Raw genomic sequence first — 56,270 nt, forward strand, 5'->3', positions numbered from 1 at the left:
GGGTGGGGAGGTACGGACAACGGTATTTCAAAATATGTCCTGTAAGCAGGCATATAAAAACTACCTTGACCAAAAACTTGAATCTAAAGCGGGACAGAAGAAAGGATGAACAAACAGACTGAAACATGTTGCCCATAGATGGGGCATAGATAATTGTTTTCATAAAAATTACCACAAATATATTCTTTTTTCAATGAAATTACAAGAATGGTGTAAAATGTCTTTATTATAGATGCATTGCAAAAGACATTTATTTAGTCAAAGAGTCCAAATCCCATGTCATCATCAGACTCTGATTCTGGCTCAGGTTTCTTCTTTTCTTCTTTCTTTGCTAAAATATCAAAAAAAGTAAAGATAAATTTTCAAGTAAACTGAATAAATTTGATATCTGGCCTTCATTTTGACTACAAATAACTTCATTTCAAGTAAACACATGTATGTATTTCTGTGTCCTAGATTGACAGATTTGTTCTTTCATGAGTGCCTCGCCCAATTTATCTTCTTTTCTTATCAAGACAGAACTCCTTTCATATAGGGGAATACTATAAGAGAATCATTCACGCCTTCTTTTCAGAAGAAAACTTGTCTTAAGGGATTTAAGTTCATTGTTAATCCTTCATGAAATTTTTTGCTGTTTTTGGATTCTCTTTTTAAATTCAAACAATTGAAAGAAATGTTAATATAAATGAAAGCCACAATTGCAATCTTAATCAAAGAGACAGTTTCTTCAAATGAACTGGTTCCTAAAATGTTTACAGCTGATATTAGGAAAACTAAATTCACTCGTAACAATTCAGAACAGGTGCTCACACAATCAAAATTGTTTTGGCAATTCAATATCTAAATATGGTGGAACGGTTGACACAAATTATGAGATATGTCTCGCATGTATGTAATTCTGATAGTATAATGCAAATATTGAAATAAAATTAAACATTTTTAACATTCTAACTAGGCAAAATGTTCAAACATAATAAACAATACTAGGAAGTTGCTGGAAAATTTATCTATGGAAATGTTATGAGAAATATGCTAATGCTTATACAACTGCATAATAAATAAAATGGACTTTCCTCCAATTGAAATTCTTTTTTCCCCTCAAACTAACATAATCAATAAACATGTTACAAGGGCAATAGAGTATGAGTGAGATGGTGGATCAAATAATCTGCATGAAAATGAGTTGAACAAATGCACTTACAAATATCTACCATATAATTTTGACCACCACTTAAAACTGACCTAATCATAAACGATACAAGGATTAATGAAGATGATGTATCCAAAGTCTTGCACCCACTACTGTCGTGGGAAGACAAAAATCAAGACTAAAGCACTGCATGGAAATGTGAACGCTGAAAAACAAAGCATTTCCTCAGATCATAAATGTTATTACCTCCTCCTTTAGGTGCTTCAGCAGCAGCGGCAGCAGCAGGTGCAGCAGCAACAGCTCCTCCTGCAGGTACTGAGGCCAGCTTTTCTTGACCTGTTTAAAGAGAAATACAAATGTAGGTATGAAATAATACTTATGACTTTACAGACAACTACATGTACTGAAACAAATTCTCAAAGAAATGACTTTAAAATCTTTGCGTGTTCAGTAACATAATATGATTGCAATTTGACCAGCAAAAATGATCTCAATTCAAATTTCTAATGGAGTTTGCAACAATAACTATTCATTTAAATACATCATAAAATATTAACATATAAAATGTCTTAGTCATGGTTAAAATTAATATTAGTTAATAGTAACTTCTAACCAGGTGCTCCGCAGGGCGCAGCTTTATACGACCGCAGAGGTCAAACCCTGAACAGTTGGGGCAAGTATGGACAAAACATTCAAGCATGATACAGCTCTGAATTTAGATTGTGATCAAATTTTTGACATTACATTGTTTTTTTTCACAAAACAAATGTCAAGATTTTACAAATAAATTAAAGATTTTTTCTTCAAACTTTTTAAATCTAAAATTAAATAGTTGACACAGCATAGATTTCTGACACAGAATGAATGTGGTCTAATGAACTTAAAAGGTTTTTTTTGCCTTTGAGCAATTCACTATGCCGTTGAATATTAATCCTCTCAAAAAAATGTTTCAAGAAATTTTCTGTTTATTTATGAAATCTGAAATGAGAAAAATTTAACCCCCCCCCCCCTTTTTTTCATATCCCCGTTTCCCTTTTTCCAAAACTGATATCAATTCAAATTTCTAATGGAGTTTGCAACAATAACTACTCTTTTAAATACATCATAAAATATTAAAATGTAAAATAAAGTGCTTGTTATCACTGAATGGTAAAGATTGGTTGGTAGTAAAAGTGAATTTACATTGTTTATTGTATAAAACAATAAAAAAAACTTCATCAGCAACATTTTATATTGGCAAATTTCCAATGAAGTTATTTACATAAAGTTATTGGCAAATAAAAATAGAAAATGACATCATAGTCATGTCTGGCAAATGTCCAACATACATTATCTAAAAACATTTTAGATAAGATAAGGAAAAAAAGCTTCATCAGCAACATTTTATATTGGCAAATTTCCAATGAAGTTATTTACATAAAGTTATTGGCAAATAAAAATAGAAAATGACATCATAGTCATGTCTGGCAAATTTCCAACATATATTATCAACTACTATTCTATACAAAGAAAGATAACTCCAATTGAAAATTAATTGCTATTGTGCAATTAGATATTTCTTGCTATTGTGCAATACTGTGCAATTGAAAATTTCTTGCTATTGCACAATACTTGATATGGAATCCTGATTTGGACCAACTTGAAAACTTGGCCCATAATCAACAAGAGTGCACACACTGAAATGTCTTGCCTTCTTTACTAATCATTGATATTATGTTGATAGTCCTAAGTATAAAGCTTTATTACAACTGTCACATCAACTTAACATTAACCAAGTAGCTAAACAAAGACCAATGAACCATGAAAATGAGGTCAAGGTCAGATGAACCATGCCAGGCAGACATGTACAGCTAACAAAGCTTCCATACAACAAATATAGTTGACCTATTACTTATTATAGTTTAAGAAAAATAGACCAAAACACAAAAACTTAACACTGTGCAATGACCCGTGCAATTGAGGTCATGGTCAAATAAATCTGCGGGACTGACATATAGATCATAATATATTTCCATACACCAAATATAGCTGACCTTTGGCATATAAAATTAAATAAAAAGACCAAAACTTAACCAGATGCTCCGCAGGGCGTAGCTTTATACGACCGCAGAGGTTGAACCCTGAACGGTTAGGGCAAGTATGGACACAACATTCAAGCTGGATTCAGCTCTAAATTTGGATTGTGATTAAATAGTTGACACAGCATAGGTTTCTGACACAGAATGAATGTGTTCTAATGAACTTAAAATTTTTGTTTCTCTTAGAGCAATTCACTATGCTGTTGAATATTAATCCTCTCAAAAAAATGTTTGAAGAAATTTTCTTTTTTATTTATGAAATTTCAAATGAGAAAAATTGAACCCAATTTTTTTAATCACATCCCCCTTTCCCTTATTCCAAAACTAATCTCAATTAAAATTTCTAATGGAGTTTGCAACAATAACTACTCATTTAAATACATCATAAAATATTAAGATGTAAAAAAACTGCTTGTTATCACTGAATGGTAAAGATTATTTTAATTTATCAGTTGGTAGTAAAAAGTGAATATACATTGTATATTGTATATAACAAAGATTTAAGTTGATTCTGGACAAAGAAAGATAACTCCAATTAAAAAAAAATCTTGCTATTGCACAATATTTTGCAATTAGATATTTCTTGCTTACTATTCTGGACAAAGAAAGATAACTCTAATTAAAAAAAAATTTGCTATTTCACAATATTGTGCAATTAGATATTTCTTGCCATTGCGCAATACTGTGCAATTGAAAAGACTTGCTATTGCACAATACTTAATATAATAATTTTAGATCCTGATTTGGACCAACTTGAAAACTGGGCCCATAATAAAAAATCTAAGTACATTTTTGGATTCAGCATATCAAAGAACTTCAAGATTTCAATTTTGTTAAAATCAGACTAAGTTTAATTTTGGACCCTTTGGACTTTAGTGTAGACCAATTTGAAAACAGGACCAAAAATGAAGAATCTACATACACAGTTAGATTTGGACCAACTTGAAAACTGGGCCAATAATCAAGAATCTAAGTACATTTTTAGATTCAGCATATCAAAGAACCTAACTGATTCATTTTTTGTCAAAATCAAACTAAGTTTAATTTTGGACCCTTTGGACCTTAATGTAGACCAATTTGAAAACGGGACCAAAAGTTAAGAATCTACATACACAGTCATGACAGTTAGATTCAGCATATCAAAGAACCCCAATTATTCAATTTTGATGAAATCAAACAAAAGTTTAATTTTGGACCCTTTGGGCCCCTTATTATGTTGGGACCAAAACTCCCAAAATCAAACCCAACCTTTCTTTTATGGTCATAAACCTTGTGTTTAAATTTCATAGATTTCTATTTACTTATACTAACGTTATGGTTCGAAAACCAAGAAAAATGCTTATTTGGGTCCCTTTTTGGCCCCTAATTCCTAAACTGTTGGGACCTAAACTCCCAAAATCAATACCAACCTTCCTTTTGTAGTCATTAACATTGTGTTTAAATTTCATTGATTTCTATTTACTTAAACTAATGTTATTGTGCGAAAACCAAGAATAATGCTTATTTGGGCCCTTTTTTGGCCCCTAATTCCTAAACTGTTGAGACCAAAACTCCCAAAAATCAATCCCAACCGTTCTTTTGTGGTCATAAACCTTGTGTCAAAATTTCATAGATTTCTATTAACTTAAACTAAAGTTATAGTGCGAAAACCAAGAAAATGCTTATTTGGGCCCTTTTTGGCCCCTAATTCCTAAAATGTTGGGACCAAAACTCCCAAAATCAATACCAACCTTCCTTTTGTGGTCATAAACCTTGTGTTAAAATTTCATAGATTTCCATTCACTTTTACTAAAGTTAGAGTGCGAAAACTAAAAGTATTCGGACGCCGGACGACGACGCCGACGCCAACGTGATAGCAATATACGACGAAAATTTTTTCAAAATTTGCGGTCGTATAAAAACTTAACTTTGACCACTGAACCATGAAAATGAGGTCAAGGTCAGATGACATCTGCCCGCTAGACATGTACACCTTACAATCATTCCATACAACAAATATAGTAGACCTATTGCATAAAGTATGAGAAAAACAGACCAAAACACAAAAACTTAACTATAACCACTGAACCATGAAAATGAGGTCAAGGTCAGATGACACCTGCCAGTTGGACATGTACACCTTCCAGTCCTTCCATACACCAAATATACTAGCCCTATTGCTTATAGTATCTGAGATATGGACTTGACCACCAAAACTTAACCTTGTTCACTGATCCATGAAATGAGGTCGAGGTCAAGTGAAAACTGTCTGACGGGCATGAGGACCTTGCAAGGTACGCACATACCAAATATAGTTATCCTATTACTTATAATAAGAGAGAATTCAACATTACAAAAATTCTGAACTTTTTTTTCAAGAGGTCACTGAACCATGAAAATGAGGTCAAGGACATTGGACATGTGACTGACGGAAACTTCGTAACATGAGGCATCTATATACAAAGTATGAAGCATCCAGGTCTTTCACCTTCTAAAATATAAACCTTTTAAGAAGTTAGCTAACGCCGCCGCCGTAGTCGCCGGATCACTATCCCTATGTCGAGCTTTCTGCAACAAAAGTTGCAGGCTCGACAAAAATCAAAGTACATATTTAGATAAAGCATATCAAATAAGCCCAAGAATTTAATTTTTGTTAAAATCAAACTTAGATTAATTTTGGACCCTTTGGACCTTAATGTAGACCAATTTGAAAACTGGACCAAAAATTAAGAATCTACATACACAGTTAGATTTGGCATATCAAAGAACCCATTTATTCAATTTTTGATGAAACCAAACAAAGTTTAATTTTGGACCCCCATTTGGACCAACTTGAAAACTAGGCCAATAATTACAAACCTAAGTACATTTTTAAATTCAGCATATCAAAGAACCCCAAGGATTCATATTTTGTCAAAATCAAACTAAGTTTAATTTTGGACCCTTTGGACCTTAATGTAGACAGATTTGAAAACGGGACCAAAAATTAAGAATCTACATACATAGTTAGATTCGGCATATCAAAGAACCCCAATTATTCAATTTTTGATGAAATCACACAAAGTTCAATTTTGGACCCTTTGGGCCCCTTATTCCTAAACTGTAAGGACCAAAACTCCCAAAATCAAACCCAACCTTCCTTTTATGGTCATAAACCTTGTGTTTAAATTTCATAGATTTCTATTTACTTATACTAAAGTTATGGTGCAAAAACCAAAAATAATGCTTATTTGGGTCCCTTTTTGGCCCCTAATTGATAAACTGTTGTGACCTCAACTCCAAAAATCAATCCCAACCTTCCTTTTGTGGTCATAAACCTTGTGTTAAAATTTCATTGATTTCTATTTACTTATACTAAAGTTATTGTGCGAAAACCAAGAATAATGCTTATTTGGGCCCTTTTTTGGCCCTTAATTCCTAAACTGTTGGAACCAAAACACCCAAAATCAATCCCAACCTTCCGTTTGAGATCATAAACCTTGTGTCAAACTTTCATAGATTTCTATTCACTTAAACTAAAGTTATAGTGCGAAAACCAAGAAAATGCTTATTTGGGCCCTTTTTGGCCTCTAATTCCTAAAATGATGGGACCAAAACTCCCAAAATCAATCCCAACCTTCCTTTTGTGGTCATAAACCTTGTGTTAAAATTTCATTGATTTCTATTCACTTTTACTAAAGTTAGAGTGCAAAAACTAAAAGTATTCGGACGACGACGACGCAGACGTGATAGCAATATACGACCAAAAAATTAAAATTTTTGCGGTCGTATAAAAATCTGAGTACATTTTTAGATTCAGCATATCAAAGAACCCCAAGGATTCAATTTTTGTTAAAATCAAACTTAGTTTAATTTTGGACCCTTTGGACCTTAATGTAGACCAATTTTAAAACGGGACCAAAAATTAAGAATCTACAAACACAGTTAGATTCGACATATAAAAAAAACCCAATTATTCAATTTTTGATGAAATCAAACAAAGTTCAATTTTGGACCCTTTGGGCCCCTTATTCCTAAACTGTTGGGACCAAAACTCCCAAAATCAAACCCAACCTTCCCTTTATGGTCATAAACCTTGTGTTTAAATTTCATAGATTTCTATTTACTTATACTAAAGTTATTGTGCGAAAACCAAGAATAATGCTTATTTGGGCCGTTTTTTGGGCCCTAATTCCTAAACTGTGGGAACCAAAACTCCCAAAATCAATACCAACCTTCCTTTTGTGGTCATAAACCTTGTGTTAAAATTTCATTGATTTCTATTCTCTTTCACTAAAGTTAGAGTGCGAAAACTAAAAGTATTCGGACGACGAAGACGCCAACGTGATAGCAATATACGACGAAAAATTAAATTTTTTGCGGTCGTATAAAAAGTACAACTATTGTATACCTTCTTTGATCAGGTCTTCAAGGTTTTTTCCTTTGAGTTCACTTATAATTTTCTTTATCTTATCAGCTTCGGCTGTAATTCCAACTGACCCAATAATCTTTTCAAGGTCACTGGCTGATGGATTTGCGTTTCCTCCTAGGGATGCAAGTAGGTAAGCTGCCACGTAACGCATCTGTGAAAAAAAATACAAATCCTTTCATTTTTATAATGTATTTCTTTTTTATTTGCACATAATAGTAGCAAGTTATACAAATTTTAAGCACATTAATTATGTTATACAAGAGTGCACACGCTGAAATGTCTCGCCTTCTTTTCTAATCATTGATATTATGTTGATAGACCTAAATATAAAGCTTTATTACAACTGTCACATAAACTCAACATTAACCAAGAAAACAAAACATTGATCAATGAACCATGAAAATGAGGTCAAGGTCAGATGAACCATGCCAGACAGACATGTACAGCTAACAATTCTTCAATACAACAAATATAGATGACTTATTGCTTATAAATTAAGAAAAACAGACCAAAACACAAACACTTAACACTTAGCAATGGACCGTGAAAATGAGGTCAAGGTCAAATAAAATCTGTGTAACAGAAATATAGATCATAAAATATTTCCATACACCAAATATAGTTGACCTAATGCATAAAGTATTTGAAAATTAGACCAAAACTCAAAAAATTAACTATAACCACTGAACCATGAAAATGAGGTCAAGGTCAAATGACACCTGCTAGTTGGACATGTACACCTTACAGTCTTTCCATACACTGAATATACTAGCCCTATTGCTTATAGTATCTATCAGAGATATGGACTTGACCACCAAAACTTAACCTTGTTCACTGATCCATGAAATGAGGTCGAGGTCAAGTGAAAACTGTCTGACGGGCATGAGGACCTTGCAAGGTACGCACATACCAAATATAGTTATCCAATTACTTATAATAAGAGAGAAATTAACATTACAAAAAATCTGAACTTTTTTTTCAAGTAGTCACTGAACCATGAAAATGAGGTCAAGGACATTGGACATGTGACTGACGGAAAGTTCGTAACATGAGGCATCTATATACAAAGTATGAAGCATACAGGTCTTCTAACTTCTAAAATATAAAGCTTTTAAGAAGTTAGCTAACGCCACGGCCGCCGGATCACTATCCCTATGTCGAGCTTTCTGCAACAAAAGTTGCAAGCCTCGACATTAAACCAGTCTGTGTCAAACTCCATTGGTTTCTGCTTGGTCAGACAGTTGTCATTGTTGTCTGAGCCTAAACAAATAAAATTAAAATATTGTTTGTTTGCAATTTACCCATCGTCCCTTGAAAATCCCTCTACTGTGAAAATTTTATTGCTTTTAATTTGAAAAAAATATTTTTAATACTTCTTTTGATGCCATCCGAAACTTCAGGTAATTTCTAGAATTGTTTAAAAGACTTGATCGATTATTCATTTTTTTTTTACCTTTCTGTCTTGAAAGTGTTCATGGGATTGTTTATGATAAGTACATGGAAATTGTTTACAGGTATCCTTTAAGCATGAAGGAGTACTTTATGCTGTCGTCTTCTGTCAATTTTCAGACAAATAACAAACAAGAAAGTTTAATATATTTTAAACTGTACCGTCTGACTTATTTTAAGAAGAAGGTCAAGTTTACTGATTAGATTTGAATATATATTACAGATCAAGATAACTGAAACCTAAAAGTTAAATTGTAAATTAAATAAAAACTTAATATTACAGCAGATTTCAGTCAGTATGTAGCTAATGGTAATATCTTTGGTTAGCTTGCTTGTTAGCTGAACCGTGAAGTCATTGTTAGGTAAGGTATACTACCCTCCTTTTAAAGTAGCTTAGTCCTACAGAGAGATAGATTTTTTATCTGTTGGGCTAGTCTACTATTAAAGGAGGGAAGTTTACCTTACACCTAACAAGGACTTCACGGTTCAGCTAACAAGCAAGCTAACCAAAGATATTACCATTAGCTACATACTGACTGAAATCTGCTGTAAACTATTTAAAATAGACAGGTAACTGGTTATTTTAATCTGTAAATCTCCTGTATTTAGCAAATAACATGTAATTAACTTTCACTCATTAAAATTGAAGTTATTGGAAGTAATCATAATGTTAGAAGAGTTTTTTGAGAATATTTTGAAACTTTACAACAAAAACCGACAAAAATACTGGAAAGAAATTATAAAAAAAATCTATGGAAATAAAATAATTTTGTAAGTAAAAAATGATAAAAACAAATGCAAAGATTTAAAAAGGTAGAGTTTTTTGTTACTCTAATAATACCAGTTGTTAATAGATCTTCTCCAATTAGGCCACATTTTTTTTATAGTTGGTTTACGGGATTCTTCAAAAGAAAGGGTAGGAGGTCGAAAAAAAATTAAAAATAAAAATAATGAAAAAATATAGGGTAGGAGGTCGAAAAAAAATTAAAAATAAAAATTGGAATTAATACTGGTTTTTTTTACCAAAAAAGGAGAGAAACAAACAATGACATTACTCTATATAATAGTATTATACTAACCATGTATGCAGATCGTTTCATAATTTGGTATTAATTCTTGCTGTTAAAGTGTTTTAATTTAAATTAAATGTGTTACAAGGAGTCCAATGTCAATGTAGTTGCGGAACCGTAGCTCTTAGGTCCTTATGTTATTTTTTGACTATTTGCGGACCATAGAGCTACGGATTTTTCCTATTTCAAAACGTTCGGAATTGCGACCCAGGTTCAGGTCGCACTTATTTCTCAAAAAAATATTGTTTATATATAATCCATGCAAAACTTGTCAATATATATAGTTCGATTCGTTAGATATTTTTCTAGGATATGACGTACCTATTTATGTTTGAATATTCATTTCCTTAACACTATTATCTAATTATTTCCATTTGTATACATTCTCCGCCTATTTTATTCGACCATATTGAATCTCGTTGTAAAAATATCTAACGAAACGAACTATACATATATTGACAAGTTTTGCATGGATTATAAACAATATTTTTTGGAGAAAAAAGTGGGACCTGAACCTGGGTCGCAATTCCGAACGTTTTGAAATAGGAAAAATCCGTAGCTCTATGGTCCGCAAATAGTCAAAAAATAACATAAGGACCTAAGAGCTACAGTTCCGCAGCTAATGTCAATGTAGATTGATGAAAGCAGATATATATATATATGTCCCTGATGAAAGGGAAGCGTCTTTTCCAATTGCATTTCTCTTTGTTCTGTGTATTTATTTATCAAATTTAGATCAGGGAGTGACAAAATTCCTCATAACACAATACAATCTTATTGAGGAAATACCATATGTGCTCTGCATGTCATATGCCTTCATATGTGGTACATGTACATGAAAACATGTCCTTTTAAGGCTTTTTATGCTATTTTACACTGTTTAATAAGTATTAGCTTATATTTCGAAGTATCCTGTGATTGTCCCTTTTCATAAATGTCGAAGTGATTTTAATTGTCAGGCATTCTATGACAGTAATACATGTTCTCATTTTGTGTTGGGATCTTGTTCACCATATCCCACCTCTGTTCCATTAAATCTCAATGGGTACCGTGGGAGGGTATTTAGGTATTTATATAATAAGGCCAATTAATCAGACACCCATCCCTGGCAGCAAGTTAAAAGATCCTTCCCTTTAGTGATGTCTGGCAAGGCTATATAAAAACAAATCTGGGATGCCATGAAGCCTTGCCAGACGTCATAATTATTTGGACTAGTACCTCATATGTGTAATGGAACTAAAACAGCCCCTTTCAATAGGTTTCAGACTTTCTGATCAACACTTGAACCAAAGTTGACCCACCGTCAACCTCACTGACTGTCTGAAACAGGGGTTCAAATTAGCGGTGGTCCAATTAAACCAAAATTCCCTAACGATCTCAAAAATAATTATCATTTTTATTATTCATGACTGCGATGTTCATTTTGTTCAACCGCTAGATTTACACCGAAAATATCCAACAATTAATGTGTAAGTATTTGTAAAATCGTATCTGGTCCTCCGTTTTCAACTGGTTCCTTTTCACCTCATTAGATCATGATGAAACGTTGACTGAACAGGGAACCGCCTTTCAACTGGTTCCTTTTCACCACATTAGATCATGATGAAACGTTGACTGAACAGGGAACCGCAAGGGATTTTCGAATCCACTCCGAGGGTATTCCGACTGGAAGAAGAAAGACTGATCTTTCTTATCATGTTTTATTTTTATTTGTACTTCTTCAAACAGAAAAGGGTCGGCGGAATTACAAAAAAATCTTCAAAATCGTTTTTATTTTTATTTTGATATTGTGAAAAACAGGGTTGGCGGATCCGTAAAACAACAAATAAAAAAAAAGTGGCCTTATGTAGGGTTGATGATTTTATTGGTAAGATGCATGTTTGTAAAAACTATCATGCAAATTTTGCATCTTAAGCATCTGACATTCCTTGTGGCAGCAAGTGTCACCCATGGCAAGTGTACCAAAATAGGGATTTATATAGACAATTAAATAAATACTTAATTTCAATCAATTAAATGTTCGCTTATTCACTTTATTCATTTAATTGTAATAATATTTATTTGTTAAAAGTCAATAAAAGATTAGTTCGCCTAAAATAAACCCATACTAATCCAAATGCATTTATGATCCAGCTCTTACTGGACCGTACAATTGCAGTCCAAATACTTGTATGATCTGGAACATAAATAAAGTATATTTGCTATTCACTAACAACTTCCAAGTTTCTTCTCCACGGCAATCACTTTTATATTATAATGAGAGCCTCTATCAACACAAAAATTATTGTCCTGTCCTAGAGTATTCTTATGAAAATTATATTCAAGGTGAAAACCGGAAGCTCGAGTCTTGTATGACTTTAAAGTTGGTCTGATGACAGAAATAATGTCCAGATATCTTTATATTCGTTTTTCTCCCAAAATAAACCTAACTAGATAATCATAAGAATAGATGACAAATGCGACTATACTTGGTACATTTACCTAAAGAACACATGATGATTAATTTATTCATTATTGTAGAAGGAAGAGAAAGGGCACTCGAAAAACTACACCATTATTAGGCACAATTTTTTTCTTATCAAGACGAAAGGTTCAACTATTTACATTATTGATAAAAAAGTGGGGTTCATTATTTAAATTTATCTGCCATTTTTTCTATTTAACAAGTCTGAAGTCTATAGACCCTTCGCATAAATTTTAAAAAGACGTTTGTTTTTTTTTCTTAAAAATCTTTTTTTTTTTTTCAAGTAAATAAATTTTTTTGTCGTTAATTTTTTTCTTCTTGTTGCTAATTACTAATTAGCGAGACCGCAAATTAGTCAATACGAAGATGAATATTTTTTTCATGCTTGAATTTTGAAGAAAAAAAATAAATGCAAACACTTTGTCCCCTTTCCCTGCTAACACATATTTCAGACTAACGAAAAACAGGCCAAATCAGTTTATAGACTTGCACGTGTTTCAATGCCAAAGGATGAAATATTTTACAACCACGTGGTCAACCAAAAATGATATGGTAAAACTTTTCAGAAGAGCTGTGGTGTTTTTGAATTGCTAAAATGTGTAGAATTTTTAGTTTTCTCATGACCTAAATGTTTTTCAGTTTGTTAAGAAGAAATATTCATGTATACTTTTAAGTCTTTCAGACACGAAACTGTGAACAACTTCTTTGATCAAGTAAAATGGTTGAAAGGAAGAGCTTTGGTTTCTGGGTAATAAAGAAAGCTTGGTACAACTAAAATCCAATGCTGAATACATTAGTTAATAGAGAAGGAACGTACATTTTTATGCTCGGTTTTTTTTTAAGTAAGTAATTAGACCAGTGTATGTAAAGTGCGGATACTAAAATACCATTTTCACTGTCTATGCCATGCATTTCTGATGTAGAATGGTATATAAATAGACGAAAACATTATGATTTTTGAAGAAAATGAAGAAAATTGTTCACATGTACTATATTTAGTAATAAAACTTAAGAATAAGTTACACGAAACCCCACCAAAACTGGGGGGTGATCTTAGGTGCTCCGGAAGGGTAAGCAGATCCTGCTGTATATGTGGCACCCGTCGTGTTGATTAGGTAGCAATACACAGTTAGGAGTTTAGTTTCGCATTTTGGCCCCTGTGAATTTTTCAAATAGGAAAGTTATTGTGTAATAAAATTCATTTTTAGACAGATGAGTGCTAATTTAGCCTTCAAAGATGGTTTATAAGACCATCAAGATTATTTTTTACATGTTTTATGGGCTGTTTTCTGTTTGACAATCCGTATTTTCATAGCTAGACCGGCCATCGGTCCAGAAATTAATGTACTGTTTACAAACACTGTTTTTCTACACGAAGTTTTTGACGCAATTTTACAAAAAAATGAGACGAAAGACATATGATTTTCATTGGATTTGCTGAATGATATATGTACACAGTTTCAGAAAAGGTACTACTTCAAGTGATTGAAATTCTACTTTTAGCCAAATTTTGGGGAAATATGTGACATCTTTCCCCCCCTTTTTGCAATATTTTATAACAAATAAATGCAGATTGTTGCCATGGATACACCAAAAAGAAAATATATTTTACCATTTTATATACTGGATATATAATCTATGGAAGGTTCTGATTACATACATATGCCCATATATGACACAAACAGTAAGCTTGATATTGCAAGAAAGCAATGAAAAGGGGATGGTAAAATTCATAAGGGCAAATTTTAGTATTTTTTCCTAACTGTTTATTGCTACCTTATGTTATTACAAGCCCGGTGAATAGTCTACTATTCTGTATAAAGTGTAAATAACGTTAATTGTTGTACAATGTTGTATGAAGATATTTGTTGGTTATTACTCAGCCCTTTGTAAAAGGTCAAGGTTTAAACTGCTATTGCTAGAAATTTTGACACTTTTGTATCCAGTTAACACAAATAATGCTTATATAGGATTTATACTAAACTTGTGGCAGATTTGAAATGGCAGACAGACTGACACAGCTACAGGATGCTGTAAATCAAGTAAAACGAAACAGATAATTTTAGTTTAACGTTAATGTTCATTCACATGGGATAGTAAACCCGGCAAATAGTAACACCGGTGGTTCATCATGAAGAATACCTTTTTGTATCAAATGATTAATCGTGTTGGTATAAACATATTAATATGAAAGTATTATCCTATAGGTAGAAGAAAATAAGACGTGCTTCAAATGCAAAGATTACCATATGTACATGTAATGTATGCTACTCGCTTGAGATGGAAAATTATCGCTAGAAACTAAGCATGCACGTGGCTTTGCTAATGAAATTGACATGAAATTGACAACGTCGTCATAGGTAAAATAGCGATAAAAAGTTTATCGTTGACCGATTATCTATAATTATAGCTTAATTAACGTTAAAACAATTTTCCACTAAAAATGAATGTTACTTTATTCAAATATAAGGACTTTGTTAGCTAAACCTACTAATTTTATTAGATATTATGATTTTTTAAGACAATAGATAAACATGCTATCATATGTATTTGTACATTGTACAAACGTCAAAAGAATTTGAACTAGGTATGCCTTTTATTTGGAAATTGTTACGTCACATTGCAATTTTAATAGCACAAAGACTCATAAGACTAGGATGCACCAACTGGTTATCAGCTTTGTTAGAGTCTATCAAAATGTACCTCTGTCATATTTGTTTTTCGTAAACTGTTTTATTGTAAATTAAGCTATTATTCTTCTCAATTGATTTGCTTCATATTTTTCAAGTCAGGACCTTTTGTAGACGACCACACAGTATGGGTTTTTATACGACCGCAAAAATTTTAATTTTTCGTCGTATATTGCTATCACGTTGGCGTCGTCGTCTTGCATCGTCGTCTTCGTCCGAATACTTTTAGTTTTCACACTCTAACTTTTGTAAAAGTGAATAGAAATCTATGAAATTTTAACACAAGGTTTATTACCACAAAAGGAAGGTTGGGATTGATTTTGAAAGTTTTGGTCCCAATATTTTAGGAATTAGGGGCCAAAAAGGGCCCAAATAAGCATTTTCTTGGTTTTCGCACTATAACTTTAGTTTACGTAAATTGAAATCTATGAAATTTTGACACAAGGTTTATGACCACAAAATGAAGGTTGGGATTGATCCCAACAGTTTAGGAATTAGGGGCCAAAAAAGGGCCCAAATAAGCATTATTCTTGGTTTTCGTACAATAACTTTAGTATAAGTAAATAGAAATCAATGAAATTTAAACACAAGTTTTATGAACACAAAAGGAAGGTTGGGATTGATTTTGGGAGTTTTGGTCCCAACAGTTTAGGAATTAGGGGCCAAAAAGGGGGCCAAATAAGCATTATTCTTGGTTTTCGCACCATAACTTTAGTATAAGTAAATAGAAATCTATGAAATTTAAACACAAGGTTTGTGACCATAAAAGGAAGGTTGGGTTTCATTTTTGGAGGTTTGATCCTAACAGTTTAGGAATTAAGGGGCCCAAAGGGTCCAAAATTGAACTTTGTTTGATTTCATCAAAAATTGAATAATTGGGGTTCTTTGATATGCCGAATCTAACTGTGTATGTAGATTCTTAATTTTTGGTCCCGTTTTCAAATTGGTCTTCATTAAGGTCCAAAGGGTCCAAAATTGAATTCTTGAGCTTTTTTGATATGCGGAATCTAAACATGTACTTAGATTTTTAATTATAGTTTTCAAGTTGGTTCAAATCAGGATCCAAAACTATTATATGAAGTATTGTGCAATAGCAAGAAATTTTCAATTGCACAGTATTCAGCAATAGCAAGAAATCTTCAATTGCACAGTTTTGCGCAATAGCAAGAAATCTTCAATTGCACAGTATTGTCAATTTGTGCAATAGCAAATATTTTCAATTGCACAGTATTGCGCAATAGCAAGAAATATCTAATTGCACAATATTGTGCAATAGCAAGAAATTTTCAATTGATTGGAGTTATCTTTCTTTGTCCAGAATAGTAGTTGAATCAACTTAAATCATTGTTTTATACAATATACAATGTATATTCACTTTTACTACCAACTGATAAATTAAAACAATCTTTACCATTCAGTGATAACAAGCACTTTATTTTACATTTTAATATTTTATGATGTATTTAAATGAGTAGTTATTGTTGCAAACTTCATTAGGAATTTGAATTGAGATCAGTTTTGGAAAAAGGGAAAGGGGGATGTGAAAAAAAAATTGGGGGGGGGGGGGGGGTAAATTTTTCTCATTTCAGATTTCATAAATAAAAAGAAAATTTCTTCAAACATTTTTTTGAGAGGATTAATATTCAACAGCATAGTGAATTGCTCAAAGGCAAAAAAAATATTTTAAGTTCATTAGACCACATTCATTCTGTGTCAGAAACCTATGCTGTGTCAACTATTTAATCACAATCCAAATTAAGAGCTGAATCCAGCTTAAATGTTGTGTCCATACTTGCCCCAACTGTTCAGGGTTCAACCTCTGCGGTCGTATATAGCTGCGCCCTGCGGAGCATCTGGTTCTCATTGTTGACGGCTGTAGGTTGCCTATAATTGCTTACATCCACTTCATTTGACTTTCTTAATAATTAAATGGAAAAATCGATTGTAGGTGCCCTTATGTGAATAACATTTGCCAGATTTTTATCAAAATTATATCAAATGTTAAAATATTTGTGAAAAGTTTGAATAAACAAAAGTGTTGTTTTTTTCAGATAAAATATCTGCAACTCAGTGGAAATTGGAACTCTGTTTTTTTTCTTTGTATTAGATATAAAAAAAAATTCTAAATTTGCATTAAATATTTATGAAAATTTTCTATTTGCAGATGGCTGATCATTTTTGCAACAGTGTAGGAATTTTACAACAGTATTCACCACCAAGTCAATTTGCTGGATTTGAGAAACAAAAACAGTCTCCATCAGACCCACCACAAGAAGGTACAGTACATATCATGCATATGCTGTAGTAATTAGATATGTAAAGCAACTTTTTTCTGTCAAATGAAACTAAAAAAACAGTACAGTCACATTTTCACTTTGATTAAATAGTCAAAAGTTTGTCTTGAAATACAGATGATATTTCTTTCTTTGAATTAAGATAAATTTGGTCTAAAATTTACACAGGGCAGAATAAGAAATTTATACATATATATATATATATATATATATATACATCTTACATACAAACCCTTGTCATGGCTCCGTTTTATTGATGATATTGACATGAAATGGAACGATACTGCAGAACATTTGCAAGATTTCTTAGATCATTGTAATCAGTTCCATCACTCAATTAAATTTACATCTGAATTTTCAAGCGAGAAAATTGCTTTTCTCGACACCACCACATTTGTAAAAAACGGGATCATGACAACTGATCTCCACACAAAGAAAACTGATAAACACCAGTTCCTTTCTCCAAAAAGTTGTCACCCGAAACACTGCTCCAGGAGTATACCTTACAGTCAAGCCATCAGACTAAAGCGAATTTGCTCCTCGGAATCCAAACTTAACTATCGTTTGGGACAACTAAAAACACAGCTGAAATCAAGAGGATATAAAACCAAAAACATCACAGACGCTTTTGATAAAGCCCAAGAAAAAGATCGAGCTAGCCTCATGGAATACAAAGATAAGACGACCCGTGCAGATAGAATTCCGTTTGTTGTAACCTTCCATCCCGATTTGACAAATATTTCATCTACTATCCGAAAGCACTGGCGTCTTATCGAAAATGACTCTTCCTTAAAAGAAATTTTTCCATCACCTCCTCTTATTGCCTATCGCAGACCCAAAAATCTCAAAGACATACTTGTGACATCAAAAGTAAAGAAACAAGAAACTTCTAAATTTGGGTGTTACAAACAATGCGGTAGAAGCAATTGTAAGTGCTGTAAAGCCGCCAACACTGACCACTCTTTTAGCAGCACAGTAACAAAGCAGCGATACAACATCTATGTTACATCTAATTGCAAAACGGAAAGTAGTATTTATATTCTTACTTGTGGAACTTGCAAGCTGCAGTATGTTGGTGAAACAGAAACTACATTCAACATCAGACTTAACAATCACCGGTCGTTCTATACAAAAGGTATCACCTTTCAAATAATTGAGGTAAATCAAAATTGGGACTCCGAAAGGAGAAAACAGAGAGAAAGGTTCTGGATGCATCAGTTACGTACTCTTGAACCTGATGGACTTAATGAGAGGGATGAAAAACAGTTCTACCCAAAACCAAAGGAATAAATCATGAATTTCATTCTATTTAACTAAAACAACTATTTGTTTAGATTTAAAAATTATTATGTACAATAAACGGCAAAAATATCTTGTATATACCCCATCAATCAATATTTTAAACTTTTACACAAAAACGTCAAGCTACAAAGATATTTTTTTGTCATGCATCCGATTTCACCTAGATAGATGCACACGCCCGATGAAGCTAATTTGTTTAGCGAAATATTGCGTGAATAATATATAAAATATAACAACTAATTTTATAACACTCATTAGTGTGTTAAAGTTACATTCTTAGACACTTATATAATTTAATTTAGTAACTGCATCAGTTTATTTACAAACTGATCCACACCTAGATAGATTGAATGTTGATTGTTGCTATTTTTAGACACTATATATATACATCTTATTATACATATATCATATTATACATATATATATATGGATACATCTGTTGTAGAGTTGTCACTGACTCAGACGTACTTATAAATATAATTATTTTCTGTGACTGTATATTACATTAATTTGTAGGATCCTTTACTATAGATAATTTAGCTGATCTGTAACAATAACATCTTCATACCTTATATATCATGTACTGTAGTACGTCGCTAGATTAAAACTGACGAGGAAAGGTAACACACGGCCAGCGAAAGCTCTTGTTTTGAGAGCCCAGGTGGTCATGTGGTCTAGCGGGACAGCTGCAGTGCAGGCGATTTGGTGTCACGATATCACAGTAGCATGGGTTCGAATCCCGGCGAGGGAAGAACCAAAAATTTGCGAAAGCAAATTTACAGATCTAACATTGTTGGGTTGATGTTTAGACGAGTTGTATATACATTATGTACACAGCCATGTATCACCATCATTGATGGCGATCCGATGGATACATCTGTTGTAGAGTTGTCACTGACTCAGACATACTTATAGATATAATTATTTTCTGTGACTGCATATTACATTAATTTGTAGGATCCTTTACTATAGATAATTTAGCTGATCTGTAACAATAACATCTTCATGCCTTATATATCATGTACTGTAGTACACTGCTAGATTAAAACTGACGAGGAAAGGTAACACACAGCCAGCGAAAGCTCTTGTTTTGAGAGCCCAGGTGGTCGTGTGGTCTAGCGGGACAGCTGCAGTGCAGGCGAATTGGTGTCACGATATCACAGTAACATGGGTTCGAATCCCGGCGAGGGAAGAACCAAAAATTTGCGAAAGCAAATTTACAGATCTAACATTGTTGGGTTGATGTTTAGAGGGGTTGTATATACATTATGTACACAGCCATGTATCACCATCATTGATGGCGATCCGATGGACACATCTGTTGTAGAGTTGTCACTGACTCAGACGTACTTATATATATATAGGGAAATTGTTACAGTTCAATTTGATAGTAAGAGATATGAATGGTTTAGGTATTTTTGTTATATCCTAATTGTCTTAATGAAATAAGCAAGATGTAACAAGTACTTTTAATTATATACTTGATTTTTATTATTATAAAAGGCCAATAAACATTTCTAGAATTTAAAAAAATTGGACCCTAAAATATTTTCCTTTTTAAATTTGATTGGTCATGTTGGTAGCCTCAATAAAAGTTAAGTAATACTATTTCTCAAAACATATAAAGAAACTTGAAAATGAAATATATTTTATATTTTATGTTGTTTTATCAGAAAAATAAGCTATGTGTATTTAATTTTTAACAAGTTTAATTTATGGATAATAGTCATTTCACTTTTTTGATAAATACCTTGAAGTGTAGAAATGGTTATCAACTATCAAATATTATATAGATAGTATATATTATAATATGAAGAGTTCAATCAGTTTTGTATATGATCAATTAGAAATAATGGCAAATTAGTACTTTACCACTTACTGGTACCGGTACTACATAAACCAAGCTTTAAACATAGCTTACAACAAAAAGAACCAGTATAGAACCAGTGTGTCAAATTATAGAACTCAGAGCTGTAAAAAGAACAAAACTAAGGTAAAACCAACATTGTAGATGTGTTCTGTAAAACACTTGCCATTAAAGGGTTCAATTATTTAAGTTCAATCTTATAAAGGAATTTTTGGACCATTGGCTAGTGTAATGATTGTCTTGGTATATATATGTATTGGTTCATTAGAAATGTTTCATCTTATTACTTGATCTGTGCCCATATAGTAAAAAAAATCATTTTGAGACCTTTCTCAGACAATTCAGTAATTAATCTGTTTCTGTTTATGACTACACTAATATGATGTATATCTTTTTAACAGATTATCCACAAGTATTTGCCAAACTAATAGCAAGAACTGCAGGTGATGTGGATCTACTTATAGATTCATTACCTAGTGAAGAATCCTCTTTAGAGTTACAGGTAGGTATTTATAGACAGGTGATGTGGATCTACTGATAGATTCATTACCTAGTGAAGAATCCTCTTTAGAGTTACAGGTAGGGATTAATAGACAGGTGATGTGTATCTACTTATAGATTCAAAACCTAGTAAAGAATTCTCTTTAGAGTTACAGGTAGGTATTTATAGACAGGTGATGTGGATCTACTAATAGATTAATTACCTAGTGAAGAATCCTCTTGAGGGTTACAGGTAGGTATTTATAGACAGGTGATGTGGATCGACTGATAGATTCATTACCTAGTGAAGAATCCTCTTTAGAGTTACAGGTAGGTATTTATAGACAGGTGATCTGGATCTACTGATAGATTCATTACCTAGTGAAGAATCCTCTTTAGAGTTACAGGTAGGTATAGTAGGTATTTATAGACAGGTTATGTGGATCTACTGATAGATTCACTACCTAGTGAAGAATCCTCTTTAGAGTTACAGGTAGGTATTTATAGACAGGTGATCTGGATCTACTGATAGATTCATTACCTAGTGAAGAATCCTCTTGAGGGTTACAGGTAGGTATTTATAGACTGGTGATGTGGATCTACTTATAGATTCATTACCTAGTGAAGAGTCCTCTTTAGAGTTACAGGTAGGGATTTATAGACAGGTGATGTGGATCTACTTATAGATTTATTACCTAGTGAAGAATCCTCTTTAGAGTTACAGGTAGGTATTTATAGACAGGTGATGTGGATATACTTATAGATTCATTACCTAGTGAAGAATCCTCTTTAGAGTTACAGGTAGGTATTTATAGACAGGTGATGTGGATCTACTTATAGATTTATTACCTAGTGAAGAATCCTCTTTAGAGTTACAGGTAGGTATTTATAGACAGGTGATGTGGATATACTTATAGATTCATTACCTAGTGAAGAATCCTCTTTAGAGTTACAGGTAGGTATTTATAGACAGGTGATGTGGATCTACTTATAGATTCATTACCTAGTGAAGAATCCTCTTTAGAGTTACAGGTAGGTATTAATAGACAGGTGATGTGGATCTACTGATAGATTCATTACCTAGTGAAGAATCCTCTTTAGAGTTACAGGTAGGTATTTATAGACAGGTGATGTGGATCTACTAATAGATTAATTACCTAGTGAAGAATCCTCTTGAGGGTTACAGGTAGGTATTTATAGACAGGTGATGTGGATCGACTGATAGATTCATTACCTAGTGAAGAATCCTCTTTAGAGTTACAGGTAGGTATTTATAGACAGGTGATCTGGATCTACTGATAGATTCATTACCTAGTGAAGAATCCTCTTGAGGGTTACAGGTAGGTATTTATAGACAGGTGATGTGGATCTACTGATAGAACGGGAAAAAGCTGACAAAAAATCTTTGGACTCTTTTTTTAATTCAGTAATGAAGATAGTTGATATACGTATTCAACATTTTAAAGAACATTTTACTATAAACAATAACAACAATAAACATATTTCTCGTATCAAACATAAACTAAAAGAACTAGCCAAGGAATTTGTTTTTGTCCCGGCAGATAAAGCTGCTAATAATATTATTATTGTTTGACGTAAATTTTACATTGAGGTTCTGAAAAAGGAAATCACCAATTCACCAACATTCCAACTTACTCCATTTTCAGAAAACGAAATCTGTAACAAACATAAACTTTTAGGCACCGCTTTACAAGCAGAGACAAATACAATGAAAGTCCCAACTATGTATTGGCTTCCGAAGCTACACAAAACCCCTTACAAATATAGATTTATTTCGTCTTCAAGCCATTGTTCAACTACTAAATTGTCTATTCTTCTTACCAGCACACTTGGTACAATTAAAAACCTGATAATAAATTGTTCAAATAAGGCCTTCGAAAATAGTGGAATAAATTACTTTTGGAGTGTCAAGAACTCGTTGGAAGTACTTGATAAATTGCATGCTTATATTGGTGATTTTGAATCTGTTCAGAGTTTTGATTTTTCTACCCTGTATACCACATTGCCTCACATTCTCATTAAGAAAAAATTCACACACCTAATTAAATGGGCATTCAAAAAATCAGAATGTGAATATATATGTTCAAACTCTTTAAGGTCATTTTTTAGTAGCAATAAACAAAAAAACTATGTTAATTGGACATGCTTTGATACTATATATGCCCTTGAATTTTTACTAGATAACATTTTTGTTCGCTTTGGGGATTCCGTATATCGTCAGATTATCGGAATTCCAATGGGGACTAACTGTGCACCACTTATTGCGGACCTGTTTTTGTATTGTTATGAGTTACAATTATGACCCATCGAAACAACATCTGATAAACAAATTTAATAATACTTTTAGATATTTGGATGATATTTTGGCTCTCAATAATGACGACTTCAGTATGTATATTAAGGCCAATTAAAATGAATTGATAGATTTTCATCCCCGCCCGCCCCTCTGAAATCGCCCCGCCCCGAATTTTTTTATTTTATAAAATTTACGATTTCCGGATTTTATTCATTCCCGTTACCGGTAACCGTTAAAATTTCGTTTCATTCAATGCTTCCTGATTCAAATTTCGGTTTTGTACCTCGAGTAAATCTAACCAAAATGATTAAGTCGACCTTTCCGCTGCTCTATGATGACAACATCATCTTCCGAGAGTAAAGATTGATAACGAGAATGACATGAAATATTGGTGTTACGAGAAAAACGCTGTTTCCAAGACTGCAAATCGCGGTATGTCACAAATTTCTGTGATTAGAAAACTGCGGACTTTTTTATTTATGCAATGACTTTGTCTCAGGAAATTTAAACTCTAAATGATACCCAAAGCACAAGATTCGTGGAAACCATTGATACAGAAAACATGACTGAATTATATTGAAACACAAGCACGAACTTGTCAGATTTATGACCGTTTATTGAATTTAAAAACATACGCATTTTATTTATGCAAGCCCTTTGATTTTACCCATGGCTGTCTTTTTATGTTGACAAACAGCAAATGTCCCAGTACACCCAGAAAGACTCATTGAAGAACAACTTTTTTTTTATTATTAAGTTCATGTTTACATGATGATTATATTTTCATCTTGCATATAAAGTACCAACCCTATTATTTTCAACACTCTCTGAGTTTTCATTTTATTCTGTACTCATAATAATTGTGTTGCATACCAATGCATTTGCTTCATTTTATGGTAATACAAACCATTGTTTAGAAACCCAAATAAATTTTGTGTAGGTAGTCTAACTGAAGAGAGTAGTCTCACACGTTTTTTTTTTGTTAAGTTTTTAAAGCTGCAATTAGATATATTTATTTAAGGATTTGAAATATTTTGTAAGATTTCTCATACTTGTGTATACATAATATAAGCTTAATATTACAATTGCATATATAAAGAACTCGTCACAAAAGGGTTTCATATGAAATAAAATTTAAAAAATAAAATCCTCCCACCCGCCCCATTATTTTCAAAAATTTGGATGAAAATCTACTAATTAATTTTAGTTGGCCTAATGATATTTATCCTGTTGAACTTACTTTAAATAAAGCTAATACTAACAATGACCACTGCCCCTTTCTTGATCTTGATATCTATATCACTAATGGAAAGCTGAATACTAAAATTTATGATAAAAGGGATGATTTTTCATTTCCTATCGTTAATTATCCGTTTTTAGATGGTGACGTTCCCTTGTCACCATCTTACGGTGTTTATATATCTCAACTTGTACGATTCGCTCGTGTATGTAACAATGTTTTAGATTTTAACGAGAGAAATTTATGTATTACTGAAAAATTATTACACCAGGGTTTTCGATATCACAAACTAGTCAAAACATTTACTAAATTTTATCATCGGTATAAAGACATCATTCGTAAATATAGCTCAACATGCAGACTTCTAATACGTTCAGGTATTTCACATCCAATTTTTTATGGTAATATTCTTTATAAAGCACAAAGGTGTCAGTATTCACCTCAGAAACTTACAAAACCTTTGAATAGACTTATTAAGAAGGGATATAATTACGATACTGTTGTCAAGTCATTAAAGATTGCATATTTTGGCGTTAATATTGAGTCACTGATAAGGTCTTTGCATCGGAACTAAACACATTTATTCTAAAAACAGTTGTTGGCATGACACGGGTTATGTTCTTCTCATATATGTTATGATGGTATGATACTAAACCCCTAACGTGAAGGATTGTGCCAGATGTTCATATGATGAAATCATAATCTTTCAGTCATTTTAGTTGAAGTCTGGAGCTGGCATGTCAGTTAACTGCTAGTAGTCTGTTGTTATTTATGTATTATTGTCATTTTGTTTATTTTCTTTGGTTACATCTTCTGACATCAGACTCGGATTTCTCTTGAACTGAATTTTAATGTGCGTATTGTTATGCGTTTACTTTACTACATTGGTTAGAGGTATAGGGGGAGGGTTGAGATCTCACAAACATGTTTAACCCCGCCGCATTTTTGCGCCTGCACCTAGTGAAGAATCCTCTTGAGGGTTACAGGTAGGTATTTATAGACAGGTGATGTGGATCTACTGATAGATTCATTACCTAGTGAAGAATCCTCTTTAGAGTTACAGGTAGGGATTAATAGACAGGTGATGTGGATCTACTTATAGATTAATTACCTAGTGAAGAATCCTCTTGAGGGTTACAGGTAGGTATTTATAGACAGGTGATGTGGATCGACTAATAGATTAATTACCTAGTGAAGAATCCTCTTGAGGGTTACAGGTAGGTATTTATAGACAGGTGATGTGGATCTACTGATAGATTCATTACCTAGTGAAGAATCCTCTTTAGAGTTACAGGTAGGGATTAATAGACAGGTGATGTGGATCTACTTATAGATTCATTACCTAGTGAAGAATCCTCTTTAGAGTTACAGGTAGGTATTTATAGACAGGTGATGTGGATCTACTGATAGATTCATTACCTAGTGAAGAATCCTCTTTAGAGTTACAGGTAGGGATTAATAGACAGGTGATGTGGATCTACTGATAGATTCATTACCTAGTGAAGAATCCTCTTTAGAGTTACAGGTAGGGATTAATAGACAGGTGATGTGGATCTACTTATAGATTCATTACCTAGTGAAGAATCCTCTTTAGAGTTACAGGTAGGTATTTATAGACAGGTGATGTGGATCTACTGATAGATTCATTACCTAGTGAAGAATCCTCTTTAGAGTTACAGGTAGGGATTAATAGACAGGTGATGTGGATCTACTTATAGATTCATTACCTAGTGAAGAATCCTCTTTAGAGTTACAGGTAGGGATTTATAGACAGGTGATGTGGATCTACTTATAGATACATTACCTAGTGAAGAATCCTCTTAAGAGTTACAGGTAGGGATTAATAGACAGGTGATCTGGATCTACTTATAGATTCATTACCTAGTGTTGTTAGTTTTTTTCATTGTTTATCAAGATAACACACCATCTGGTAAATTTCAATCACCCAATTATATTTGGAGTGACGGATTTATTTGAAAACTAATAATTATATTTGATTATAATTTGAAAATAAATATAACATTCATCATATCTAATTTTAGAGAACTAAGTTAAGTCATATCTAATTTTAAATTTACATTACTGGTTCATGGAAGTAAAGTTAATTATTTCCCTTTGACCAGAAATAGTTTAATTAGGAAGTATTTCATCAAAATTTGAATTTTTATATGCTGATTCTAGCAATATTGGATCATAATGTCCAATTTCAATTTTTCAGTTCTTTGACCACATTTATTTTGTGTCACAAACCTATGCTGTATCAAATATTCAATCACAATCTAAATTCTGTTTAAAGCTTAAATGTTGTGTCCGTACTTGCTCAACTGTTTAGGGTTCGACCTCTGTAGGAAAATCATGACAGCCTCTAGTTTACAGTAAAGTCACCATTGAAATGGCATATGTCGAATATTGTTCTACCTTTTGTCACAAACTCCTTAGATGAGTTCAGTTACCATTACAATTCTGTAAAGTTTTTAATAACTGTACTGTTAAGTAGTTGCCTCCTAGAAATAGTTGGATATTATATGAACTTGCATTCAAAAATGTTTTTATTGAATAGAAGATTCATGATTAGACTAATTCTCTTCCAGTTTTGAATGAGGCAGACTTTAATAGGTGTTACTTAGGTTTTTAGATAACTAAATTCATAAATTATTGATTGCATTTATTATTGTGATTTTTTCAAGAATGGACAAAATAGGAGATTGATTATTGCAACATCAGGAAAATCAGCATACAGATGTATGTAAGATCAACATTTTGTAATGCATAAAGATAATATATTATATCAGAATGTGAGTCTTTTTTATTTCAAAAGCTGTCTATTTGCATTATTCACAATAATTTCTGAATTTACAATACATTTACTAGTAAATTAAAAGCATTACATTACAGGGTTCATAGTCTATATAATACTCCATGGAAAAAGTAAATAACTTCTGAGAAATCATAAATTTGAATTTGATTGATTGTAGTCTTTTGCATTTATTATTTCAGTTGGCCAGCTTGAAGAAACTGGAAAATGAGAATCAAGAATCTGCAAAGCATTTGGAAGACATTGTTAGTAAAGGAGAGACATTACTGAGTCAGATACAGGAAGTTTTGCATGATATTGCTGAATGTCAGCTTCGATGTCAAGCTTTAGAATCCAATACTTGATGATATTATGAAAAGTATTTTGTACAGTGTGTAAAATAACCCCAGATAAACTGCTTCCTAGTGCATATTGGAATAACAACTTATGTTTTGTATAGAAACAGATGACCTCTGACAGTTTTGATGTTCTTGCAACATATGTTACAGGAAGAAGACGAACTCTAGAAAGAAATACCATTTTATGTATTTTGCTATACATGTATATTAATCTTGTCAGAAATAAAACAACATATTGCTGAATTTGCTTCCTACATCTTGTCATTAGGGCTGTTCCAGAAATACTAATACCCCAGGAGGGGCAAATGATGTAGTTTTCATGAATGATCAAGTAGAACAAATTACAAAGTTAGTACCGTTTCTTCTGAATTTTTATTTGTGGTTAGTTAGTAGTGTAGGGAAATCGATAATATACAGGGGGTAGTGGGGATCCAGACCTTTTTTTGTATACTGGTATGGCAATGTAATAGACTGTCATCATCATTGTCATCTGTTCAGATAATTGGTTTTAGTGGAGTGACCAAGCCAACAATTTTTCAACTTTAATGGACACCCTTCCTGCAGTCTAAATTATGATTTTTTTTAAATAAGGTCAAAGGTTAGTGATTGAGTTTTTCACTGTTGTCAATTTATTTCACAAGAGGTTATGAAAAGTCTCTAAAAAATATATGAATTGTTACTAAACAAGAAATTCATAATAAAATAAACTGTAACACTTCATTTTCAACTTAATTTGAAAATAAAGAAACCACCAAATGCACATTTTAAAAGGAATTCAGACTCGCAACAAAATAGAAGATGGAACAACCGAATCTCAATTCATTTATTTTTTTACATCGCATGTACTTCTATAGATATGTTTCTGAATTTTATGGCATTTATTAAAAGAATCGAAGTCAATTTTGTTGCATACACAGTTGTTATTGCAAGTTGTTTCCCTTGTCTGTATACGTACAAAAAAGGTCTTGAAGGAAATCTACTGAGATAGGTCCCCCAAAGAAAACCGAGAGCAAACCGTTTTTACCATCTTACCAACCAGAGTCTTTGGAAAGTATGATCACTGGTTTAGCAATAAGAGAGTTGATCCAAACTACCGTTTAAAGTATTGGCATCCTTTGTGGCGGCAAACTCAACCCTTAGCTTGTTTAGATCATTATGAAGATACATGAACTTTCCCTTCGGGTCATACAATGAGGCAATAAATGCACTTCTAATGTTAACGGCAATTCTTATTTCCCGTTTGAAAACTTATTGGATTTGGCACAACTTTTTGTAATTTTTGTCCTCAATGCTTTTCAACTTTATACTTTGGCTTTCTAGCTATTTTTATCTGAGGGTCACTAATGGATCTTATGTAGACGCAAAGTGTGTCTGGCATATCAAGTTATAAGCCTGGTACCTTTGATAAATATTATCATAAGTTGGAAGATTGAAAGAAGAGCAAAATTCCTCTTCAAGGAGATGAATTACAACATTTCCAGTGGCGGATCCAGAAATTTTCATAAGTGGGGGCCCACTGACTGACCTAAGAGGGGGCCCTGCTCCAGTCACGCTTCAGTGATTCCCTATATAAGCAACAAAATTTGTTCCCAAAAAGGGGGGCCTCCTAAATCCGCCTCTGATTTCCACATGGTACCATCATCATGAAACAGAGCTAAAGTATGGGAACACTAGGAAATGCCAATATTCTGACTACAGTCTCAATCTCACGAACATAGCAAGAACTAAAGCATGATGAACTATTTTTACTTGGTTTATATGTGCCTTAACAAAGTCACCTGATTTACACTTGAGTTTTGAGGTCTTGGTCGTATCAACGAAAGTATTGAGAGGAGACCTCGACATAGGACTGTCGAAGACATGGGTTTCAGACTCATTAGAGCAGCCTTCCACAAAAGAATTAACCATCTAGTTGCCACGTTCAAGAGATTTGAAAAGAGAATCATGAACATTTATTGAGGCTTTCATTTTTGTAGAAATACTATTAGTAGTATTTATCAATGGCTAAGGATGATCGGCAACGTTAAATGAATCGGTCATATTTGAATGCATACACCCTACCAAATCAGAGACATTCTTCTTGTCTCGTGTCATTGTCGTTGGCTTGTTTTCTTCGTGTTCAATATTCTGCATCTAATCCCGATCTTGATCTCATTTCAGAACTAATATGGGCAATGATGTGTGTTGTAAGCATCCATCGAAGTACAGCGGTTTGTCCTTGTCAGTCCTATGATGCCTCTACAACCTTTAGAATCTTTAATATTATTAATAGTTTTCTCTGTAGCCATATCACTCCAGATACTATTTAAGGCTCCATGTTTATGTCTGATTGAAAACTCACCTGACATAAAGACAGATTTTACCGTTTCAAACAGATTCAACATATCCAATATGTAGGTCCACCTAGCATAGTTCGTCCGATTGGTAATGAAAAACATTGCAGCTACCATTTTCAAATGTAAAAGCCAGTACCCATTCCGTTTAGCCCTAATGTTCTGTAGCAATATCTCAACTGCACGAAGAAACATATCCCAAAATGCGAAGGTTGGTGATAGTTTACAAGATTGTATTCTAAATTCTTCAAGCAATGGCAACATATGTTCTTCAAAATTAAAAAAAACAAACACTGTGCAATACCTTCAGCGCTGTGGGGTGTTTCAGCAAATGAAATGTGACATACATTTGGTTCAATATTAGTTGAAGATTTTTCTAGTCCCCGTTTAACCTTTATGGAACACCAATTGAAGAATGCTTTTAAATTAAACAACAGAGCCATGAGGCTAGCCTCATATACCGAAGTTCATCCTTGAAAACGTCTGGAATAGACCAGCACATATTAACATATCTAAACATTGTTTCATAGTTGTAAATACTATTGCTATGTCGAGGCTTGGCATCTATAACCGGAGCATAGGCTACAGACGAAATTTCAGATTTAGCCTTTTGTAGGAACCGGTGCAAAATGGAACAATTTGTTCAGTGCTTTCTGCAGAAAATGGAATCGAATCGAAGTTTTTGTCTCGAAAGAAGTCGCAAAAATAGAAAAGACAGGACAGACATGGTTCAGTTTTTGATGAAACAAGACACAATCTTTCCATAAACATTAGAATAACGAGGAGGTCCATACCGTTCTGTTGGCCTGTCGAAAGGTAAACATTCCATAAGATTGGTATTCGAATCATTCGACGTCAAAGATCTTTCTAGTCCCTGTTTAGCCTTTATGGAACTCATGTGGGCGTTTGATAATACTGAAATACGACTACTCTAGCCATGGAGTGAAATGTATTTTTACCAACGTTTTTTACCATCGATTATTTCAGCATTTAAGTCAACATTTTCTGCTCTCTCCTGTATAATACGACCCCTTTTTCTAAATACAGCAATACCATTAGGTACATAGGACATGTCTTGGATTATGTCTATTTCCAAATTTGCTTAAACTAGTCCGATATCTACGTACTTCAGAATAGGATGCACAAAAACCATGAGAGTTTGAATTTTAAATAAAAATTTTAGAGCCTAACTCATGGTGTAATTGCAATGCCAAAGCAATATGAAATGGGGTTAACAGGTTTATGTTTAAAGCAGGTATGCATTGCCAGGACTTTTCGCCGTTTGTCGACAGAAAGTGTAGAAACATTACTACAATCTTCCAATGAGCATCATAATAACGAGGAGGTCCATATCATATTCATTTAACTATAATGCAAAGTTCAAAATCCTCATTAAAGTTAATTAATAAGAAATAGTGACTTGGAATGGCTTCGAAACTTTACAATAGGAAGTCTAAAACATCTAAATTTACAAATGTTGTAACCACTTCGTTAACATAATACAGAGTGTGCTTTCGCTAAACTGAGTGAAAATTGACAAAATTTAGAAGAAAAAAATAAGGAGTTCTAGTTTTACATTAGGAATAAACAATTAAACTATGTATGAAATGTAAAATCATATGTCAAAAGACAAAAATAAGAGTAACAAAATTCAATTTGTTTCCCATCTTGAAATTTGAAAAAAAATATAAATGTCTTTTTTCTTTCCATTTTCTAAAACAACTGCACCGTATGAAATGTCTACGACCGGGCAAAAAAGTTAGCTGAAAGTATTGGATTTGCAAAAAAAAAAATTTTTTAGCCTGCAGGTATGCCGGTCCATTAAAGTCGTAAAATAAGCACCTTTTTCTCGATCTGTCACGCCACTGTTTCCAGACAATAATATTGAGGGAAAAATGGCAAAAAACAATACTTTTCTTATACTTTGCATAAATCAAAATTGGTTAAATTTCATCAAAATTTGCATAAAATGGGTTTCTTTGCAATGCTACATTTAACTATATATGTTATATACTAGTCAACAAAAGAAACGATACATGACTTTGAAATAAAATTCATCAAAAAGTATTAAATATAAAACAAAATGGTATACACTATTTTAAAAAGCTTTCATTTGCAATGTATGCACATATGATAATGAAAATCAAAACCTGTCGAAAAGTAACTAAATTCTGTGTAAACAATCATAGGGTGCAAATTATTTTTGTAGAAAGTTGGATAGAAAATCGACACATAATTTTCTAAGTACTAAATTAATTTTCAAATTTGTTTAAAATTATCCAATATGCGAATCAAGTTAAAAGTTCATTATGTAACTAATGGGTTGAAATATAGTTTTTTTTTTATTTTTGTTAAAAAAAATGTTTTTTGAAATCTCAAAAAATGCAAAAAAAAATAAAAAAATGTTCGTCTCAAATCAATGCTTTAGATATGGAAATAACACACTGTAAATTGAAACCTTTTGGATAAGTTTAAAGATTGTAACCGTTTTTTTTTTTAATTCACTTTACACATACTGCCTATGGCAAATCAATTGATAATGTATATGTTACAGTAAAGGGCGATATCTTTTTGCGCCAAAAAGTAACTCATTTGCGCCACAACTTAATTGCGCCAATACTTCTTTTGCGCCACATAATTTTCAAAACTATAGGTATCATTTGCGCCAATGAAATAATCATCTAATTGCGCCAATTTTATTTATTTTTATTTATATATAACAACTAAATGATTGACTTTCATCCTCCTATTTTTGGGCTTGGGTCCGGTAGTTTACCGACTGGCGGAGTTAAAGTCATTTTAATAACGAAATGTATGCTGAATTCAAACGTTCACCCGTATATATACAGTTAAAACCATATAAAATGTCTCTGTTCATCATTGAATTAAAGGCTGGTATTTGAAAATAGACACATATTCCTTTCTGCTTACTTCTCTACTCATTAGTTCTTTACAAATGCCTGACGGAATTTGTGTTCTTCAAAAATGATGACCGGTTTTCCTCTATCAGACTCTAGTTTTTGAATGGTATATCAGACATCTTGACTCGTGAAAAAATATTCTTTTACTAAACAATTTATTTTTTGGTGAGTTTTCTTAAATTTGATAAGTGTTCAGTTGAATCTTAAGTGGAAAGGTTAATTATAATACATGTATGATATTGGTAAAAATATACATGTACATGTATGATATAGGTAAAAATATTTACAGGTAAGTCTGGCGCAATTTCATTTCATTTATTGGCGCAATTAATACCATGAAAATAAAAGACAGTGGCGCAATTAATACCTTTTCAAAGCTGCAATTGGCGCAAATTGATTCTGCCCACAGTAAATAGGTGAAATTAGGAATTACATGTAATTACTAAACACTTCAGTAAATACCTGTAATTACTAGCCAATTTAGTAATTACATGTATTTACTAATTGTTTCAGTGATTACTGGTAATCACTGATTTTTTTTGTCATTTTTACAGCTATTTACTAACTTGATGTTTTTGTTTTAAAATTAAAAACATAATTCAAGATACCAAATAAGAAAGTAAAGGGGTAGGGATTTTAACGGCGCTAACTTAAGGATGTAGGAATATAATGCACATCCAAAGTGCATACTCTTTAGTGTTTGTGAATTGAAACTGGAAAATGGTTGTTTTATAGGTTTTGAAACTCCGTAAATATATGTATGCAAGACAATGATATCTATCCAAAATCAAACTAAAATCTCCATCATGCACTGTGGTTCAAAACTTTAAAAAAAACTTTCTCCAAATATCCTGGATTTCTACCAAACTTGGACAGAAGCTAAATGTTTATGATCATAAAATAATATCCAAAAGTAAAGTTTGAAAAAAAAATCCTTTTTTTTTCGTATATTACTTATAAATGGACTAGTTTTGTCCCAGTTAACATTACATACACTCTGTAGTTAAAGTTTTTAAAACATTAGATTTTATAAACCATCCTGGATTTTTACCCAATTTTGACTGAAGCTTCTTACAGTACTAGTCAACAGATAGTATCTAGAGGAAAATTTTAATATTTTTTCCTCATTTTTGTTGAGCCTGCGATTAACAGCAAAAGTAACCGAGACTATTTGTTCTGCAAAAACCCTTACAATTTTAAGAGCTTAATACATCGATAACCAATCTCCAGCTAGGGGTTGATTTGAAGGTCACATGAATACGTATTCAATGAGGTCCAAATATTCACTTGCAAGTGCACAACTCATCAACCTTGTTTCTCAGCTAATTTAACAAAATAAAACCAGAATGGCTGCTAACAGTGAATTATAATTTTACAATATCATTTTTATAAATGATTTAACAACAAAAAAAAGATATTTTTTTTATATATCTCGAAGCTAATGCACATAACAGTTCATTCCAGTTCTTAACCTACACAACGTTATCTTATCTTTATAAGGTAATAAGTCTAAATATTCTTCAAATTCAAAGAGTTCTTTAAAAAGTTAAGACATAATGCTTTGGGAGAATTTTCCATTTCTGATTTCCATGTCTGCTGAAGTTGGTCAAAAATTATCTGTATTATAATGCTCAACTTAAACCATTTTGGATTAAAACTAAAGTTACTCTGATTTAACCAAATATTTGAAAGTCCATACTTATTCAAGATATTTTTTATACATATCAACCATTCAAAATTTTAAGAGTACTAACTGATCTTCTAGTTAGTATTACACAGCTAAAACAATGTTGTATTATGGTCAGGTGATCAAAAGTTATGGTTTTGTTAGCAGTCAGTAAATAGGTGTAAATATTCATTTTAAATTTAGTAATTACTGGTAATAACTGGGCCGTTTAAGGAATTACTTGTATTAACTAAGTGCATCGGGAATTACCTGTAATTCCTAAATTTTAGTAATTACATGTAATTCCTAATTTCACCTATTTACTGTAACATATACATTTTAACGATTTTTTGTAATGCCAAACTTTGCTTTCCAAATAAACGAAGAAACTGTATGATTTTTTAAAAAAAATTGATGGCAAACACTGTCTTTACCTGTAAATGAGAGGTTGGCATCATTAGTTGGAATTTCTGTTTTTAAAATTGTCATTTTATGTAAATTTTGTCAAAAAAAACATTTTTCGCCAAATGACGTCATGAAAGCAAAATTATTTTTTTTATTTTAAACGGATTTATATTTCCATGGTCATTAAGTATTACTACCTTCAATATTGTTCCTATAAACGGAACTTCATCTTTTATTTGAAAAAAAGGTGTGTATCGTTTCTTTTGTTGACTAGTATATATATAGTACATATTTCATGTACTTATATTTCTTAATTTTCGGGCCAAATTTTCAAATTTGTCCACATGAAGGTCCGAAGGGTCCAAAATTAAACTTTGTTTGATTTCAATAAAAATTAATTTTTCTGGTTCTTTAATATGCTGAGTCTAACTGTATTTAGATTTAAGATTTTGGGCCAGTTATTCAAATTTGCCCAAAGGGTCCAAAAATTTAAGTCATATAAAATGGGTGACTGGTGAAAAAAATAAAGGTTTAAACCAAAACATGTATACATCATAAACTTCATCTTCTGTGAATGATTTTATCAATATTTACGCATTTATATCATATAATCATAAAAAAAAATTCTCACTGTCTGTTATGATGTAAAAATATAGCAGCTAATTAATTTTCAAGTTTGTCCAAATCAAGGTCCAAAGGGTCTAAAAATTAAACTTTGTTTTTTATTTCAACAAAATTTTATATGTGGGGCTCTTTGATATGTTATTCTTACAGATAATCTGGGTTTTAGATAATAGAAATAGATATCAAATGTTTAAGGAAGTTCGCATGTCATGTTTTAAGGTTTTTGTCAGATTTTCGGAATCCTCTGGTTTTATCCATTTGAATGCCTTAAAAAAATTTGCCCATTGACCCTCATTTTTCTTTTTATAAATCTTTTACATGTATAATGATATCCATTTGTAAGAGTCTTATAAAATTTTAAATTATTTTAACAGTTTTTGATAACTTAAACGTGTCAATGATAAAGCTATGAAAATCCAAGTGAGAATATTTTCCCGCCAAAATTTATGGCTAATATATATATTTTTTGCTCTTTTAATTCCTTTATTAATCCCCTATCAATGTAAGCTAATGTTTTAAAAAGTTAATTATTCTAAGACTGAGCAGTGAACCCCCTTAAGTTCTAAATTTTTAAATTTATTGGATATTTTGTAGATTTTTTTATAGACATAATTAATGAATAATATTTTTGAAATCGTTTTTTTTTTATTTGTTTGGTAAATTTGTTGAAGAACTTCCTGAAAGGTTTGTTTTTATACGACCGCAAAATTTTTAATTTTTCGTCGTATATTGCTATCACGTTGGCGTCGTCGTCTGCGTCGTCATAAAACGAGATTTTATGCCCGGATGTGCAATGGCGTAGCTGCTTGAAAACTGCTCCGCAAAAGAAGTGTGTATCTAACCTGTTATGATCGGAATTCTTCCGGAAAAAAGGTACAATATATTCATTTGAATTTGAAGAAGCTTTTGGCGAGAAATATTTATCTTAAACTGTGCCAATTTAATAATTTTATTTTGAAACGATATTGCTGTTCAAAATGATTTGAAGCGTTTCCAACGAGTAACGTCATAATAACAACCCTGATTATTCCGTAACGTTTTCCTATTGTGTGTGTTACGTTCTACAATTGTTTAAGAAAATGGCGTCCAGCAACAAAAACAATAAAAGTCAAACATGAAAAAAATTCAAAGCACAGATAATAACAAAACTGTTCAACATCAAAATATATCAAGAGACTACACTTTAAATAAATCAAAGGCCTTGATCAAGAAACTAGATGCAACAAGATCAGAACATTTAAGTTTTAAATTGACCGGTGGTGGCCTTAGGCTGTTTTTTAGCACGTCTAGTTTTGAAGTGTTTAAACGTGCATGCACATACTATTATGAACATCTGAATACAAATGGAGGAGATAACAGAGAAATCGCATTTATTCCAATCAGCGATAAGAATAATAAAAATGCCGTTGAAGAACAAATTAAAGTTTCCGAAAAAGGTTTTGATTCGTTGGGAAGATCTATCAAGCGTAAATCTTATTGTATCAATATATATTTCACAACATCTTCTGTGCTTATTAATGGAAAAGGACTGATCATATTTTGTGAAACAGATCTTCCGGTCATTGTAGTAAAAATGAAGGAATGTCAAATAAACGGGAAAGATATAAATTTAAATGAGCTAAACAAAATTTTCGAAGAGGTGATTTTAATGGAGAAACAAGGAAAAGAAGATTGCAACAACAACTCTGTTATAGATGTAGATAAAACAGAACATTTAAACCCCGGTACCATTCAAATATCAAATCCTAATAACAACACAATAAAATCAATACAAGAGGATGTATCGTCAAATACAAATCGGAAACCGTCAACTTCGTCAGTAGCTATACCTATAATAAATATTCCAGATGATATACAAGCACAAGTGAAAGATATAAATCCGACTAATTCAGAGGACAAAAGTACATGTTTAGATGGAACTGATAACACATTACCACAGTTGAATATTCGAGACTTCGTTACAACACTAGACAAACTAACTACTGTTGTTACAAATTTGAAAGACAAAGTTGACGAATTTGAAATATCTATACAAGCAAATAATTTGTCAAATGCGAGTAGCATTCAAATTTTAAATGACCGCATGACAGCTTTAGCAAAGGTGCGCATGCAAAATGACCAACAATCAATGAATAAGATGCAAGACATTGAAGCAGAAATTAAAAATGTTAATAAAAATTTGGAAAAAAAAGTTAACATGTTACAAGGAAAAACACAAAGCATCAGTGATAAAATAAAACTGTATGAATTGGAAACAATTAAATTACAAAAAAGCTTTATGCCGGAGGAAAATCTCGGTAACCAATGTACCCCAATGTTAGATGAAGATCAAACAATTCCAAAAACAATATGTGAAACAATATTACAAGAACATTCACATGAAATAGAACAGTCAATAAATGCTGATATAAATGAAGAACCACAAAATCCTGTTTATGATACCCAACCAAAACTGCCATTATCAGGAAGTAGGGTTTTAATTGCCGGAAGTTCAGTCCTAAAAGGAATTGACCCATCTAAATTAAAAGATTATATAGATGTCCATGTTCACAGAGGAGCAAATGTACTAGATTTATACGAAGACATAAGAAATATGGATCTGAGTACATATATACAATACAATTATAATTCATGTAGGTGGCAATGATGCAAGTAGCAAAATGAATGTACAACAATTTGTGGACATTTTTCAAGAAATCATTAACTTTGTAAGATGTCAAAACTGTCGAGCAATTGTATCTGGAATATTACCAAGGATACAATGTGATGTCACTGAGTATAACACAATCCTAAAACAAATGTGCCATTATAATGATGTCAAATTCATATCAAATTATGAATCTTTTGTATACAAAGATGATCATATAGCTAAATCATTTTACACCACAGATGGCATTCATCTAAATAGATATGGAACAATAAAGTTGTTGGCAAATGTTAATAAAGTAATTAAAGTATTCAAGGGAAAACAAATACAGCATCATTTGAACCAACAAAACAGAAATAGATATCAAAGTTCCAGTCACCAATATTACGCAAACAACTTCAGAAGGAGCCCTACAAAACCAAGATATCAACCTAGGAGCAACATGAATACAACAGACAGAAGAAATTTCAACCATTCAGGAATCAACCCCAGAAACGTAAAGGACAGGAATGATCTCAATATGAACTCTCGTGACTCGTGGGAAAACAATAATGAGCTAAATAGACAAAATGTAGACAGAGCACCATTTTTTAACTATCATTCACCAAACTCTGTACGTAAGTCAGATTATGTTCATAGGTAGCATTTAGCTTGTTCTAGTTTTTCAAACAGATATAATATTTTAAATCTGTTATGTGATAAATGTAGTAGTATACAATGTTCATGTAATATAAAAGACATTAATAATATAAACAACAGTAATAATAATAATTGGAGAAAATCTCAAAAGAGACATAGAAAGAGTCAAAATAAAACACCTAGTTCTGTAAATAAAAGTAGAAATAATGAAGCAAGTTGGTTGTTTAAAAAAGGGTTTAAACTAGGTTGTTTAAATATTCAACATTTACAACCAAAAATTGAAGAAATAAAATTTCTATTAAAATATGAACAATTATTTGATATATTTGGTATGGTAGAAACATTTTTAAATGATGAAATTGGTACCGAAACATTACAAATTGAAGGTTACAAAATAGAAAGAAAAGATAGAAACGCTATTAATTATGGCGGAGGTGTGATTGCGTACATACGAAATAGTGTATGTCATCAGAGAAGAATCGATTTAGAAATAAGTAGTATTGAATCTTTATGGATTGAAATTAAATTTCCAAACACAAACTCTATTTTAATAGGCATTTTTTATCGTCCACCGAGTTCATTTCAATCTTGGATTGATTCAGCTGAAAAAGAAATAGATAAAGCGTCTGCAGAAAATAAAGAAATTATACTCTTAGGAGATTTTAATATAAACTTTTCACATATAAATCATACAGTTGTCGGAAATCAAAAATGGAAGGACTGTATTAATTTGTATGGTTTACAACAAATTGTACATAAACCGACACGAGTAACAGATAAATGTGCAACTACCATAGACCATATATATACGACCGATGTAGACCATATTATAGAAGTAAAGGTGCCTAGTTATGCTGTCAGTGATCATTATCCTGTTTGCGTAACAAGAAAACTTAACCCCAAAATAACAAAAATGGAGCATTTGTCCATAGAATATAGATCATTCAAACAATTTGATAAAAATAAATTTATTGAAAATTTAACAAATACTCCTTTTTATCTTATTGAATCGATTGGAGATGTTGATGAAGCAGCTAATTATTGGTATAATTTATTTCTGAGCACCCTAGACAAACATGCTCCTAAGAAAATTAAAAGGGTGAAAAATACCCAACAACCAGAGTGGTGGCCTTCTGATATAAATAGCGCTAGACACCAAAGAGATTATTTTCAAAGAATTGGTGATATATATAATTATAAAATTTGGCGTAATAAGGTTACATTTTTAATAGAACAGGCAAAGAAAAAATATTTCCAAAATGCTATTTCAAATTGTAAAGATAGTAAAACTATTTGGAAGTATGTCAAAAGTCTAAATCCTAAAAAAGTACATAATAATATCACGCATTTAGAATATAAAAATAGTGTAATTCAAAATGATGTTGATATAGCAAATACATTTAATGTGCATTTCACAAATGTTGCTGAAAGTATAGTTGATGACAAGTTATGTAATAATGATGATGGTGCCAGATTTGATGCACTCAATAAATTTGTAAAATCAAAGTTACAAACGGGTAGTGAAAAATTCATTATACCAGAAATGAGTATTTTAGATGTAAACATGTATTTAAAAAAACTTGACAAGTCTAAAGCAACTGGTTTAGATGATGTCGGACCAAATATTTTAAGTATGTGCAGCGATGTCATTGCACCAGCCTTGACATATATATTTAATCTAAGCATCAAAAGTGGTAAATTTCCAAGTATTTTTAAAACTGCAAAAGTTTGCCCAATTTTTAAAAGTGGCGATGCCTGTAATCCTGATAATTATAGACCAATAGCAGTTTTGCCTTGTCTCTCAAAAATTATAGAACGACATATAGCTAATAGTTTGTATATATTTTTAAATAGTAATGACCTTCTTAATACTACACAGTCAGGTTTTAGACCTAAACATTCGTGTACTACTGCACTTACTAAATTAGTAGATGAATGGTTGGCAAATATAGATAATGGAGAGATAAACGGAGTTATATTTTTAGATTTAAAGAAAGCTTTTGATCTGGTTAATCATATAATTTTATTGAAAAAACTTGAATATTATAATGTTTCAAATTGTACACTAGACTGGTTTAAGTCATACTTGTTTGAACGAAGCCAACAAGTTAAGGTCAATAACGTCATGTCTAATACTAAATGCATAAAAACTGGGGTACCACAAGGTTCTATCCTGGGCCCTTTGTTATTTATTTTATATATCAATGATTTACCACTTAATATAGAACATTCATTAATAGATTTATATGCAGATGATTCTACATTACATTGCAAAGGTAATAATTTACTTCAGTTAACTTCTAACCTTCAAAATGATATTCATGTAATTGAAAACTGGTGTGCGCAAAATTGTATGAAATTAAATGCCAAAAAGTGTAAATCAATGATTGTTGGTTCAAAACAAAGACTTTGTTCAACTGGAAACAGTTTAGATATCAATATTTCAAATGAACAAATAGAAAATGTAGATTGTGAAAAACTTCTTGGTTTATATATTGACAAAAACCTAAATTGGAATCAGCAGATAGATAAAATGTCATGTACTATATCAAACAGAATCAATTTATTACAAAAGATAAGAAAATATTTACCTATGCATATACGTATTATCTATTTTAATGCTTATATTCTGCCATTATTTGATTATTGTTGCAATATATGGGGAAGCTGTTGTGAAAGTGGAATAAATAAACTTAATAAGTTATTAAAGAAATCTGCTAGGGTTATAGTAGAAGCTGACATAATGACATCATCCAGTTTATTGTTTAATAGTTTACGCTGGTTAAATGTGGAAAAACGCATTCAATACCAAAAGGCAATACTTGTATTTAAATCATTAAATGGTATGGTTCCTAACTATTTACAAGAAAATTTTCATTTTACTGATAATCAAAATTATAACTTACGTTCAGCTGATGAAAAAGTATTAAATCTTCCAAAACCAAAAACAAATTTTTTAAAGAAAACATTTACATATTCAGGTTCTCAAATATGGAACAGTTTACCAAATGAAATAAAAATGAGTAATACACTTGTATCTTTTAAAACAAAATGTTACAAATTTTTCATCAATTGTGCAAATTAATATGCTTTTTCATTATTATTTAAATACAATTGTATATTGTGTATAATATAACTTTATAATACTCTATGTACTTATAAATATGTTATTATTATTTTGAGGACTCTCAGGAAGATTAGTTTTAACTAATGGGATCATCCTCTTGAAATAGAGATTATTTATTTATTTATTTATTTATTTAATTTTTCGTCGTATATTGCTATCACGTTGGCGTCGTCGTCTGCGTCGTCGTCGTCGTCTTGCGTCGTCTAAATACTTTTAGTTTTTGCACTCTAACTTTAGTAAAAGTGAAATTTTAACAGAAGGTTTATGATCACAAAAGGGAGGTTGGGATTGATTTTTGGAGTTTTGATCCCAACATTTTAGGAATTAGGGGCCAAAAAGGGCGCAAATAAGCATTTTCTTGGTTTTCGCACAATAACTTAAGTTTAAGTAAATAGAAATCTATGAAATCTAAACACAAGGTTTATGACCACTAAAGGAAGGTTGGGTTTGATTTTGGGAGTTGTAGTCCCAACAGTTTAGGAATAAGGGGCCCAAAGGGTCCAACATTGAACTTAGTTTGATTTCATCAAAAATTGAATAATTGGGGTTCTTTGATATGCCAAATCTAACTGTGTATGTAGATTCTTAATTTTTAGTCCCGTTTTCAAATTGGTCTACATTAAAGTCCAAAGGGTCCAAAATTAAACTAAGTTTGATTTTAACAAAAATTGAATTCTTGAGCTTTTTTGATATGCGGAATCTAAACATGTACTTAGATTTTTAATTATGGGCCCAGTTTTCAAGTTGGTTCAAATCAGGATCCAAAATTATTATATGAAGTATTGTGCAATAGCAAGAAATTTTCAATTGCACAGTATTCAGCAATAGCAAGAAATCTTCAATTGCACAGTTTTGCGCAATAGCAAGAAATCTTCAATAAGGACATTTATATTGATGCTTTATTAGAAGAAAAGAGTGTAGAACACATTCTATCTTTAAACAAACTAATTGATGATAATAATTTTAATGATATTGACTTCTTAGTGACCAAAACTAATGAAATCTATTTAGAAGCTGCAAAAAAATCAGTTTCTTTTAAAGCAAATTTTAAAAAATCCAAAATGCAAAGACACATGCACAAAAAAGGCAAAACCTAAAAAAGTATGGATGTCAAATGATTGCTTACTCCTTAGAAAAGAAGTGCGTTCCCTTGGAAATAGATTAGCTAAAGCCCCTAATAATAATGCATTAAGATTGACTTATTGCAACTGTAAAAGAGAGTACAATAAATTGAAAAATAAATTAAAAAAGGATTTTTTTCATTCCTTGATAAAACAAATAAATGAGATAAACCCAAAAAACACCAAAGAATTTTGGGGAAGCATTAATAATTACAAAAAAAAGAATAATAATTGTGAGCCTGCTATTTCTGCTAAAGAATGGGAGATTCATTATAAAAATTTGCTTGCTTTAAGTAATAATGATAAAACTGATACAAATCAAAATATAGAGAACAAAAATCACAACTTTTCTAATACATCCCTTAATGTCCCTATTACATGTAAAGAAATCAAAGACTGCATTAAGAAGTTAAAAAAGGGAAAATCTGGAGGTTCTGATTTGATAATTAATGAATTTCTAAAGGTGGGGTCAAACACTCTAGTTTTACTTCTGACAAAACTTTTTAATAAGATACTTAACTCGGAAAAATTCCCCAAAATTTGGAACATTTCTCTATTGACATCAATTTATAAATCTGGTGACCCATCTGATTGTGGGAACTATAGAGGTATAAGCATAACAAGCTGTCTTGGTAAAGTCTTTACATCCATTTTACAAAAACGACTTAGTGATTTTCTTGAAACACATAATTTATTATCTTCAAATCAAGGTGGTTTTAGAAAAAATTACAGAACTGTAGATCATGTCTTTATTTTAAAAACAATAATAAACAAATATTTGTTTAAATGTAAAAAGAAACTATATGTGTGTTTTGTAGATTTTAAAAAGGCTTTTGACAGTGTCTGGAGATCAGCTCTGTTCTTAAAATTACAAAATAAAGGAATACAAGGCAAATTTTATAATATACTGCATGACATGTACTCTAATACCTTATATTCATGTAAATATCAAAATATGTTTACCAAGCCTTTTCTTGCTAATCAGGGAGTCAAACAAGGTGACGGTTTAAGTCCAACTTTATTTAATATATTTGTTGATGACATAGGAAAATACTTAGATACAAACTTAACTAGTGCAGTTAATTTAAATGGTAAAAAAGTGAACCATTTATTGTATGCTGATGATTTATTGTTGATATCAGAATCTGCAGATGGTCTCCAGAACTCTCTTGATTCTTTACAAAAATATAGTACTGAATGGAAACTGGACGTGAACCTTAAGAAAACAAAAATTATAATTTTCTCTAAAATTAAAGTAAATAAAGAAAACTTTTACTTTTATTACAGTTCCAATGCAATTGAAATTGTTGATTGTTATAAATACTTAGGAGTTGATTTTCATAGCTCTGGAAAATTTATACAGGCAGTGTCAAGCCTCTCAGATAAAGCTAAAAAAGCATATTTTGCATTGAAGTCAAAACTACCATATAGTGAAAATTTGTCTGTTAAGACTTGGCTCCAGCTTTTTAATTCAATGATAACTCCTATTTTAACTTATGGATCAGAAGTATGGATATCAGAATTCAAACCAAATTTTGAAGCATTAGACAAAAGTAAATTAGAAAAAACACAAAACTCCATATTTAAAAACATACGTGGGGTTCATGGAAAGTCTTACAATCTAGCAGTGCGGTGTGAATTGGGCACTTTACCCATTAGCATTAAATGTTATCAACTTATGTATAAATATTATGAGCGTCTCAGTGATATTGGTGAACGGTCTGGTGGTCCGCATGAAATTCTCATGGCTGCTTTTGAAGTGGACAAAACTCTCACAAATAGAGAAAATTCATGGTCTTATAAACTATCTGAATTAATGAAATATATTGGAATACCCTTTAACAAGCATTGTAATAGTAATTTCAAACAGAAACTAGAAGATTTCTACAAAAATAAAATTATATTTGAACTTTCTAAGATAAAAGATGGAAACTGTGGTAAACTTTTATTTTTTAGTAATATTTATACTAAATTTAAACAACAAGAATATTTAAATTTTAATATTCCTAAATACCTTAGAAAAAAACTCACTAAATTAAGAATTAGTGCACACTCATTAACAATAGAAACTGGGAGGTATGCAAGACCAAAAATACCATCTAATGAGAGATTTTGTAAATTTTGCACAGGAAAAATTGAAAATGAGATTCATTTCTTGATTGAATGTCCGCAATATAACAAAATTAGATCTAAATATAAAATTAATGATATTAATTCAAATAATTTGAATGAAAATTTTACCAAAATGTTAAATCCTATGTCTGAAAAGGAATTAAAATCTATTTGTATGTATATTGAAGAAGCTCTTGATTTGAGAGACCACCATACCGTTTCACCAGATAATAATCTTTTACATTAGTTTGTGCATATGCATATATATATATATATATATATATATATATATATATATATATATAGATTCTTACATTGATACCAGTGGATTATCGGATTTATCCAATCGAGATAGTTTAATTATCAATTTTAAAGTTCGAGCCGCCTCGGCGAGTACTTTAAAATTTATAATTTAACTATCGAGATTGGATAAATCCGATAATCCACGAGTAACTATGTAAGAATCTGTTTCTCTAATGATTAAAAAGACATTTTCTTTTTTTGTTTACCGAAAATCCCCTTCGAGTGCCTTTCACATTGCACGAAGTTGTCAATTTCATTAACACCTGTTATCATATTTTGGTTCATCCAGTCAGCCAAAAAGGTCATGACCCTTAAAATCAACCAATGATCTTCTGAGATCACCAGCAACCACACGTTGATTACATTTTTTTATACAATGGGTTCGAAAAGGGATAAATTTCCAAAGAATTAGAGAAATATATATATATAGCATGGGTTCGAATCCCGGCGAGGGAAGAACCAAAAATTTGCGAAAGCAAATTTACAGATCTAACATTGTTGGGTTGATGTTTAGACGAGTTATATATATATATATATATATATATATAAATCTTATATTGTGTGTTTTAAGTAAATATATGAAAATCTAGAATAATACTGAAATATAAGTTTATGGTATCAATATCAGTTTATTATGTATTTGTATACATAGAATTGGCTCATGACTTGTTACATGAATCTTTATTTCATTTATGTGTTGTTTTAATATTATAATTGTCTGTATTTGGATCACGCCTCTATTGTGCTCTTTCCAATAAAATATTGAATTGAATTGAATTGCACAGTATTGTGCAATAGCAAATATTTTCAATTGCACAGTATTGCGCAATAGCAAGAAATATCTAATTGCACAATATTGTGCAATAGCAAGAAATTTTCAATTGATTGGAGTTATTTTGAGAAGTTATTGTTGCAAACTCCATTAGAAATTTGAATTGAGATCAGTTTTGGAAAAAGGGAAAGGGGGATGTGAAAAAAGGGGGGGGGGTAAATTTTTCTCATTTCAGATTTCATAAATAAAAAGAAAATTTCTTCAAACATTTTTTTGAGAGGATTAATATTCAACAGTATAGTGAATTGCTCAAAGGAAGAAAAAGTATTTTAAATTCATTAGACCACATTCATTCTGTGTCAGAAACCTATGCTGTGTCAACTATTTAATCACAATCCAAATTTAGAGCTGAATCAAGCTTGAATGTTGTGTCCATACTTGCCCCAACCGTTCAGGGTTCAACCTCTGCGGTCGTATAAAGCTGCGCCCTGTGGAGCATCTGGTTTATTCTGTAAATAGATTAATTTTCAGTATGTCATTTATATATACTGAGCGCCAATGGAAAAGCAACACTTTTGTTTTTCAAAAAATCTTATAATTTTTATTTTATTTACATAAGAATTTGTATAGATGGTTGAAAATGACTTTGAAGACAATTGTCGAGAACTTTACGGTTAAATGATTTTTGGAACAAATGAGAAGTAAGGGTTATTTTGAACGGACATAAACCGAGTTCACCGCTTTTCAACATACGCACAATTTTCACGATTTTGTCATTTAAAGCTTGGCTAATGTCATGAATTTTCCCGCCCTTATTGTTAAAAAACTGCAATAAACATCTGAGCAAATGCCAGGACTTTCTGACAACCAGTGACATGCAGTTTTGGGCATGATCCAATGAAGCCTTTCACAGCATACAATTACGAGAAGACTGAAGTTGTAGCCTCTACAATAACCCAAATCATCCACAAATTCAACCAAAATGGAGCATTTAATGATTAGCCACATCCCGGGGTACGAAAAGCAAGAAACGCTGAGCAAGACCGATACATTTGGTCTTTAACATATTCTATATCAACTCTGATGGCTGTCCAAATGTCACAAAAGTTCAATGGTGGTCACAGTAAAACCTTTGCCGGAGCAATTTCAGTAAAGCACCATTTGCGCAGAAATTTTTAAAGAGCACCTCAGTCTTTCCTTAGTGACATCTTAACGGCCGTCTGGCGTAAACATCAAATTCTGTAGATCAAAAATCATTCATTATGTACCAAAAACCGTGAAACAAATGATCAATTCCACGGCGCTGTCGAGATTGCGCTGCAGCACGGGGTTGTAACATTTTTTGTTAGGACTGTGAGTTGATGATTCAACATTGGATGTTTCGTTTACCTATTGCGCCCGAAAGATGACAATGAAACATTTTTATTTGATATCGATCTATTGTTTAAATTATAAAAAAAAATCTTACCATATGTGAATATGCTGAATCTAACAATTTAAATTTGGAAATTAAACCAACCATTTTAAAAAAAAATTATTGGTAAAAGTTCATTTTAAATTTTTTAGTACTTTGAACACTTTCATTCTTTGTCAAAAATCATTGCTGGACCACAACCAAAATTCAAAACTGTATCAAGTTTTAATGTAGTGTCCTCACTTGCCCAAATCGTTCAGGCTTTGGATTATGAGGTAGTTTTAAGCTGGGCCTAGCAGACCATTTTATGGGTTGTTATTTTGAAAAACTATAATGGATAAAGAGAGTGCAGTACAATGAAATTCATCATTTAATCCCTTATATAAGATGCTCTTGAAAGACCATTTGTATAAAAAAAAATCTAGAAACTATTGATAGATAGACAGAAACTTGCTTTCAACGGCAAAATTGTTCAGCAAAGTTATACGTACAAATGAGTCAATATGACGAAAACTATCAATTGATTTTTTATGAGTTATTGTCTTTTAAATATTATTTTTACTGATTTTTTAATAGTTTGTCACAAGATAGATAAAAACTTCAGATGACCAAAATATTCATCAACGGAAAACAAATGTCAATAGACTATTTTCATATAACCGACTTTTTACTTCGGATTATATAATTTGTCGACTTGTTAACTTAAAAGTTTTATTGCATGAGGGGTTCATGCTTATATATTGGTGAGTTTTGGATGTGTCTATGGGCCACTCGATATCTCTCGGCCGGAAGTCGGAATAAAATTCTCGGAACGTCTCGAATGTTGTCGATTATTTATACAGGTATTAATCTATGCTTTGGCTACGCTAATCTGACTTAGTTTGAATATATAAACTTATTTGCCTTTTCACAAAACATATATGTTTTGATAATAAGCGGTGTGAAAGTTTCTATAAAACAACAACGCTATTATATTTGTTTTGAAGCGATCTCTGATTATTCTGTGTGTATCTAGGTCAATTATAACACGGCATTCATTGTTCAGTGGCAGGATAACATGCGTGAAGATTTAACCATGTGATATAGTGTATTGATAATTTTATCAATGACTTGGGAGAGAACATTTTGGTTTAAATATTTATATATTTATATTTAATATTATATATATTTATATTTAAATCGGAAAACAGAAAGATAATATGATTTTAAAAATTATGTTAGTTTCAAAGCTGTTAAAGAAATATATAGAAACTATAAACTGTATTTATGTTTTTATAGAAACTAACTATAATTGAAGTCAGAATATTTGCAATTATGAGAGGGGCGTAAAGAGGGTATCTGCACGGAAAAACGCTAAATAAAATTGTTATTCACGATGAACGAATAAATAAAAATGTCTTGCACATTAATTGATCTTTTTTTTCGATTTCACGAAAATGATGAATAATGAACCTTTTTCACGGTTGCATGTGAAATAAAAATGGAAAAACACGTTACGCGTAAACAACCTTTAATTACCACACTCTTAAAAATTTTAAAGTATTTTCAATATTAATTTGTAATTGAAATAAATATTTAATACCTATAAGACTTATAAATTCTTGCATCTTAAAAAAATGTTGATCAACAATAATTATTTTTCTACGTTATATTTAATTCATACAGTTTTAGTAAGGTTTTAAAAGTAATTGTTATGTAATATATCCATAAAAAAGAAAGAAAGACTTGAAGACAATTTAGATGAAATGATAGAGGAATTATTGAAAACTTGAATTTTGTTTTTGTTTATTGATGGTAGTTATTAGAAATTTCGAAAAAGAATTTTGAATATAAATTTATTTTTATTCAATTTTAATTATTTTTCATTTTTATTTTTAAATAACAGTTAAAGTCTAATCTTCAAATACTGAATATTATTTTATGAATCATATGTATGCATTAATAAAAATAAAACTATTTTCCATTTATGAAGATGTTGTCCTTGTACTATATATTGGACTTGATTCAGCTGGTTATTGAGTATGCAAATTTCACCAGTTTTACAAAAATAGTTGATAAGAGGTAAATTTAGCAATGATCTGTATATGTTTATATACAAAGCAGCAAATTCATCTTGAACATGTTTTATTGCTTCTTCCCAAGCATACATACATTTGGTTTTTGATGAATAGGCAACTCATTCCCAACATACTGTTAATTCAGAAATTATTGACTGCATTTAATGTGATTTTATCATTTTAGAATAAAATGCAATATTATTTTGCTACATTATGAAAAATCCTGTTTAACTCTTATAAAAAAATAAAAAATGCTATAAATAATTGTGATTATAACCCTGTTACATCTTGCAATAATAAGAGCATCACAATAATTTTTGGATTTACAGTATTATAAGCCTTATTTGTGAAAAGTGGTCACTATTTTTTGCAGGTGGTTATTCATTTCGTCTGGTGTTGTTGTTTCATTGGCCACGTATTTAAATTGTATAGAGTTACCAATATTTATCAAACATATCCCTGTCACATTCAGTAAGTATCTGCCTGTAATTCAATGGTTGTTGCTGTGTTGCATGATTGATTTTTCGTTTCTTTTTGGGTACATTAATCAGGTCGTTCCTTTTTTCGTTTGTATTGTTTACATTTCTTATTTCAAGGCCTATTGTAGCTGACTGTGGTAGGGGCTATGGTTTTTGTTTTATGAAGACTGTTTGAAAATTTATAGCTGTTAATTTGTGTTATAAGGTCTCTTGTGAAAGAATCTCATCGAAAATCACACCAAACTTCTTTTCTATATTTATTTGGTTTACTTTTTTCTTGAAGGTATATCACAGAACAATTCTTATATAGTAGATATTATAAGTCATATATCAAGGTATTTTGACAAATAACCTAAACCATATTCAAATCTGAGGTCCAGAACTTTAACATTTATTTATCTTATATGTCCTCATTGAATACATTACAAATAAAGTGTGTATGATTGTCACAGACAGCCTCAAATAATTATGCAGGATAATTAAATACTTCCAGGAAATTAAATCGATATCAATTTTTAAAAGTCAAAATAAATTAACCACAAAAAAAGCAACCTGAGGATTAGACGTATGTTGCAGAGTCAATACAATTTCCCTTAGTCACTTAGAGTTTGCAGAAATTGGGAATTGCAATAGATCAGCAATTTGTACATGAAACGAAAAGTAAAAATTAAGTAAATTCATTCACATGTGCAATAATCTACCCACTATTACATATTTTCAATAATGATGTGACAACAAAACTCATTAATATTGATCAATATCTCATTCACAGTAAATTTGTTCAACTCAAAAGCAAATAAAATCAACTAATGTTGTTGACCGCAGTCAGCAGTTGTGGGTTCATGTATTGCTTTTCTTTTTTTAAAGAAAGCAACTTGTTTTTATAAGGTGGGAGCCTGAGAAGCTTCATACTTTGTATATAATTAAGGATTGTAAGGTGTACAAGTATTTCTCATTTGGTTTATATGACCTTGACCTCATGTTTATACCAACGTAAACAAAATTGCGTTCGTATGATGGTATGATGTCGTCGTCATCTGCGTCTGTGTCGTCTGAAGACACATTTGGTGTCTGGGCAATAACTTTAGTTTAAGTTAATGGAACTCTATGAAATTTTTATAAAAAGGTTCAATACCTCAAAAGGAAGGTTGGGATTGATTTTGGGGGTGATGGTCCAAACCGTTTTGGAATTAGGTGTCCAAAAGGGGCCAAAACAAGTATTTTTCTACTTTCAGGATATTGTGTAATAGTATTTCAATTGCTCTGAAATTGTACCACAATGTTTAATACCACATATGTAAAAGGTTTGGATTGATTTTGAGGGTTATGGTCCAAAAGGTTTAGGAATTAGGGGCCCAAAATAAGCGTATTTGTCAAGCCTGCAACTTTTGTTGCAGAAAGCTCGACATAGGGATAGTGATCCGGCGGCGGCGGCGGTGTTAGGTAAATTCTCAAAAGCTTTATATTTAAGAAGGTGGAAGACCTGGATGCTTCATATTTTGTATATGGATGCCTCATGCCTCCTTGACCTCATTTTCATGGTTCAGTGACTACTTGAAAAAAAAAGTTAAATTCTCTCTTATTATAAGTAATATGATAAATATATTTGGTATGTGCGTACCTTGCAAGGTCATCATGCCCGTCAGACAGTTTTCACTTGACCTCAACCTCATTTCATGAATCAGTGAACAAGGTTAAGTTTTGGTGGTCAAGTCCATATCTCAGATACTTAAAGCAATAGGTCTAGTATATTCGGTGTATGGAAGGACTGTAAGGTGTACATGTCCAACTGGCAGGTGTCATCTGACCTTGACCTCATTTTCATTGTTCAGTGGTTATAGTTAGTTTTTTGTGTTTTGGTCTGCTTTTCTTATACTATATACAATAGGTCTACTATATTTGGTGTATGGAATGATTGAAAGGTGTACATGTCTAGCTGGCAGGTGTCATCTGACCTTGACCTCATTTTCATGGTTCAGTATTCAAAGTTAATTTTTTTGAGTTGTTAATTTTTTTGAGTTTTTTTTTTCTTTTTTCTAATACTAATTGCAATAGGTCAACTATATTTGTTGTATGGAAATATTTTATGATCTTTTTGTCAGTCTCGCAGGTTTTATTTGACCTTGACCTCATTTTCACGGTTTATTGCTCAGTGTTAAGTGTTTTGTGTTCTGGTCTGTTTTTCTTAAACTATAAGCAATAGGTCAACTATATTTGTTGTATGCAAGAATTGTTAGCTGTACATGCCTGCCTGGCATGGTTCATCTGACCTTGACATATTGTCATGGTTCATTGGTCAAGGTTTAGTTTTCTTGGTTAATTAAGTTTATGTGACAGTTGTTATAAAGCTTTATATTTAGGCTTATCAACATAATATAAAAGGCGAGACATTTCAGGGTGTGCACTCTAGTTGTAGTTTTCAAACAATAACTTTTGTTTTGGTGTATGAATCTATCTGAAATTATACCACAAGTTTCCATACCATGAAGGGATGGTTGAGTATTAACTTTGGGGGGGTAATGGCTCAAATTGTTTTGGAATTAGGGTAAAAAAAAGGGAAAAAATTAGGTTTTTGGTTAATGGACAATTAAGACAATTTAAAAGCAGTGTAAGGGAGGTAACTCAAAAATATTTAACATACAATGTTGGGTATGTTCGGATGTACCTCCCTTACACTACTTGTAAATTATGAATAAAGGCGGCGGCGTCCACAAATATTCACTCTGTGGTTAAAGTTTTTGAAATTTAGTATCCAGAAGTTAATTTTGTAAAAATAAAATTCCATTTTTTATGTATTTCACTTATAAATATGGACTTAGTTTTTCTACGGGGAAACATTACATTCACTCTATAGTTAAAGTTTTTTAAATTTTAATAACTTTCTTAAACTATCCTGGATTTGTACCAAACTTGGACAGAAGCTTGTTTATGATCATTAGATATATTCCAAAAGTAAATTTTGTAAAGAAATAAATCCATTTTATCCGTATTTTATTTTTAAATGGACTTAGATTTTCTGCCAGGAAACAACACATTCACTCCGTGGTTAAAATTTAAAAAAAAAATTTAATGACTTTCTTATACTATTTTTAGTTTGTACCAAACTTAGACAGAAGCTTGTTTATAATCAAAAGTTAGTATCTAGAAGGATTTATTTTTAATATTTTGTACCTGTGTATCTGTATTTTACTTATAAATGGACTTAGTTTTTCTTCCAGTTAACATTACATGTACATGTACAATCTGCAGTTTAAGTTTTTTTAAACATTTATTAGATTCATAAACTATCCTGGATTTTTACCAAACTTGGACAGAAGCTTATTACAATCAAAAGATTGTATTGAGAGGAATATTGTTATTGATCTTTTTTCCTCATTTTTGTTGAGCATGCGATTTACAGCAAAAGTTGGCGAAACCCTGGGTTCCGCGGAACCCTTATAAATTTTTTAGTAGCTGTTAAATTCTTCGAACAAACTGTCAGTTAACTGCGATTATGGTTATATCTGTTCTTTGTTGTTGGGATGTACAAGTAACCTCCCTCGTCCACTTAGTGTTTTTGTTAGATGTATTTTTATTTCTATCTGATGACTTTAGCCTTTGGTGGTCCCGGGTTAGGGGAAGTGTTTGGCACCTGTTTATATGTTTAATCCCGACTATAAGGAGCCTGTAATTCAGTAGTTGCCGTTAGTTGATGTGTTAAATTTGTTTTTCGTTAATTTCTTGTACATTAATTAGACCGTTAGTTTTCTTGTATAATTTGTTTTAAATTTGTCAGTTCGGGGCCTTTTATGGCTGACTATACGGCATGGACTTTGGACATTGGTGAAGGCCTTATTGTGACCTATAATTGTTAATTTCTGGGTCATTTTGTCTCTTGTGGAGAAGTGTCTCATCGAAAACTATACTAAATTATCTTTTTTATACATGGTCGATTATTCACGCAGTTTTTCAACTTATGAATTCGACGTTTACTCAGGTACCTGATTATTCTGACACATTTGGACAAATTCTAGCGTAGTCCTCAATGAACATGTTAAACCACTGTGTGCTTACAAAAGGCATGGAAATATGAAGAACGTAAATCAGATTTCATGGTATTCCTTTTGATTGCATTTGGATTGTTAGCTGGTTCACTTGGAAGTTCTTTAATTGGTATTTTTCTAATGTTGTGATAATTGCTAATCTTTTGACCAATTTTTGACAATTTCATTACAGAAAAATGATTCGTCTGATCTATTAAATCGAGGATACTGAAGGATGCAGAAACAACCAAATGCAACAGTTTGATAACTATTTATGGATACCCTTTTCTAAAAGTTTAATACAGTTACGGATATCAGTCTTTACAGTTCCCATGCATATGATCGCGGTTTTTTTTGGACCACAAATTTCTACATTTAGCGGTTAAACTATGAAAAAAACCATAGTATTTCAGGTTCAAATTTAGTAAATTAGTTTAAAAAGACACGAAATACCGAAGAGTAGAACATAGTTATTACAAAATCGTCAAAAGAAATATTCACCAGAAAGTCGTCAGCCATCTGTGGATATACGTAACTGCAGTTACAGAGATCACATTTACCCCATGCAGTGATGAAACAGTATAAACATTCAGCAAAATTAAACCATAAATAATAAATAAGAACGACATTGTCAATTGATTCCATATAAAAGTAATTGCTCGAGAAATGTGATTTTTCTTTAATTGTTTGCAGAAAGACTGAAAGACTGATGATCTAGTATAAATGTTTTGAAAATCAAATATCAGAAATAGTCAGCAAAGTAAAACCTACAAATAATTTCACATGACCTAAAGTTTCAATTGATTTCTTATACGAGTAATTGTCCTTAAAAGCTGATTTTCACCTATTTTACCCCCCCCCCCCCCCCCCCCCCCCCCCGCAAAACACGAAGATCAATACGAATCTGAGTGATGTCACCTTTAACATGGAAAAACCCGACTATAGAGCAGAAAACATCGGAAGGCTACCAATTAGACTTCAATACAGTGAGATAATCCCGCACCCGGAGTCTAGTTAGCTTTGAAACCAGGTTTAATCCACCATTTTCTACATAAGTAAATGCCTGTACTAATGCAAGTTAGGAAAATGACAGTTTTTAAATCCATTCGTTTGATGTGTTTAAGCTTATGATTCTGCCATTCGATTATGGACTTTCCGTTTTGAATTTCCTCGGGGATCAGTATTTTTTATTTTACTTTTTTTCAGAGCTCTAGACCCTGAACAAAAATAACTACTTGTTCAGTGATAGAGAACATTTAAATTGCATTAATAAGGGACGACATCAAAAGATTAATGTAAGATAAAAAAAAAACTTGATTCAAATAGTTTGGGGTGGGGGGTTGAACTGCAGTAAGATTTGGTTATCCGACATTAATTTTTACATATATCCATATGGGTCAATCAATTTTTCCCAAATTAAGTTAAGAGGAGGGTGGGGGGTCAATGAAAAAACTATGTGAATTAAGTTTTTTTATCCTTCATTGAAATTTTGATGTCTTCCCTAAGCCACTCAGTAATATATTATATTGATATGCCAGAAATAATCATCGATGAAAGATTTCTAGCAAAAATTACAAGTGAGCGGTTTAGGGTCTTGAGAGCCGCTTGATTATTGTATGCTCACTTACGCACCCTTTCAGGCTTTATAATATAAAAAAAAAGATGTGGTATGATTGCCAATGAG

At 31.7% G+C, this 56,270-nt stretch overlaps 2 protein-coding genes across 2 annotated transcripts; one reads left to right on the top strand and one right to left on the bottom strand.

Annotated features, from left to right (window-relative positions):
* Positions 1–208: 208 nt before the first annotated feature.
* LOC139527659 (large ribosomal subunit protein P2-like) lies at positions 209–13,384 on the bottom strand. Its single transcript, XM_071323204.1, has 4 exons — positions 13,269–13,384; positions 7,598–7,769; positions 1,397–1,486; positions 209–331 (listed from the first exon to the last, which is right to left on the bottom strand). Exons 2-4 carry the CDS (start codon positions 7,767–7,769, stop codon positions 255–257), a joined length of 339 nt encoding a protein of 112 aa, XP_071179305.1. The 5' UTR covers positions 13,269–13,384; the 3' UTR covers positions 209–254.
* Positions 13,385–14,475: 1,091 nt separating this feature from the next.
* Positions 14,476–28,187, top strand: LOC139527676 (mediator of RNA polymerase II transcription subunit 21-like). The gene is made up of 4 exons (XM_071323260.1): positions 14,476–14,643; positions 17,456–17,567; positions 21,156–21,256; positions 27,789–28,187. Exons 1-4 carry the CDS (start codon positions 14,602–14,604, stop codon positions 27,948–27,950), a joined length of 417 nt encoding a protein of 138 aa, XP_071179361.1. The 5' UTR covers positions 14,476–14,601; the 3' UTR covers positions 27,951–28,187.
* The last annotated feature ends 28,083 nt before the right edge of the window (positions 28,188–56,270 follow it).

Source organism: Mytilus edulis, chromosome 6, assembly GCF_963676685.1.
Source record: "Mytilus edulis chromosome 6, xbMytEdul2.2, whole genome shotgun sequence".
NCBI lineage: Eukaryota > Metazoa > Mollusca > Bivalvia > Mytilida > Mytilidae > Mytilus > Mytilus edulis.

What these genes read in the sequence shown, in the direction of transcription:
- LOC139527676 (XM_071323260.1), top strand. Translation starts at nt 14,602, where the DNA reads ATGGCAGACAGACTGACACAGCTACAGGATGCTGTAAATCAA. An exon ending in ATCAGACCCACCACAAGAAG is followed by an intron (nt 17,568 to 21,155) that starts GTACAGTACATA and finishes TCTTTTTAACAG; the next exon opens with ATTATCCACAAGTATTTGCC. An exon ending in AATCCTCTTTAGAGTTACAG is followed by an intron (nt 21,257 to 27,788) that starts GTAGGTATTTAT and finishes TTATTATTTCAG; the next exon opens with TTGGCCAGCTTGAAGAAACT.
- LOC139527659 (XM_071323204.1), bottom strand. Translation starts at nt 7,769, where the DNA reads ATGCGTTACGTGGCAGCTTACCTACTTGCATCCCTAGGAGGAAACGCA. An exon ending in TGAAGACCTGATCAAAGAAG is followed by an intron (nt 1,487 to 7,597) that starts GTATACAATAGT and finishes CTCTTTAAACAG; the next exon opens with GTCAAGAAAAGCTGGCCTCA. An exon ending in TGAAGCACCTAAAGGAGGAG is followed by an intron (nt 332 to 1,396) that starts GTAATAACATTT and finishes TTGATATTTTAG; the next exon opens with CAAAGAAAGAAGAAAAGAAG.